Raw genomic sequence first — 60,019 nt, 5'->3', positions numbered from 1 at the left:
GCCAAGAAAACCCTTCCAAGAAGGAAAGGTCACACGCTAAGCACTAGGACAAAGGGCTGAGATGAGAAGGAAACCCACTTGTGAAGTAACCCCTGTGGCTGAACACCAAAAGCTGCGTTGAGCACCGTCCTCATTTTAGGCATTAAGTGGAGGTATAAAAATGTAGCAATAAGAGAGAATAAGGTCTGTAAGGCACGAGGGAGGTGCTCTTAGTGTAAATCTTATGTGTAGATGCTGCTGATATTTCATTGTAATATTATATGAGTAGTTGAACTCCCTTGTGTCCAGGTTTGATGTAATCAATTCTGATTCGATTCACTTCTACTTCTTGGTATTTATCTTTGCTTTCATTCAAATTTTTGTGGTATGATTTATGCTTAATGATGACTTGATCACTCATATATTTAATTGGTTTGGATTGAGTTGGGAAATGGTCTCAAACTGTGGTCTAATCTGTAACATCCCGTAAGGATATTACGGATATATAAAAAAAATAAAAGGAATAATTAAATACAACGCATTTAATAATACCTCATTTTCCCAAAGCTCGAGAAAATTTAAAATTTATTAAATGATCGAATAAAGTTTATAAACCTCCACTACAAAAACCAAAATACCAATGTTATAAAATCACCCATCAGGGTTTACAACTGTTTTCAAAAGCAATAAATAAAACATATGAGTTTCCCAAGTCGAACCCCTCTCCGCGATTAAGCTGCACCTGAGCCACCTGCATCATCAACATCTGCTCCCGTGAACCGCATACACAATCATCGCCAAACATACGCAGATAGGGTGAGCTTAGCAGATAAATCATATATACAATGCTACAAACATATATATCAACATACACACGTATCACAGTACTTAACTTAACTTCCCACATTGTTCTACACTTTTATTCCTACTATCTGACCCCCAAATCGGGTTATTCGTGTTCTACATCGTCTCATGATTACTTCAAGGTGACATGCTGCCATACCTATCGGCCACAACCGACAGAGCACATGCGGGAAAACATGCTACGGATCATACACCGTAACACCAGGTAGAGTTCCCATATATGAACATAGTCTGTACCGTCCCAAGACTACCAAACTCGTCAACCAACAACTGAGGAGGGCAACCTGTCTGGACCCATCCGTACTGGCCACAACCAACACACTCACACCGGCAACACTCGCCAACTCGAGCCACAACTCAAGGGTCCCTCGTGTTCATCCGCCATCCCGAGCCACAACTCAAGAGATGCTATTCCGAGCCACAACTCAAGGAATACCACGTGCTTAACCCCTACCCCGAGCCATAACTCAAGGGATACGTTTCGAGCCACAACTCAAGGAACACCAGCAACCCCACCTTTAAAGCACCACTAGACGCCTTGTAGATCACAAATACACAATCAAAGTTTCAAAGCTGCAGTAGTGCAAATCGCCTGGCGGGGGACACGTGCTGCCAGGCGCAACCAGCTCCCAGACCGCCTGGCGGGTGTCACGTACCGCCAGGCGCACATCGCCTCAAAATTCATCTCACCGCAGGTATTGCCTAGCAGTATTACCCTCACCGCCAGGCGCCTGCCACTTGGTTGCCCTCTATTGCTAGGCTATCGCCTGGCGGACTCAATCGTGCCGTTAGGCGCTGTATCAGTACAACAACACTCTAGTTGAATTCCCTATCATGAATTTTCATGGTTCACAGATTCTAGCTCCCAATGCACTTCTCACTAAATGGATCATCACAATTCTCATAGACTTGGCTAGTCACAATGCCCCTGCATCACTTGGAGTACCTTACTTGAAACCATTTTCCCAATCTAGATTCACGTACCCTTATTACAATTTATTATAATCCACCCTTTTCTCTAAATAGTGCCCATGCTCATACGATACTTGTCCTCATTTCCTTCCTCTTTTTATAGCTTACTTAATTATACAAATTTATCTCGCTATATTTCATAAACTTATTCCCACTATACTCATATTTGCATTACCACCTTCCAACCCGACCTCTCGAGATCAAATATTGCACTCACACAGTTTTATGACTCATACCAAAACCTCAATTACAATTATCCCTTGTTATTCTGATATACTCATCCTCGCATACCCTATCCAACGTCTATGTACTTTTATTTTATAAACTCTCAATCCCTATGTCCGAACTTCAACTAAATGCACTCATTACCACACCAAACATCCGCGGACCCTCCACTCCCACTTAATCACGAAAAAGACGTCACCTCTGCACTGTCGTCGCCGTTGCCTGGCGGCAAGCTCCACGCTGCCAGGCGGTGCTTTAGTTTTGGACATTTCCAGATCCCTGCACTGTACCAACCAGACTCCAAATTTCACCCAGTTCTCACAATCTTGCATATATAAAATCCCTTATATGACTGTACCTACCCTTAGATTTTTCCTTTCATAATTTCCTCGCAATTGGAGTTTACAGTATCAGATTCCTCAGTTTTCTTTCATCAAAACAACACCTAGTTGCACTGTTTTATTCACTTAAACCTCACATACACGAGAAATCAACGGTGTTTCTAACATGTGATCATAATTCAAGGATTATTACAAATTCTTTTCTGATTGAAAATTGTCCAGAACTCCAAAAACATGAAAATCAAGCCCTTACGCTCGCGTCGCCTGGCGGCTGGATTAACCCCGCCAGGCCCTTCATCTTGAAACCCCGAAACTAGTGTAACCCCAAGCGTCGCCTGGCGGCTGGGAGTGCGCCGCCAGGCGGTTCCCTTTCCAGAACCACAAAACCAGCATAAACAGATGAGCCGCCTAGCGGTGATTCACCACCCGCCAGGCGGTTTCGGGAAATTTTCCAGAAACGCATAAATCCAAGCATACAACAGTAGTTAGGCATTCAATTATCATACATCACATGTTATTATTCTTTTAAAATAAAGCCGCGGAGTCCAGCTCCCCTAACCTGGATCCTTTCGCTTAAACTTTGACAATTTGTAAGGTTCTCCTTTGATCACCCACCTTCCTTGCTTCCTCACAATTCAGCACCGTAACTCTCCCTCAAGTCTCACAACTCTCAGATTTTCGTGCTCTCTCTCTGGTATATTTTCCAGCTTGTCAAACCTTAGCTCTTAACCTAATTTTACCTTTTAAAGTGTGCCTAAAACTAGGTGATTAATCCCAAAACGAAAATGGCATTAAATAGGACATAAGGTGCCATTCAACTCCCCTACGGCTGCCTTTCCAGCCTCCTTTGGCTGCCCACTCACTTAGGTTTTCTTTCCAGCTTTCCATATTCAAGTCAAAGCCAAAAATGCCAAAAAATAAAGTTTAATGTAAGTTCTCCAAGGCTTGAACCCATAACCATGCAATCGCCAAATTAATATCAAACCATTTAACCAATTCATATTTCATGCCAGTAATCACAATTCAATCATCATATTATACCAGAACATGTTTTCATAGATTTAAATAATAAAACAATAACACAAAAGTTAGCATACATAGGACTCAAACCCAAGTCCTCTCACACAATCAAAGTGCTCTCAATCACATGAGCTAGTACTTTTCCACGTCATACCAACCATAATTTAATGTCATAATTATTTCCCCTCCCGCATTTATTAATTAATTATTTATTTAATTAATTAAATTCTACGGGTCTTACACAATCAAATCACCATACTTGTACTGGTGTTTATTTAAGTAGCAGAGGGGATGTTGGAGGAGAGAGTCCTGCACATTAAAGCAAGGATTCATTTTACCAAGAGTTGAGGAATCACACTGGGTTTGAAGTCCTTAGGTTCTAGTGTATCCGAGATGAACCTAGATCTACATCGAAAGAGTACTCCTAGGACATTGAATGATTTGCAAAGTAAGTAAACAAAATTGTATTGGTGTGGTAGAAGAAGATGAGATGAAATCAATTCATAGCCCTTACTCCACTCAATCTATCTAATAACTACTATCTATTTTTAATTGCACTCTTTATCACAAACATAAAACCCAAAAATTAAACTACTAATATTCTTGCTAAATCCTTGTGGTTACGACACATTTTGATACAACTATGTACCAATACACTTGCTGGGAAATGGTTGTTGAGAAATAGTCATCAGCAAGCATCTTTATTTCATTACAATACGAGAGTTTATGTTAGTCACATTGCGTGGAACTACAAATGTACTGCTAATCACTTCTTAATTTTGTTAGTTTGAAATGATGATTGAAGCCAAGAACCGGGGGGGTTAGGTTGAATTGGCTGTTTAATTGTTTTTTGAAAGCTTAAAACCCCTTTTGATTGAATCAAATAGACCACAAAGAATGCAAAAGTTGCATAATAGTACACTTTCGATCGGTCAAAAAATAAAATAGTAGACTAATTTGTTCTTGAGCCTATGAATTCGTTGATTAAAATTTCAAATGGCTACAATCCTGGGAAATTATGCAGAATGGAGAATTCACATATTTAACTTAAACAATAAACTTTTACTCATAAGACTAGTTCCAATCAATATCCCTAACAGGTATGCATCATCAGATTACACAAAAACGTATTAAAACTCAACAAAGAATGATTTGCTTGGTTTTCTTGAGTTTTTAAAGTGAATTAAAATGAGTGAGATGAAGGAAAAAGAGTGGCACATCTATTTTTATATTGGTTCACTCAATCATAAAGCTACATCCAGTTTACCAAGACAACTTGAGCATGGTTTCCACTATATTCAAAAGTTTTACAAATCACACACCAAGATTACACTTTTGAACAAAGATCCCACAAAAATCTAGCCTAACACCCTACAAGAATCACACTCATAGACATGGAATCACACCAAGTAAACAACAAAGGCACAAGAACTACAAAACTTGATGGTGGCTCTCCCTAGCCAACCATACACGAGTTCTTCAACCTAATCCCAAGCCAAAATGCCTCAAAGATCAACTAAGATCTTCAATCTACACGTTGCAACTGCGTGATGCAGAAAGAGAGTTTTCCAGTGATGCATGACAAGTTTTCACGCTCAAAAACTCAGAATCGTGCCTATGCGCTCGAAAACACAACTTATATAGTTTGGTTTAAGTGAAATCAATCGGTTGAATTTTCGGTACAATTAGTTTATTTAGCTTGACTTAAGTGAAATCAGTCGATTGAAAAATAATTCAACTGATTGAATACATTCATATCAAAAACTATATACAAAAGCCTTTTAACCTGTTAAAACCCATTTTAATGGATTAAAAAGGACACACTAAGACTAACAAGACATCTAACCTATGTCATATAGTCTACCAACATGATATAACATGTAATCATTACATTTAACATATCAATTACAGATTTAATACAATTGAAACATAATCTCCAAGTGGATCTTCATCAATCTTCATCAAACACATGTGATCTTCATGCATTTGGATTTATAAAATCTTTGCTTCAAGCTTGCTTGTGTCAACAATTTTAACATTGTTATCACCTGATGTAATGCAGGTTAATATTTTTCAAGTTCCTGAAACGTACTATTCACATAAAAAATCAAGGATAAGGATACATTTGGTTAACTTTATAAAACAATTCTAATAAAAAAAAGATAATTGTCAACCAAGCACCCCCATAACATTTAGTTCACGTACCTCAACAGCTGCCTTGCAATAAAACACCATGTGATTACGTTACAATTGATGTTGTATATTACAAGATGAAAATCCATACCTTGAGCACAACGGTTAAACTCAATAGATCAATGAGAATTGCAAATCAGAAGAAAGCTTTACCAACTAGAAGGTGTACTTACCTTAATGAGTACCTCAAGTGATCACTTCTATCACCAATTTTATTTACTTGCTCCACTCACCCAAATTTTAAGAATGAATCAGCCTTTGAAATGCCAACAATCCAACTCCATCTTGAGGTGGAATCAACAAGTTCACGTTTTTTAGACACGCACGTATATACATTCATTATATATATATATATATATATATATATATATATATATATATATATATATATATATATATATATATATATATATATATATATAGTTAAGGAAATGGATAATGGGAATAATGATGGAGTTTTTGAATATTATATATATAAAGTAAAAAGTAGCTTAATTTTGTATTTATTGACAACCCACCACCATGCTCACCCACCATAACAGTCTGATTGCTTAAGTCCACTTGCTCTAACCTGCCTAATACATAATTTCATATTGAGTACCAAAGGTAATTAGTTAAAGCTCCATTTTTAGAAGATTAATCATTTTCTTCATTAAAATTTTTCCTTTCTAACAAAATAATTATTTTTGCAATAAACTCATTTCAATTCCTGACTTACCTATTACATACACCAATTTGGGGATGATTTAAAGTTAAAATAAAAGTACCAAAAGTCAAGTAAAATAAGATTACCCAGAAATCCATGCAATGATGAAGATAAGACCTGGGACAATGTTTGGCATAGCAGTTCCCATTACTAGCGAAGTTAGATCGAGTCCTTCGAGGAATAGAAACTAGAACAATAGTATGCATAACAATGCTAGTGTAAAGAAAAACAAAAAATGTCTTATATCAAATTTTAGAAATCGAATGGAAATTAAATTATATTTGCTTACCCTTTAAGCTATAGACACAATAGTTGTTTAATCAATTTGAAATCACAATTCTTCGAATAATTACTCCTGCAATGGATGCACCATCCAAACTAAATATATGAAGTAGAAAAGAAAAAGTGTTTTTATGATTTATTTAGAAGTGGAAGTAGTGTAACGTCCCATTTTAATAGATAAATCTATTTAAATAAAACATTACATAAATTAAATATCAAAAGGATATGAGGCTTAAGGTATAAGGATCTTAGTGTCATCCGAACATACTAGAAAGAAAACTAAGGCACACCGCGATGCCAATAATAAAACAGAAAGTAAAAGTCTGATAATTGACCAAATACCTAGGCAACAGTGCCTACAAGTGGTACTTGAAGGAATGAGATCTAACCACAAGCTAGGCTACACAGTGGAAATTCCATCACCCTGATGAACACTAGGGTTTCCAACATCTGCTCACATCAATAAATTGATGATCATCGCAAAAGGAGAAAACCACACACATAACACACAAGCAAGCAGAAATGGTAAGCTAGAGTAAAAAGGTTTTTATCATGCAATCGAACATACAATTTAAAAGTCGAGCGTGCATAAATTCCCCAAGCATATAATGACCGGCAAACAATACACTAAGACTCAAGACATGATTATCCGGATACATATAATCAGCGAATTCACTGGATGCTTGCACTTGTGGTGGCCTCTACAACTCTACAGAGCCAATTGCCAATGAGTTTCTCCCTACCACTCACAAGGTTAGCCTTCAAACATCTAAGGCCATTATCCTGCCAAAGACTAGGGCCTCCTACTACTCTCACCACTCGAGCCTCTTACTACTATCACCACTCGAGTCAGTACGCTCTAATTGAGACTAATTGACTCTTTAGAGTGTCAAGATGCAATCCTTACTTGAATCCTTACTAAATTATATAATGAGGCACCACCATGAACTCCCACTAACAGGGGTCATGGAATTACGTCCTGACCATGAGGCGCCACCACGCAACCATCGTAGAATTATGTCCTGACCAATGAGGCACCACCACAAAACCACCGTGGAATTACGTCTTGACCAATGAGGCACCACCATGAGATCTCACCTAGAGATTCATGGAATTATGTCCTGACCATAAGGCACCACCACGAAACCTTCATGGAATTACGTCCTGACCATACCAAAATAATACATCACCAACCAAACATAAGATTATCATGCATACCAATCTCATACCAATATTTAACCAACCATCCAATCATGTTTCATACGAATAATCATACTAAGCTTCTCAATGCCATTCCCATTGTGTCATATAGAATACATATAAGGCATCATACATGACTTTGTAAAGTAACATACCAACCAATCAACACTATCAATCTCGCTCAGGCGAAGGAGCTCTCACTCAGGCAAGAGGAGCCCCCTGCTCAAGCTACCAGATCTCGCCTAGGCGAGATTGCAACAGTGGGCACGACGAGGTCTCGCTCAAGCTGGACCATCTCGCTCAAGCGAGAGGCATTCGCTTAGGCAAGCCCTCGAAATAGAGACAGAGGTGAGTTGATGTTGTTCTCGCTCAGGCGAGAGCTCCTCGCTTAAGCGAGAGCTTTCGTTTTGAGCGACCAACCCGTTCGCCTGGGCAAGTTCAACAGAATCCATATATTTCCCTACACGCCAAACTAGATTTAAGCCATTCCAACAATACAAGCATCATATTAACACACGAATAACAATATATATCGAGACCATTCATAACTTAAGGCAAACCAAACAGGCATACATAATTCAAAAATAGTGAACCCTAGCTCCCCTTACCTGGACAGATGCTAGCAGAAAGCACAGGCACTCAACAGAGGGTTACCACAACTCTTGGAACTGAGTTACGAGCTGGAAATGATAACATCAGAACCAAAACGAGGTTACCAAGAGAACTCTAGTTGGAATCACGAAGAATAAGTGGAAGAAAAGAAAACATGAGTCGAGAGCCAACTTACATGGAGTAGAATGGGGTTCTCTAGCTTAACGAGGAACGAGAGCAAAACCCTAGCAAAACTCTATTGGAAAAGGAAGTGGCAGTGAGAAAATGAGTTGTTTTTGCAAAGTGTGGCAGAATGAGAGGGTTAGGACTAGTTTAGGAGTTTTGGGCACCCTATTGGCCAGCCCTTAGGCCCAAAAGTTAAGGTCAGGCCCTTTAACATAAGACCAGAAAAAGTGGAAAGACCCTTTCAAAGAAAATTGAAACAGGAAATCTCTGACAAAAAAAACAAAAACAAAATATACAGTATGTATTTATTACAAAAAAAGTTAATGTTGACAACATTAAATGAAATAATAAAAAACAATAGAAAATAAAAATACCATGTAATGTGAATATATTGTGAATAAAAATTATTAACCCAAAAAATATTATTAACAATACAATTGAAAAATTATAAATTATTCACACTTATTTCAAAATTATGAATTATCAACCCATCAAAGTAATTAATCTCGTATGTATTTATTAGAAATAAAAAATACATATAATAATAAAAATAAAAACAAAGATGTAGCTTGTATGAATTTTTTTAATTTATAATATAATATACTTTGATCAAACAATATTAATCCAGCCAATAACAAATAATAAATAAATGAACAAAAAATATGATTCCTTGAAATAGTTTTATAATAATAATTTAACAATTTGAGACCAATAAAGATACCAAAATACTAAAATCTTTTACAACGCAGTACACATACAAACAATGGAAGTTTACAATTCATGGTGATCTTACTTTCTTTGATGTAACTAGCATGATTATGGTATTGACAACATAAAATAATATCAACAATTTCTTATTCATCTAGCAATTTATGAATGTTAAAACATTAAATTAAGAATAATAAATAGAAGTAGAAATAAATGTTGAGCAACAAATACTAAAGTTCAAAAGCAAATAAAGATAAACTTCAAGTAAATGTTTTCAAAATAACAAAACATCAACATAAGAACAAAAAAAGTTGTTGGTCATTAGTACATATACTTAAAAGAAAGCAAATGTTTTTCGAAAAACATACATAAGCAACATAAAACCAACAAAAGTCTGGTACAATCGGGAGTTTCACATCATCAGGACCAATTTTTTGTTTTAGTAGTAGATGGTTATTTAGAAGGATGATATAACTTAATGTATGGTCTTGTAGCTCAGTTGGTTAGAGCGTTGGTCTTATGAGCCGAAGGTCGCGGGTTCAAGCCCCGCCAGGACCATTTCTTTTTTTAGTGTTCGGTCCATTTTTAACAGAATCTCTTTTAAAGGCCGTGACAACTGCTTCGTCGGTGGCCAACTCAAAGCTAAGATTGTCCAAAGCTTACAGGTTAACTCATCACTTTCAACACCAATTACTATTTTAGTGGTCAAAGCTTCACTCTCATGATCCTATAGTGCTTAAATCATCACTTAAGTCTCGACAAGATTTGATTCTTGAGTGAACTTGATCAGCAAATCTTGAAAAGTAACTTCCCAAAGTCAACATATATAAAGTGGTACAAAAGATCATTTCTTCTTCATTTGCGGAGTATAGATCCTCAACCATATATTAAAGTAGAATAAGTTCACAATGAGCAAATGAACAAATAAAAAAAATCAACTCATATATGATAACACGAAAAAAGAAAATCACATCTTACCACAAACTTAGGTTCAACATCAGTAAAACTTTCTATGATTTTTTCATCCATGCACACTTTTTTAACTCTAAATGATTGATTAAATTTGCTAGTATAATCATTCTTGCACTCAAGTTTGAAGAGATAAGTCTTATCAATCAGGACTTCAAACTCTTTAGGAAGATTTCTAGCATCAGTGTTCTATTAGTAAAAGTATAGCTTGAAATTAGTTAACTCAATCAAAATGCATTACTCTAAATAACTACGATCATTTAAATAATTCTAAAAGCAGTCCAAAATCTTGAATATGAAAATATTTCTTAATCATTTGATTGAAAATGATACAAAACATTAAAGTTAAAAGGCAAAAAATATGAGTTGATATGAATAGATTTTAAAGTTAACCTTCTCTTGTAAGTCAAGAATATCATAGCATGATTTCTTCAACATTGTAGTTGCATCACGATCAAATACAACAATAGTTGTAGAATCCGTATCATCAATTACACAAAGTCTGAGTTTATACCTAACAAAAAAACAATTAATACATTATAAATATTTGTTCATATATTAATATTCGTATATCAATAAAAGCAAAATTTTGGAATATTGTTAATATTACCTTGGTGTAACCTTAATCACATGTTTATTACACTTCTCACAAAAAAAAACATTTTCAAATCAGGATAGACAACATTGTCGCAAATACGTGTCGTGTACCACTAATCATCATGATCCAGAATGTGTTTAATAGTAGCCTTCACTAGAAAAGTACTTTCCTGGAACATAAATATTTCAACACTATTCAACTCAAACAATTTAACTGCAATGAAAAGAAAATGAATTAGACCTCTTTAAAATCTGAGACCTTCAATGAAGTTTCTAGGATTGAGCTTAATGAATTCATCTTCTAAGGTTGCTTTTGAAGACAGACATAATTAGGTCAGAGCATGAGAAAAAGATTTTGTATTATCCCACGTCGTACAACATACAAAAAACATTAGTAAATATATATTAAACACAATATGAACAAAAATAAATTGCATATAAAATCTAATTACATTTTTTTCAACTTCACAGCATCTTCACCATCACAGTTAAAAATTATCTTCTTACATTTCATACAATTTTGAAGAGAAACTTTTTCTACAAAATATATCAACATATCAATAACTTTCTATAAATTTCTAGAAATAAAATTGTTCCAGTCAAAAAGGGTGTAGAATAACCTTTAGACCGAAGACAAAAAGAAGGAAGTATTTTAACCCTAGCTATTGACTCACTTAGGCCAAAATAATTTTGTCCATTGACCGTGGGAGTAACACAATTATTTATAAGCAAGTCGGGCAGTGGCGGATCTTGACAAAAAATGTTGGAGGGGCTAAAGTAATATAATTTTGAGATTATTAGATTTGATCATTAGTATAATGTTTTAAGAAATGAATTCTCTAACTGAATTGATAATTAGTCTAATGCTTCAAAATATGTGAAGAGATAGAGTTTATCTTCTTTTCATTAATAGTTTCTTTTTTATCACTTTTAAAAAATGAATTTATTCTTTTATTTTTATCAATATACTTTTCTTTTGTAAATAACAATAAAAAATAATTTATCATAGTATTTTTTTATAATTGAGACACATACTTATTAAAATAAAAATATACTATAATCAAGTCATAATTAAAAATCGGTTATGAAAAAACACATAATACATTATTTATTTTTCTTCTATATTCATAAAAAAATGAATATACTAAAAAGAGCTCATGAGATAAAAAATAATATTTTACGTTATTGAGACAAGAAACAAGAAAAGGATGTGATAAATGAGAAATGAGAGCAAAAATAATGAGTTTGTTTCTAACTTTTTTTTTCTTCAAGAATAGAAAGAAAACATATGAGAGTAAGAAATGATTACAATATTAGAGTGAGAAATTATTACAATTTGTGAAGAACTAAAAAGATAATAAGAAAGAAAATAAAAATTATCTTAAAAAATATTTGGTTTAATTATTCTTTTGATTCATGTTTTGGTTTAAAAATGTTAAATTGATCCTCTAGTTTTTTTAGTTTTAATTTGGTCCCAATTATTGAAAAATTGATACAATTTGATCTTTTACGATAAATTTCATTCAATTTTTTAAAACAGATCAATGACTTTTTTTATTAAAATAGAAACTCTTAATATATGGTTTACTTTGTTGGTGTAATTAACATTATTGTAGGATCATTTTTTGACAAAAAAAAACAAAAAAATTAAGCCTAAATATTTTTATTCTTTATTATATTTAATTTTGTTTTATTATCTATTAACACTAAATTTTGTACTTTATAAAATAAATGGAAAAATACACAATTTAATTTTTATCAATATTTAAAGTATACTACCTACAATTTAATAAATTATATATATATATATATATATATATATATATATATATATATTATAAATTAAAAAAAAAATTGGGGGGGCCGGGGCACTTCTCTGCCCCCATTAAAATCCGCCCCTGAAGTCAGGTACAATTTTTGTAGATATACATAATCAAATATACTCAAAATAATCTAATCAAAAGATAAATAGTAAATAACAACAACAATATTTCCTAATCTAGTTTATATTCATCAAATGTAGATGAGATTTTCCTCTAAGATTCTTCTTTATATTCTCGAATATTCTCCTTTCCATCTTAGCTTCTTATAGTGAGGTTTGTCCTAAGGTGACATCCTCGCAAATCTTGAATCATCAACCAGCTACCCTTAGTGGTGTCGATCCTAGGGAGACATCTTTCAAGATTCTTGCAATGGCCTCGGCTTTGTGGAGACACCCTTCTAGATTCTTGCAATGACCTCGACCATATGGAGACATGTTTTCTGTGTTAATTTTTGCATGCTTTCTTGGCCTCTTCATAATCCCAAGATTCTTTGCTACATTCTCAAGCATTCTTTGCCATATCTTAGCACCTTGTAGGATGGTTGGTCTGAGGGAGACATCCTTCCTGGGGGCATCAGTTATAGGAAGCTCAAATGTCCTGCTACCCGCCTTATATTTGTACACCCTTACAGATTTATTATAAGAATTTATTTAGGTGGTTGGCCTTAAGATGAGTCGGCCTTAAGATGACCTCTTCTATAAACCCTCAATAGGAATTCATCAATGTGGTCGGCCCTAAAAGCCACACCTTCGTATACCTCCCCTATTAGTATTACACTAACGACCTACTTCTAAGAAGGAACAATAATGAATTGTGAGAGTGACATACCTTGGAAGGTCTTCACTTTGCAATAGTGTAAAGCAATAACAACATGTTGATCTTTTGCAAAAGCAAGAAATGCATTTAACATATCAATATATTGACCAAATAAAGTACACTCCATTCAAAAATTGTTGCATGAGGTATAGATTTGTTAGAAATTTATAGCAACAAAGATACAAAAACATATTCTAACAAAGCAAAACAATCCTGTTAGTGTCGTTGAGCATAAGTCTTTGAAGAATTGAGTAATTTCTATTAGAGGATTTAACACGTGCATTGGCAATGAGCCGAACGTAGCAAAGAGTAATGTCTCCATGAAGACATGTCAATCATGACTTTTCATACTGAGAATACTACCATCTTCAATATTAACACATCTTGACAAGTTTGAAGAATAACCATCTGGCATTCTTAGTTCCTTGATCCAATGACAAACTATTTTAGAATCATCTTTTGTTAAGGTGTAATTTGCTTTTGGTTTGAGAAACTGCCCATTAGCTTGCACCTTCAACTCCAAGTCTTTTCACCCACAATATAAAGATAAATATTTTTTTTCCTTGCCATTATCTTTTGTCTTACCACTAACATTCATCACGGTGTTGAAGATATTGTCAAAGAAATTTTTTTCTATATGCATAACATCAAGATTATGTGTTGGCAACTTGTCTTTCTAGAATGGAAGATCTCCAAAGATGTTTCTTTTAGTCTCTCCATACCCATTTATCCTTGTCACACAATTGTAAGTCATTTTTGTCTAATCTTTTACTCTTCTCCAAACTTGTGATGGGGTCTGTAAGACTCGAGGAGGTGGCCTATCCGTTTCGACTTCCCCTATACGAAATGCCTTTTTATTTCTCCTAAAAGGATGGTGTGGCCAATAACCTATGATGGCAGTCAAACCAATAACTTTCCCGATCATAATTCAATATGAATGTCTTAGTGTGCTCTATGTAATGCAGAAAAGCTAATCTACCATGTATGATCCAACCGGATAACATTCCATATGTAGGGAAGTCATTAATAATCCATATCAAAGTTGTCTTCATAAGGATATTATGCTTCCTTGAAACATTATAAATCCAAATACCATTCCATAACTTATAACACCCCAATCTGGGATGTCACAGAAAGTTTTAAAATGAGCACTTTTAGTGGAAACGATTATCGATAAAATGAACTTAAGTAAAAATTTATAATTTAATCTATTAAAAATTGTGTTCAAACATCCATTGTCTAAAATTTTTAAATAACCACAACATTGAAAATAAATTACATTGTCTTTAATACGTAATTTAACAACTTAAAAAATATGAACATAAATCCCGAGTTCACCCCTTTCTCTCATCAGTCTACTCCATGCTAGAATCATCTACAATATCATCTACTCTTGTTTAACACACGCGTCCTACAATCATCGCACACAACACAAACAATAGGGGTAAGCTAATCATAAACAATGATAGATAAACGAAATTTAATAAAATAAGACATTATACATAATACTGAACATCACATCTAAACACAATACTTAAGCATCATAATCACAATCACACTCGTAACATGATATTATCAAAATATATAAGGTTGAAGAGATGACAACACCACAATCGTGAACCCAGAATAACACAAGTTCAATACAATTAAAGGTCTTCACATCTATTTAACATGATACAACCATCACATCAAAGACCACCAACACAATAAAATATATAAATATATGACCAATAAATGAAAACCTACAACCCAGACCCATACGCTTTTAATTTACTCTTAGAGCTACACCACCAATGTAACCAAGAGAACTCACCACTCCACTACAGACCATGCACTTTCTCCCTTCTGTGGTTGGCTTTACAATGCACCCCAAGGCAAAAAAACTCTTATTATTACTATAATGTACCTAATGCAATGGGAATAGAAAGCATTTGGAAATTACACCTAAAACCTCACTCTATGCAGCGACCAATAACAGAACCACAAACAACATGCAGACCCTCATGTGTGGATAATAATACCAACCACCAATACTACACATATGCCCTAACATGTTAATATATCTATATATAAGGCTAATTGTCTGGCAAATGCACTGCACCAAATATTTGATTGGGTTACAACTTGATTTCTCTCACTTGGGCCCTATCTCAACCCATTTTTATGTACTATACCATAGCATAATGTTGGAGAGAAGAAAGTTGCAACACTCAAATGGCTTAGAACTTTAAAAGGAAAAGTTTGGTCAACCATGCTGATAGCTTTACGTGGACTGCATCCAAAGGCTAAGGACAAAAGAATTAGAATTTATTTGTGGTTCCATGTTTTCTATCAACCAATTAACCCAAAAAGGTGTTGATTCTCTTGGTTACTAAAAGAAAAAGAAAGTCAAGCCTGGCCCACTACCTATGTCCTATCACTTACCACAAGGTTTAAACACTTTAAAAGAAAATGCCTAGCCAACCAAAACAAACCCTATAATGTAAAAAAATGTGAAGAAGGAAACACACCAGCTCGTGTGGCCACCCTTTAAGCATGATAAAGGCTACATTACATGCATATCGTGGGTCCCTCCTATGCACCAAAGCACTTATATAATAACCCAAATGAAATCAAGAAAACTATTCAATCCATTCTCATAGAACGATGCACATATCCCATGGCCATGATAAGATTCAAAGTACAATAGTTTTGGCACATTAAATTCATGGCTAAATAGAAAATGTACACTCCACAAATAATATATATATATATATATATATATATAGGATCCAAGAAAAGGAATAATCATGCATCATGCATTGATGTATACCCATGCATATATTCCACCTAAAAGAAAATGAGATATATGAGGACAATGCAAACAACCGAAATTGAGACCATGCATCCACTAACGCATATACCCCAATAGCTGCACTTATAAAAGAAATACAACGTGTATCAAACGCAAAGAAAATGGAAAGAGGAAAGACACCACAACACCCTCGGTACCTGCATTGGTTTCACGCACCTCCATTATTTACGCATACTAAAAACACAATCATTAACAAAGCTTCACAAGAAGTTAAAAGGAGACAATCTCCCTAGAGCCAAAACAGTGACAGAACAAAGCACTACACCATGACAGAGAACACCATATTTTTTCTATGCAACCACAGGTCCTAATTACTAATGCAATCTAGAACCCAAACCGCATGATTTAAGCACACACAAAATAAAACACCAATACGCGAAAAACCCCGCACCAAACTCAAAAAAAAGGACTTAGCAAAATTCATGCAGTAATGATAGAGTTAAGAAAAAAATACAAAGGTTCAACTTCATTCATCAAAATATATAGAAATGGAGACAAGGTTAAGCTTCCACTATCGATTATCTCCTCCCACAACGCATCTACTTTGCAACCTAACCTTCACTTACTAGTTCTTTCTAGTTTTTTCCTTGCTCTTTTCACTTTCCTCTCTCTAGCATTTAGAAGCCACATATAACCTATAATATTTTCTTTCGCACCCATCACCACATTCTCCCATGAGCCCTAACATTTAACCTATATTTTGGCAATCGTCTCTACTTTGCTCCCTTAAAACCCTAAACTTGATTTTCTTTCTTTTTAATGGTTACCAATATTATTCACAAATATGCCAACTTAAAGTAGTTTTCTATTTACCAATATATGTGGCAACAACAGAAAGGCAAGGAAACAAACCTAAAAAAATTGATACGAGAAAAAGCTAATACAAGAGGAAGACCCCACCACGTAAAATAGGAGAGAGAAATAAAAGAAAATGAGGAAAAAAAAATAAATGACAAACCCTATTATGCCTCAGTTGTGATATTAACTGAAGCATATAGCTTCAAAAATTGTTACAATTTTCGTTGTTTCAAAATTTAAAATTTAGAACACACTTTTATTCCTTCGGTCCCGCTCAATCGAGGCATAATATCCTTTCTGCTTCTGTTGCTTTTCACCTGATGCAGTTAAGTGGCAGTATTTTAAATTTGTTATTAATTCACTAACTGAATATGTCGCGGTTCAATTATAACTGAGGCAGTAAACATCTTATGCTTCGGGTATGCTGCCAACCAAGGCATATAAGCTGCCTTGTAATAAATAAAAAAATCAAAATTTTAACAAGGCAAAATGCCTCGATTCTTGTTTAACCTAGGTAGATGTGTCTTTATGCCTCAATTTTGAATTTACCGAGGCAGCAACCCTTCATAGGGTTAAACCCTAAATCACTTCATTACAGTAGTGTCCCTTCTTCTTCGAGCTGCAACATTATTGCCTTCCATAGCCATTGCGAGCCAACCATTCAGTTCCACTTGCACTATCGCTGCTTCATCGTTGTACCGCCGAAGAGGCTATTCTGGCAATAGTGTTGCCTTCCACAGCCACTACGTGCTAGCCATTTCGTTCTGCTTGCATCACCACTACATTGTCAAAGAGGTTCTTCTGGTGCTGCTGCCATTGCCTCCGTTCAATCTCGCCCCTTTTATTTTTACGTTTTTTTGTCATTTTTGGTTTTGCCTCCATTTTGTTTTTTGCGTTGTTTATATGTTCTTAGATATTCAATCTTGAATTTGAGATAATGAAGATATATAGTAGAAATTGGGTTTGTATTTTGATAAGGATTGAGCTTGTAAATTCTTTTTGGCTTATAGAGATGAGATTGTTGGAAAATAGTTTGGTTTTAAATATGGGATTGACGATGATGAACTTTGCTTGCTTTTCCAACTTACATAACTTAGTTTGGATCCTAGGAGTTAGTACGCATCAATTTCATTGGAGTTTATTTTAAACGTTTAACAATGTCCATGTACTATTACCCCCGTTGTTGGACTGTGGGTAAGATTGATTCTCCTCCGTTGCTGCTAACATTTCACGCTCCCAGGTTCTTAATTTTATTATGACCCTATAATTGTTTAGTATATTGTTTATTTTTGTATATTAGATAAATTAATTTAATTATATGCTAAAATAAATCTATGTTATTGTATGTTTATTTATTTATATTTTTAAGTAAATTAATTTATTTTGTTTGATCTGAAATCGTTGTTGCATAGAGTTAGCCATAATTTCCGTTTGAGATTGAATACGAAAATTATTTAATGGTATCCAAGTTTTTTTTAAAGAATATGTATTTTTTTAAAAGAAATAGTACAATAATTTACATGTATTCAATCTTGAATTGTCCAATTGGACAGTTTAAGAAGATTAATCATTTTTTAGTAGTTTATTGGAGCATATTTATTTTAATATACATATCTTAATATTCATGAATATTTGTCATATGTGTTTTGGTATTGATCTTCGGGTGCATATTTGATTGTGGTTGATAATCACTTTCATTTCGTGTAACCTAAAGACCAATGCAAAATGCTGGCAAAATTTCAAGAAATTTTAAATGTGTTTTAAAATTAATATGTACCATTAAACTAGAAGAAGTGAATCTTCTTGAATGGGATAAGGTCACACCTTAAATAGAAAAGTGAGGTGAACATTCATTTAAAGATTAATGAAATTGTTCACACAATTTCGATATATAAACTTTTGGATCGAGACTGGATTTACTCACCACGCATCAGTGTTGAGTATGAGAAAGGAGTAGAAGAATTATACAATTTGCGCAACAGAATGAAGGTAGAAGTGATGATGAAGTGAAATTTAGATGTTCTTGTGTGAAGTGTTTGAACGCAAGAAAGTTGAATGCAACTGAAATTAGGAAACATATTTGTGATGGTTTCCTTCCAAGTTATACTACATGGAAATGGAACGACAAATTAGAGGACGTGAACATTCTCGAACTGAAAATGTTTTGGATTCAACCATGGAAGATCGACGTGAAGAAGACAAATTAGAGGACATGATTTGTGATGTTGGGGTTGAAGTTTTTGCTTGTGCATGTGTACAAGACAATGTCTACTGATTCGGAGACTTCATTGTATTTTGGTTCAACTAAGTTCACAAGGTTGCCAGCGATGTTAAGAATGATGAATTTGAAGGAAACCAATAGGTGCACCGATAAGAGTTTCACATAATTGCTGGTGTTGTTGAATGAAATGTTTCTAGATGGAAATACACTACCCATTCGCAACTATGATGCCAAGAAAATTCTTTGTCTGATGGGTATTGAGTATAAAAGGATACACGCATGTCCTAATGATTGCATACCCTATAGGAAAGAATTTGAAGGATTAAAAAAGTGTCTGAAGTGTGGCTTATCATGGTACAAGGAGAAAATCAACAATGAAGATAAAGGTGGGTTAGAAAAGAATGGGGCTACTTTGAAATTAGTCTGGTACCTTCCAATTGTACCTTGACTTAAGCGTTTGTTTGTGAATCCAAAAGACGCTAAAGACCTCCAATGGCATGCAGATGAGAGAAGATGTGACGGTATGTTTTGTCATCCAGCTAAGTCAATGCAATGGAAAAATATTGATCAAGAGTTCCCCTAGTTTGATGAAGAATGTAGAAATATTCGTTTTGGTTTAGCTACTGATGGAATGAATTCATTTGGTAATTTAAGTACCAACTAGAATTGTTGGCCCGCTATATTATTTATTTACAAATTGTCTCCTAAACTTTACATGAAGAGAAAGTACATGATGTTGTCTATGATGACTTCTGGTCCAAAACGACCTGGAACTGACATAGATGTTTATCTTAGTCCACTAGTTGAAGACTTAAAGATGTTGTGGATGGATGGGGTTGAAACATTTGATGCTTTTGCTTTTGAGACTTTCATGATGTGTGCAATGTTATTTTGCACCATTAATGACTTTCCATCTTACAGTAACTTTTTAGGGTATAGTGCCAAAGGTCATAAAGCATGTCCCATATGTGAAGAAAATACTACAGCTCATCAATAAAAATACAGAAGGAAGGTAGTATATATGCACCATCAGAGATTTTTGCAATTGAATCATCCTTATCGAAGGTTAAAAAAAGCATTTAATGGACATCAAAAGAATGATGATGCACCAATTCTATTGAATGCTCAAATTCATGAAAAATTTAATAAAATGCATCATGTATTTGAGAAAACCCCCAAGAAATCATTTGCAACGAGCCCTTAGAAGAAAAAATAAACATTCTTTGATCTTCTATATTGGTCGAAGTTAGAGGTTAGACACTGCATAGATGTAATGCATGTGGAGAAGAATGTGTGTGATAGCTTGATTAGTACACTACTTAACATTCAAGGAAAGACAAAAGATTTAGTAAATGCTCAGTTGGATTTGCTTGAAATGAATATTCGTGAAGACTTAGCACCAAGGGAGGTTAGTAAGCGTACTTATTTGCCTTCCGCATGTTACACTATGTCTAGACAGGAAAAGATAAGTTTTTTGCCTTTGTCTAAAGAGTGTCAAGGTATCACAAGGATACTCTTCAAATGTTAAGAGTTTAGTGTCAATGTAGGATTTGAAGTTTGTTGGCCTGAAGTCTTGTCTTAATGCAACAATTGTTATTGGTGGCTATTCGTGGAATTTTACCCAAAAATGTTTGACAAACTATAACTCGTTTGTGTTCATTTTTCTCTTTAATTTGTAGAAAAGTCATTGATCCTGTAAAGTTAGATGACCTTCAAAGTGAGATTGTTATCATCTTGTGTCAGCTGGAGATGTTTTTTCCTCTGTCCTTTTTTGACATTATGGTACATTGCTTGTTCATTTGGTAAGAGAAATCAAGTTATGTGGACCAGTATACCTAAGATGGATGTATTCTATTGAACTATATATGAAAATTTTGAAAGGGTACGTGAAAAATCAATATCATCTAGAAGCTTCAATGATTGAAAGGTATATTGCTGAAAAAAGTATCGAGTTTTGTTCAAATTACATGACAAAAGAAAATCTTATAGGAGTTCCTCCTAGATCATGGTTGAACAAGTGTTATATAAGTAACAACATTTGGGGTGTGAATGTGGTAACCAAAGATCGTGGAGAACTATTGCAAGCATATCTTTATATATTGAACAACACTGATGAGGTGATCCCTTACTTATCTATACAAAGCCATTGTAAAGACACAACATCCGACACAAAATGGCAGTAGATGGAGCATAACAAAAAGGTCATGCCTTGGTTTAAATCTAAGGTTTGGAATGATTCACAATCTTCTTAGACTTTGATGTGGCTCGCAAATGGATGAAGTTTGATGTTGTAACTTGTACAAGTTATGAAATTAATAATTGCACATTTTATACAAAGTATTTGGATGATAAAGGCATAGTACAAAATAGTGGAGTGAGTCTTGAAGCTAAGTCGTGGCAATTTTCCATATCCAAAGATCAAAATCTGGTAATTTGGTCAATGATGTACTATGGTGTAATAGAAAATATATAAGAGGTTGACCATACTATGTTTACTATTCCACTGTTCAAATGTAAGTGGATTGATAATAAGAGTAGTGTCAAAATTGATGAATCTGATATGACTCTAGTTGATTTTCGAAAAGGTGGGTTATCCAGATGAGCCCTTTATCATGGCACATCAACCATCTCAAGTTTTTTATGTAAAACATCTTGCGTCTAAACATTGGTTTATTGCTCTTCATGGTAAGAAACAAATTAATGTTAATGAAGAGAATTAGAGGATAAAGTGCCCAGAAACAGAACCACCAAAGGAGCCACTAGATTGAGGAAGCTCTTCTTGAGAAGGAAAGAAGACTCCTGTCATTATTGACGTTGTCACTAGTCAAGCTTTAGGTCGTAATGGAGACATCTTCAAAAGTTATTTAGGAGTACTAGCACGTGACAAAATATCCATCCTTACTCCTAGTTTCGATCATGTGTCTGAAGTTCAACGGAACATAATATGGCAAGTTATATTGGTAAATTATGTCATGTAACTTTTTTTCATTTATATTTTCATTATATTGGTAAAGAACTTATTGATGTGCATTTTCTTTATTGTAGACAACATTTGATATTCCAAATGTGACGACACTTAAACATAAATGTATGTCAGCAGTTGCCGAGGATTTTTGTGGTTTTAAAACAAAATTGACGTCTAGATATATATGGATCTAAAAAGAATGAAGATCGACGTGAGCTATACAAGGCAATTGATGAAGACACTTGGCGTCAGTTTTTTGAGTCCCGTACATCTAAGGGATGGAAGGTTAGTTTTCGTAAATTCAAAAAATTGTTGAAATTGTGTACAAGTTTAACTAATTCATAAAATGAATTATATGTTACAAGAAAAGAGGAAAAAAGCCCAAGCAATAAGTGCTCAAAATAAAAACCCCCACTTATTCTCTCGTGGTGGGTATAGAAAGCTTGAAGAAAAGATATTGAAGGAAAAAGAGAAGCCTAGGCCCCTATCTTTTGAAGATGATAGTCTCGCACCTCATTCACCATCATCTCGTCACCGAAAGTGGAAGTTAGTCCGTCTACGATCATCGGGCACCTGCACTTCTAAAACTACACGAGAAATCTCTAAAAAAATTGTAAGAGTTAACTTTACTTTAAACAATAATATCATTCTAGAAAGTCATCATCACATTCTTGCTACTTCAATTGGACGGCTTGAGCACCCTGGATGTGTGCATGTTGTTGGATCAAGAGTCGACATTCGCTAATATTTTGGTGGCTCCTCTAGTCAGTCTTCATGGATACACAATGCTAAGTATGAAGAAAAACTGACACAATGATTGATATAACAAATCACTAAAAGGGTTATGTGTTAGTTCAAGCAGCATTTTAGTGGTCATGGCATCCTTCCCCAACTAATTCCCCAACCAAAACCTTTTGTGCCCCCAACAGGTAAAATTAACAATCATTTTGTGCTAAGTTATGATTTTCCATAATTGTGATTTAATAAAATAACATTAACATGACCTCTAATAGGTAAAAGAAGAAAAGGGAGTTGTTCGGCTCTAGTTGTACCAGGGGATGATGTAGACGATGCTCATCGATGTGAACTATATGTTCTGCATGGTACAGGAAAGACAGTAGTCACCCGTAGAACAATATTTTTATGCAGTCATTATTCTTCACAATATGGAGCTAACGGATGATGAGGTTAAGGTCATGGTAAAGAAAGTTATTGTACCAGATGCTTTAGTTCTTGTGCCAACATATGAGGTATATACTGTGGCACAGGCATTTCAGTCTGTCCTCGTCTGGCCGAAATATTTGGTTGGTTCTATTTTTGACCCCTTATTATGGATCCCCAAACCCACCTTATAGTACTCTTCATGTTAAGTTTACATGTTATATATGTTCACAATCAAATTGTTTTTTCTATGTAATAATAGTCGCATAAAGTGGAAAGTCTTCAACCTATGAAGATTCTAATATCTTTGGATGATCCTCTTGGTGCACCAGCTTACTAACATCATAAGTGATAAGTCGATGGCAGTTCCATGGGATTCTGATGTATTTGGGAGAGATAGTGACATCCCAATGTACTTGCATAAGCAAGATGTCTTAGAGCTTGCGTCGGGGATAAAAGAACTGAATATTACCCTTATTCAGTTATGGAGGATGTAAGTATCTAAACCATTCATTATGTTTAATTAATTTATCTAGTAACTTATATTAAATAAATGTTTTTGTCCAAGTATATGTTTGGTGTTAGTAACAATATGGGGTTGAGTGATGTATACGGGTTCATAGACCCCCAACTCACTCATGCAGGCAATAAATTTGATGACATTCTAGCATACGTTACCTAGTGCTCTGGACGAGGGAAGGAAATATATTTTGTCCCATATATTACTGGGTGATGAGTCATTATTTTCCCTTATTCTATTGCCTTTTTGTGCCCATCTTAATGCTTGTTTAATGCTTAATTGTCTTTTGTTAGTGCATTTTCCTCAATTGGGCTTCGTTAGACCATTATTCTTAATTTTGAATAATTTGGCATTAATTGGTCTAATTTTTCTTTTTTAATTATTTTTAGGTATTTTGTGGAACAAATTTTGGAGTTTGGACACTAATCTAAAGATGAAGAGAGAGTTGCCACATCATTGTCACATCTGCACAATCAATGAGTCTATCCACGTCACTAGGCCAACATTTTAAGCTCATAGTGGCCTTTTTGTAATTCTACTGACCATAATGACATTTTTGTAAATAGATGGGTGTGTGGTGATTTGACTACAAAAATTTAGGTTTCCTTAGAGTAACAACCACCTTCTTCTTCCCCATTCTCCATTTTCACGTCCTTGAGCTTTGGTTGGTGACCCATGGAGGTGTCTTTTTCGTTTTTTACGTTTTAGCACTCGTTTTTAACATTTTTATGCATTATTGACAACACTCAATGTGGGTTTTACGTTTTCAACTCATTTGCTAGCTTTGGCATTTCGTTTTGTTGATTATATTGACTTGAAACAGCACCCATGCATGGGGTTTCCAGTTTTTATAGAATAACAGTCATTTTTGTTCCATTAAAACTTTAGAATTCTCATTTGCTCTTGAATTTGCGTTTCAATAAGACCCAAGTTAGATTTTGATGTTCTATTTTGGTCATTTTCATTTTGAAATGTTTAATTGCTCCATTTCCATGGTTTGCTAAATTCGTGTATTGACTCCTTAATGAAATATACAATGAAGCTTTGAGGTTCTGCTTCTTTTATGAAATCTGCCATGTCTTTATCTTGAATTCGTGGAATGTATGGGGTTCATATGTTTATGCTTAATTTACATATTAAGTGCATATGTTTGGGTTTGGTTATATTCATGCTTAATGTGTGTAGGCTGTCACGAATTCATGGATGTATGCATTTCTTATTGCATAATGAAACTGGATTATAACTTTCGCTTAGTGGATCATTGTCTAATGGATTGAGAGTAGGCAGAGGTGTTAATCTAGTGGCCTATGATAAGTGAAATTGTATTTGAATTACGAAAATTAGTACGTTTTAATCAGTGTTGCATTTCATTTAATCTGTTGTAAGCATTTGAATCTGCCAACCCCCCCCCTTTGTGTTGAATTACAATCTGGAAAGCTTTGAATGTAAGGTTTGGTCATTGGGAGACGACCTTGGGTTAACTCCCGAGTATTACATTTAACGGTTCTATTTGGTCGGGTACGACCTTGATCACTAGGTAAGTGTAGTTTGTTGACTTCTAATTATAATCTGTTATTTTAAGGTACAACAATGAATTACAAACCGGCTCATATGAGTGTGGTTACTATGTAATGCAATGGATATCAACCGTTGTACGTGCTCGTATCACAAATGGTTGGGAAACGGTAATAATTTCACTATATAAAATACTTATTTGCAATTTTGTCTTAGTTTTTATGTACTAATTTAAATTATTCTCTTGTGTGCAGAGATTCAGTACCACTACATCAATCCCTGCCAAGTCCATCAAATATTTAATGATAGCTTGTGCAAAGTACAATATACAAATGTACAATAGTACTTAGTATATTTGTTTATGGTAGCATATGAGATTTAATGAATACTACATTAATATGAATAATATTTAAGTATTTTGCCACATTTTCTGTTTGAATAGCATTTGACTTTTGTTTCTACCTGGTTCTGGTTTTCTGGTTGAAAATTTCCAAGTTAAATGTGTTGGATATGAATGAAACAAGACCAGAATTTAAAATAAAAAGCAACACCTTTATGCCTCAGTTGTAACCAAAATTGAGGCAGAAGGTTATTTCGATCCTTTTAATAGTTAATATGCCTCGGCTGGACCAGACCCGGGGTAGTAAATCTAGCTTTCTGCCTCGGTTGGACCATACCTGAGGCAGAAAGTATATTTAATTTTATTTTTTTTTCTAATTTCTGATACCCCATTAGGCCTCAGTGATGGACCTTGAAGCGCCATAATGGAGAGGAAGAGGTCCATGGATGCAACGGAAATGGAGCTAAAATAGAGGAGTGGATTCAAGCTTGGAGGCTCTTGAAGTAATGAAGGTGAATTGGAAAGGAAACCTAGAAGAGAAATCTATTCTAGGGAAGGAGGCTAGAGGAGTTCTTGGTAGAAACTAGTCTAGCAAAGTGACTCTAGAGGCAATAGGTGGAGTACTCTCAACACTAAGTCTATTACCAATCCAAAGTAACCTTACAAAGAGTGTGGAGTCTCTCATTTATAGTAGAGAGCATCTCCTAAAATGAAATCCAAATGCAAGACTAAATGCAATGCAAATGCAAGGTGGCCATGTGAAGCACATATGTTTAGATCTAGATTTAGATCTAAGATCCACAAAAAGTGGATCACATGCCATGTGGCATGTCACACTTTCCTCATTTAAACTTGTGCTAAATGTGCAACTCATGGCTAAGATTAAATGCAAACTTGGTCTAGACTTTTGTAATTGGGCTTGAATGGACTCAATTACAAAAGCTAGATCAATTATGACCCAAAACTACTTCTAGTAATTTTGCAATTTATTTTCAAAGTATGACCTAAATAATTGGCCCAAAATTAAAGTATACTCTAATGCTCCAACATGCATCATCTTGTTATTGGGCCTTTGATTGGGCTTGGGCCTTGAGGTACATGTGGGCCATGGATTGGGCCTTGGGGTGGATTCATCATCCCCTCCCTCTTGAAGAGGATTTGTCCTCAAATCAAGAGGGTTCTTCAAGGCCCACAGCAACTGAAGCTTGGTTCCACCAGGATCAAAAATATATTTGCAATAGTCATCAAACAAAATTTCAGTAAAATCATAAAGACTATGCAATAGATATTGATGGAAAATGTGTGAAGATGGCCTTTTAAGTTTAGAAAAATGTGATATTCGACCTACTTAACAAAAATACTTATTTCTTTTCCTACACTAGTAGGAATCTATTTCGTTTCAATTCAAAAGTTATAATAGATCACAATATTAACCTTACCATAAAATTATATGCATTGTTCCACACATATAATGTCATATATAATGGCACAAATTGTTGCAAAAGAATAAATTTGTGTGCAATTTGGAGTTTCTAAATATCTGCATAGTTGACCTTAGGGTTGACTTTCACTTTGGAGATTCAAAACCATGCACAAATTATTATAGTTAGTCTAGTTGATTTTTCCCATCATGTGTTCGTTCTTTGAGTTTGAATATGATTTTTTCTATTCTCTTGGTTCCAATAGTAATTTGATCATTCAAACATGTTTTTTTTTCGTTTTTAGTTTAATGTTGGTATAAAGTTTTTAGAGTTCTAAGTCATTTCATAAAATTTGACCCATTTGGTTGCATCTTAGGTTCACATGCATCTATAGAATTAGGTATTTTTGCTTTAGTGCATATTCTGCATAATTATGCACTTTAGCATTCAAATATTTTTATCTTAAGCATGTGCAAATAATAAAACCATCTAAATATATCCAACATTGCACCAGAATTCAAAACTAAATGAAAACCCATTTTTATGTTCAAATTTGATCCAACCTTTGGTTTTGAGTTTCTGTAATTCCAAAACTGTTTTGAGCACTTTTAGCATCTTAGTTTAGTCATTTTAAACATGTTTGAGCCATCAATTATCTCATTCCATGCATTTTACAAGGTTTTCTAAACTAATAGCTAGAATTAGAAATTTTATTCTACACTAGTTCTTTAGGTAAATTCTCTATTTTAATAACTCATTAGCATCATATTAACCATGTATAGATGGTAGGATCATGCATTTTTATGGTGCATATTAAATAGCTTTTCTTTTACTATTTGAAAGTAGCATAGAATCTTGTCCTATTTTGCTAGTTTTAAGGCATTTTTCAGGTTTGCATAGGCATATTAAAATATGCCTAGATATTTGCAGTAGTTAGCTTTGTTCATAATAGTATTTTAAAATTGAAAATATATCTAGATAGTTATATAATTGTTTCATTTTCTGGTTTAGTGCAATCCTCATTTTAAGTCTAGTTTTAGCATGTTTTTAGGTTCTCAATAGTAAACTTTTGAGTTTTTGTAGAAAGGAAGCTTTTGAGTTGATTCTTAGCATTATTTTGCCATTTCAAACTTGTTTAGACAATTGCATTGCATTATTAGTTTGCATTGCATTAATAGTTGTTGGTTTAGTACAATTTTAGTTTTTAGACTAGTTTAGTATGCATATTTCATAGGTATTGAATAGTGAAATTGTGCATTTCTTGTATTTGGCAGTAGTTAGCCTAATTTTTAGCATTCTCTTGTCAATTAGAACTTGTTTAGATGGTGGTTTTTCTATTTAGATAGCTTAAGCATTCATTTTCAGTCATTGTAGTTTAGTAACAAGACTAGTTGATGTTCTAATGCAATTTATAGGTCTGCATAGAGGTGTCTTCTCTAGTGGGTTAGGACTAGGGCTAAGGTAGGTTAGGCCCCCCAAATAATACTACATTAAGCTAGAGTTAAAGATCAAGTCGAGCTACCCAGACAGGTCCGAAGACTCAAACAGGCCCAACGAGCCAAACATGTCTAATAACCCAGACAAGTCTGAAGCCCCAAACGGTCTCGACGACCCGAACGGGCCCTAAAGCCCAAAGACCCAAATCGGGCCAAAAAATTGGACAGGTCTGAAGACCTAGACATGCCTGATAACACCAAGAGGCCTGACGATCGGGACGGGCCTGACGACCCGAACAATCCCGATGACATGGACGGGCATGAAAATCTAAAAGACATCGACGATCTGGACAGCCCAACGAAACGAATGAGCCCGAAAACTCGAACGGACCCAACGAGCCAGACGGGCACGACGATTCGGATGGGCCTGCCGATCCGAGAGAGCCTGACGACCCGAACGGGCCCGACGACATGGACGAACTCGACGACCCAGGCCGACCTGACGATGGGCCCGTCCGGGTCGTCGGTCCTATCCAGGTAATCTTTCTCATCCGTGTCATCGGGCCAGTCCTGGTCGTCGGGCCTGTCCAAATTGACGAGCCCGTTCGGGTCTTCAGGCCTATCTTGGTCGTCGTTCCCGTTCGTGTCGTCAGGCCCGTCCAAATCGTCATGCTTGTCTAGATCTTCAGGCTCGTTCGGATCGTCGGGCCCGTGCGGGTCATCGGGTTCGTCCAGGTCGTCGGTTCTGTTCGGGTCGTCGGGTCCGTCTAGGTCGTCGGGCCCGTTCGAGTCGATCGACCCGTTTGGATCGTCGGGCCCGTTCGGCTTAACGACCATGTCCGGGTCGTCAACCCCGTTCGGGTCGTCTGTTCTGTCCAGGTAGTCGGTCTCGTCCGGGTCATCGAGCTCATCCATGTTGTTGGTCCCATCTGGATCGTCGGGCATCTCCGGGTCGACGGGCCCGTCCGGGTCGTCGTTTTATCCATGTAGTCGGTCTCATCCGGGTCATCGGGCCCGTTCAGGTCATCAGGCCCGTACGGATCGTCGGGCCCGTCCAGGTTTACGCCCTCATCGGTGTCGTCGGGCCTATTTGGATCGTCAAGCCCGTCCGGGTCGTTGGACCCGTATGGGTCGTCGAGATTTTCAGGGTCGTCGGGCAGGTACGGGTAATTGGGCCTATTCGGGTCTTCGTGCTTGTCTAAGTCGTTGGTCTTGTCCCACATATAACAATATATTTTAAAAAATAATATATTTTTCATGTTAAAGATGAAAGCCCATGGGTTGACCCTGACCCACAGGGCTTTTGTAGGGTTTTTGGCCCTGTGGGCTTCTTTAATGGGGTCTTTTTTTCAATGTGGGCTTTTTTGATCCTAGTCCACATGGGTCAAGGCCAAGCCTTATGGGCTGTGCCAAATTGACACATCTAGCTTTGCATACATCAAATTTCGTTTTTTTTCATGGTTCTTGACTTTTAGCTCAATTTTTATCCTTCATATATCATTTAAAATGTGTTGAAGTAGTTGCATGATAGTTAAATTCACTAGTTTCGTACAATTTTTCATTTTACCCTACTTTAGCCTAGTTTAACTTGTATTTTAGGTTTTTAGTAGTCATATCTGGAGTTTCTTATTATTTCTGAGTTCTAACTTGAATTTCATGTTTCTTTACCATTTGGAAGTTGTCTGGATATTTATTTTGAAGTTTCAAATAGTAGTTTAGTGTTGTTTTCATTTGCTTAATAGATTAGGTTAGTTAGTTTTTCTAGTGTAGGCTTTGGGTTTTAGTTCTACAATTAGATTCTTAAACCAATAGCTTAGTTGTTTTACTTTAGTTTCATTAGGATTAGCCGGTTAAACCTAGTCTTGGCCTAGTTAACTAATTAAGCTGACAATAAAGATAAATGATGACAAGGCATCTAATCCTCTAGTGGTCCCAAAATAGCCTAATTATTTTCCTTCTAAGATGAAAACAACAGTGTGGTGATTTAAAGTAAGTTCAAAACAGTTGTGGTCCTAAAATAGCCTAATTACTCTCCTTCTAGGATTAGTAGAATAGTATGTTTAGTCTTAAACTCTTTTGTTGTTTCAAGTATGATAAGCAGTTTCTTTTACTATTTTAAGCCTTAGGAATTTGTTTTTGATGAGTCTTTGTTGTTTTTAGTGACTTTTTGGGTTTTTATCTATTTAGAAGCATTTCACAACATCAATTAATTGTATATCTATGCTTTTATTGTTTTCTAGTTTGCAACTAGCTAGATTACCACATTTTAGGCTGATAGAGTCTTTAGTTGTGCTAATTTATTCATGCATGGATAGTTTGAATATGTTTTCATGAAAAGGTTTAGTCTATATCCATTTTTAGATTTTACCTTGGTGAAACTTGAGCTATAATTGAAAATATTCTTTGTGTGATACACTCATGTTTTCTAGTTCAAAGTAGAACTTCTAATGCCAAAGAAGAATGGAGGCCTGCAAGTCAATTATAAATTTTGCCTAGCAGTGTACCAGATAATAAGACCATTGGAAAATAAAGATAAATGGCTTGGAGAGATATGACAAAGGATGAACACCACCAATAAAGATAAATGGCTTGAAGATCTGCAATATAGAACTTGTCTCCGTGAGAAAATCGCTGCAAAAGATCGTGCCAAATTTCATATGCAAAGTCCATCCACATGATTGATTGTTTGATAGGTAGAGACATAGAACAAGTCAGCCATGAAATCACCATTTTGTTGCATCTCTTCCAAGGTTCATGAAGAGCATTGTCAGAAGGAGGGCACGGAAGTGTACCAAGAACAAATCTTTCTTTGTTCTTGGTTTCAAGGGCCACAAGCATGTCATGCTTCCATTTTTCATAATTGTTGTCCGAAAGAGGGGGAGTAACAAGAATTAGGGCTGGATTTTCTCCGAGATTGACAAATAAAGGATGGGTAGGGTTAGAAAGGTGATCGGAGAAAGAAGATGCAACAGCCATGAGAGAAACAAATGATATCAATCTAATACCATGATAGTGCTTGTCAAAATGCTCGAGAGAAAGCTTCTCATTATTATTTGAATAGAAAAGAATACAGAGTGTGTTACAAAAACGGAAGCTACAAGGTATATATAAAAAGAGAAGGGAAAAACAGAAACTGGAAACTGAAAGATAACAGTATCTAAATTAACTAAAAAATAACAAATTATCATGGGGGTTTGAAATCCCTAGTAACTTATGAAGACTCTGAAACTCCTGATAATTTATGAGGGTTCTGAAACCCCTGACAATTTACGGAGCTTTTAATACTCCTAATAATTTGAAACTACATGGAACTTCCATTTTACCTTAGGTTACTCAAAATCACCGGTTATTTGTTAACAATGTTGGTTTTATTCGAAAAAAGTTAAAGTGCAGGTGAAGTACTTAATGGAAGTTAAAACTCTTAAAAATGCCAAATAAAACCTCTCCTAAAACCAATTTTTGTTGTAGAGGAGATACGAGATCTCGAATACTTGCTTACGAAAAATGCTGAAAAGAAAAACTGTAACGTCCCATTTAACTTATAAACGAAATTAAAGGAAACGCCACACATAAGATAACATAACAACGCAGTCTTGGGGTTCATGACGTCACCCCTACAAAACCAGGCACACCACGATGCCAACTAAAAACAGGATAATCGTTTACTTAAGAGTTTACAATCTAACAACTACGAATACAGGGGCCATAGCCCTAAGGAAAACATGAAAAGAAGAAGCGTGAGGTCTAGCCCAGATGGCTAAGCTGCTGGATCACCGTTTCCCTGCTGACCACGAGAACTTCGCCCATCTGCTCCCATCAACCAAGTCGATGATCATCGCAAGAAAGAACAGCCACATACATCACAACCATGCAACAAAACGGGTAAGCTAGAGCCAATCAACATATTCAACATGCAATCAAATATATTCTCATCATCTCATCCGCATAGCAACCAAACATGTTATGACTCTTCATTCAATACACTACGACTCGACTCGACTCATCCGGATACGTATAACTTAGTCGGATTCAGCGGATGCTTGCGCTTGTGGTGGATACCCCTGCTCGACCCTGAGCTGCTCGATCCTGAGCTATGTGATACCAGTGTTACAATGAATCAAAATCTCTCCCACCACAAGGTTAGCCCTTAGTGAGTTTCAAGCCTCCTGCTACTCCCACCACAAGAGTCAGTCCGCTCTAAGTGAGACTAACTGGCTCCTCGAAGCGTCAGGATGCAACCTTACCTTGAATCCTTACCTAGTTATACCGATGGGGCACCACCATGAACACCCACTAGCAGGGGCCATGGAATTACGTCCCGACCACTGAAGCGCGACCCCGGAGGTCTCACCTAGAGACCCCAAGGAATTACACGCTGACACGGACCAACATTCATAAATCAGCCATAAGAGAATATTAAATCATGTTTTTCAATCCCATAACAACCCTTGAACTTTATTCCTCATATGCATCACCTCTCAAGTTCATACCTCTGATCATCACCGTCCCAATGAGTCTAAGGTCTCATTTCATGATAATACCATGTTTCCTTTAGTTCAAATCCATTCATTCATTTCACATGCTAAGTCCCCACCACACTCACCATTCATCATTCATAAATCATGTCACGCATATATAGCAACCCATTAGGCGTATATTCATACATCAGTACATGCATCTTATCATAGCAGTCATACCCAAACAAGTCCAAGCACAAGAGAACAAATATGCAACCCCACATCACGCTGTCTCGTCCAAACCCCTCGCTCAGGCTGAAGGGTCTCGCTCAGGCGAGACGTGCTCGCTCAGGCGAGCCCCCCCTCGCCTAGGCGAGAGTACAAAGAAAACAAGGGCATGGCAACACGGGATCTCGCTTAAGCGAGATCCCTCTCGCTTGGGCGAGTTGCCTGCTCGCTCAAAAATTGAGCGAGCCGCCCGGGCGACTTTTCGCGCAAAAAACTTAGGCGAGCTCCCTGTTTCATCTCACCTAGGCGAGATGGACTCGCTTGGGCGAGATTAACAGGTCTCGCCACTGTTCTTCGCTGTACCGCCATGTTTTCCGGCCAAACAACACATACAAAGCGTTTCACACATCAAAACGACAGATTCCAACCATACAATGTAACAACCAACACAAAAACAGTTCTAAAAGAGTCGAAACTAGAACCCTAACTTCCCGTACCTGGAAAAGCTTAGCGAAGACCTCTACTACGTGGCCACGAGCTCGGCAGCTCCAAGGATGCGCTACAGGGCTGCGGCGAGAGTGGAACAGAACCAAACAGGTGAGTTAGCCAGGGCTCTTACAACAGATCACGAAAAAAAAACAAAAGGGAACTAGCACGAACTCGAAAGTCACTTACATGGAGTAGGGAATAGCTTCGAGCTAGCTTGAAGATGGCGCAACCTAACCCTAGTAGAGCTTTTCGTGAGAGGGAGAAAGGGTTGACGGTTGGTTTTCTGAAAGTGTGAGTGTGAGATGGGATTAGGGCAACACTAAGGGTGTATATACATTGGGCTAACCCTTAGGCCCACTTACAAGAGCAGCCCACAAATTCTAGGGCAGAAAGGAAATGGAGCCTTACATTCTCCCCAACAACAAAATTTTCGTCCTCGAAAATGAAAGACTCACCAGGTAAACAGATGGGGATGTGATTTTCTCATGTCCTCCTCTAACTCCCAAGTCGAGTCACCCGTCCTCCGATCCCAAATGACTTTAACAAGACTAACGGTCTTCCCACGACGTTCCTCAACCTTGCTATCCTCAAGAGCTATGGGTGGTACTTCCACTGAGAGGTCTTCCCTGATCTGTATATCTTCAGCCTCCAACACGTGGGCCGGATCAAATACATACTTCCTCAGCTGTGACACATGAAACACTGGATGAAGGTTCGCCAACTGCGGGGGTAAGGCTATCTCATAAGCCACTGGTCCAATCCTCCTCGTGATCTGATACGGGCCAAGGAACTTGGGTGAAAGCTTCCTTGAGCGGAGAGCCCTTCCCACGCTTGTGGTTCGGGTCACCCTCAAGAACACATGATCTCCCGGTGCAAACTCCAAAGGTCTCCTCCTACGATCAGCATAGGCCTTCTGCCTACTCTGCGAAGCTAACATCCTATCTCTCACCATCCTCACCTTCTCGGTGGTCTGTTCTAACAACTCTGGTCCAACTAATACTGCCTCCCCATCCTGGTACCAACAGAGAGGAGTCCTACACCTCCTGCCATAAAGAGCCTCGTATGGCACCATGCCGATGCTCGCATGAAAACTGTTGTTGTAGGTAAACTCGATCAATGGCAACACCTCATCCCAAGCCCCCAGATGGTCCAATATGCAAGTCCTCAACAAGTCCTCTAATGACTGGATCGTTCTCTCAGACTGACCATCGGTCTGAGGGTGATAAGCTGAACTCATGGTGAGCTTGCTACCCATAGCACTCTGTAGCGTCTGCCAAAACCGGGATGTGAACCGTGGGTCTCTGTCGGAAACTATGCTCGAGGGGACTCCATGAAGTCTCACTATCTCCTTAATGTACAACTGGGCTAGCTTGGCCATAGACATCCTCAAGTTCATCGCCAAAAAGTGAGCACTCTTGGTCAACCGATCCACTATCACCCAGATAGTGTCATGTCCTCTAAAAGTCCGTGGAAGATGAGTCACGAAGTCCATGGAGATACTGTCCCATTTCCACACCGGTACTTCCAACGACTGTAGAATGCCCCCGGGTCTCTGATGTTCCACCTTCGCCTTCTGACAAGTCAGACAGGCGGATACAAACTGAGCCACATCCTTCTTCATCCCCTGCCACTAGAAAGTTTCCTTGAGGTCCTGGTACATCTTAGTCATGCCAGGATGCAAGCTAAGACGACTCTTGTGTCCTTCCTCAAGGATCAACTTCCTCACCTCGGCATCATCAGGTACGCACACTCTGCCTCGAAACCTCAGTATGCCATCATCACTCACAGCAAAGTCTCTAGCCTCATCTGATCCAAGCTGTTCTCTAACTCTGTTCAGACTAGCATCCAGCAACTGCCTCTCTCTGATCGAGCCCAAGAAGTCACTAGATATAGTAAGGGTACTACACCTAATGGACTCGGACCCCAACTCCACCTGTATCCTCATATCTCTGAACTTCTCTAGTAGTTCCACCTCCTTAATCATAAGGTGTGCAGTGTGTACCGTCTTCCTGCTCAGAGCATCTGCTACTACATTTGTCTTTCCCGGATGATATAGAATCTCGAAGTCGTAGTCCTTCAGGAATTCCATCCACCTCCTTTGCCTCATGTTCAGCTCTTTCTGATCAAACAAGTACTTTAAGCTCTTGTGGTCGCTGAACACCCGAAACTGAGCACCATACAAATAGTGCCTCCAGATCTTCAAGGCAAAAACTATGGCCGCCAATTCCAAGTCATGAGTGGGATAGTTACGCTCATGCACCTTAAGCTGCCTCGAAGCATATGCCACCGCCTTCTTTTCTTGCATCAAAACACAACCAAGTCCAAGATGAGACGCGTCGCAGTAGACTTCAAACGGTTTCCCCACATCCGGAATTACCAATATAGGAGCACTCGTCAATCTCCTCTTTAACTCTTGGAAGCTCTCATCACACTTGTCCGTCCAAGTGAAAGGTTGGTCCTTCCGGGTAAGCAAAGTCAGAGGCACCACTATCTTGGAGAATCCCTCTATGAATCTCCTATAGTAGTCTGCTAACCCCACAAAGCTCCTGATCTCTGTGGCCGACTTAGGACTTTCCCATTTAACCACTGCCTCGACCTTCGCCGGATCCACTGCAATCCCCTGAGCAGATATCACATGCCCCAAAAACTGAACCTCATCCATCCAGAACTCGCACTTGGACAACTTGGCATACAGCTGCTTCTCTCTCAAAATGCCAAGCACCAACCTCAGATGTTCTGCATGCTCCTCCTGAGTCCGGAAGTAGATAAGGATGTCGTCTATGAAGACCACCACAAACTTATCTAGGAAGGGTCGGAAGATCCTATTCATGTAGTCCATAAACACTGCTGGAGCGTCAGTCACGCCAAAAGGCATAACCACATACTCGTAGTGGCCATACCTGGATCTGAAGGCTGTCTACTATACATCATCAGCCTTTAACAAAATCTGGTGGTAACCTGATCGCAGATCTATCTTCGAGAATACTGATGACCCATGTAACTGATCCATCAAGTCGTCAATCCTCGGGAGCGGATACTTATTCTTGATCGTCATCTTGTTCAGCTGTCTGTAGTCCACACACAGACGCGAACTCCCGTCCTTCTTCTTTACCAACAACACCGGTGCTCCCCAAGGCGAAGTACTGGGCCGTATGAACTGTTTCTCCATCAGGTCTTCTATCTGTTTCTTGAGCTCTACCAACTCTGCCGGAGCCATGCGATATGGGGCCATCGAGACCGGGCCTGTTCCTGGGACTAGATCAATAGAGAACTCCACCTCTCTACTGGGAGGCAACCCTGGTACCTCTTCTGGAAACACATCCCTAAAATCCTGGACGACTGGTATTACAGACGTCGTTTCTCCTCTCTCCACCTCCATATGCGTGAAGATCACGTAGCACTGCGCACCGTCCTGTACCAGGGCGGCAAAGTCCTTGATGGACAAGGGTGCCACCATCAAGCGAATGTCGCCGCGGAGTCCATTCTCGAACTTGCGACATCTCCACTCCTCATCGAGTGGCAAGGTGTAGAAACGGCTGAGGTGCTTGAACTTCTCAGCATAATCAGCTACTGACTTCCCTCCCTGTGTGAGCTGGAGGAACTCCACCTCCTTAGCATATCTGACGCTATCTGGGAAGTACTCGGAGAGAAATCTCCCCTTGAAGGCCTCCCAAGTCACTGGCTCGTCTCGCTCCTCCATGATGGACTTCATGCTAATCCACCAATGTTCAGCCTCTCCGGTTAGCATATAAACTGCAAACGCCAACCGGTTCTTTGCCGGGCACATCTTCGCATCGAAGATCCTCTCCAGGTCTTTCAGCCACTGGTCAGCTGCATCTGGGATGGTCTTCCCGTTGAACTTCACGGGATGGTGTTTCAGGAAGTCTTCCAGACTCCACTCTCTGACTGGCGGTCGTGGCTCGGGACCAAACACAGGGGTAGCCACCCTGTTCTCCTCCAACTGGCGGAGGGCCTCCATGTGCTGTCGATGAGCATCCTCAGCAGCTACTCTCGCAGCCTCCATCTGCTGCATCACAGCCTGCTGCTGCTCAAGCGACGCTGCTTGACGCTGCATGGATGCCTCATGTTGTTGCATCATCGCAGCACTCTGCTGCGTCATAGCTGCTACCATCGCCTCTATGGCTCTAGCGATATCAGGTACGTCTCCCTGGGATGACTGAGAAGCTCGACGAGGAGGTGCCATAGTCCACTGGCACACAGATAATCACTTGGTTAGGCTTGATAAAGGCAAAAATTTTAACTAAACACTCAAAGACACACAGAGAAAGCTAAGCGGACAACCCAAATCCACAGACCTAAGGAATGACCGCTCTGATACCATAAATGTAACGTCCCATTTAACTTATAAACGAAATTAAAGGAAACGCCACACATAAGATAGCATAACAACGCAGTCCTGGGGTTCATGACGTCACCCCTACAAAACCAGGCACACCACGATGCCAACTAAAAACAGGATAATCGTTTACTTAAGAGTTTACAATCTAACAACTACGAATACAGGGGCCATAGCCCTAAGGAAAACATGAAAAGAAGAAGCGTGAGGTCTAGCCCAGATGGCTAAGCTGCTGGATCACCGTTTCCCTGCTGACCACGAGAACTTCGCCCATCTGCTCCCATCAACCAAGTCGATGATCATCGCAAGAAAGAACAGCCACATACATCACAACCATGCAACAAAACGGGTAAGCTAGAGCCAATCAACATATTCAACATGCAATCAAATATATTCTCATCATCTCATCCGCATAGCAACCAAACATGTTATGACTCTTCATTCAATACACTACGACTCGACTCGACTCATCCGGATACGTATAACTTAGTCGGATTCAGCGGATGCTTGCGCTTGTGGTGGATACCCCTGCTCGACCCTGAGCTGCTCGATCCTGAGCTATGTGATACCAGTGTTACAATGAATCAAAATCTCTTCCACCACAAGGTTAGCCCTTAGTGAGTTTCAGGCCTCCTGCTACTCCCACCACAAGAGTCAGTCCGCTCTAAGTGAGACTAACTGGCTCCTCGAAGCGTCAGGATGCAACCTTACCTTGAATCCTTACCTAGTTATACCGATGGGGCACCACCATGAACACCCACTAGCAGGGGCCATGGAATTACGTCCCGACCACTGAAGCGCGACCCCGGAGGTCTCACCTAGAGACCCCAAGGAATTACACGCTGACACGGACCAACATTCATAAATCAGCCATAAGAGAATATTAAATCATGTTTTTCAATCCCATAACAACCCTTGAACTTTATTCCTCATATGCATCACCTCTCAAGTTCATACCTCTGATCATCACCGCCCCAATGAGTCTAAGGTCTCATTTCATGATAATACCATGTTTCCTTTAGTTCAAATCCATTCATTCATTTCACATGCTAAGTCCCCACCACACTCACCATTCATCATTCATAAATCATGTCACGCATATATAGCAACCCATTAGGCGTATATTCATACATCAGTACATGCATCTTATCATAGCAGTCATACCCAAACAAGTCCAAGCACAAGAGAACAAATATGCAACCCCACATCACGCTGTCTCGTCCAAACCCCTCGCTCAGGCTGAAGGGTCTCGCTCAGGCGAGACGTGCTCGCTCAGGCGAGCCCCCCCTCGCCTAGGCGAGAGTACAAAGAAAACAAGGGCATGGCAACACGGGATCTCGCTTAAGCGAGATCCCTCTCGCTTGGGCGAGTTGCCTGCTCGCTCAAAAATTGAGCGAGCCGCCCGGGCGACTTTTCGCGCAAAAAACTTAGGCGAGCTCCCTGTTTCATCTCGCCTAGGCGAGATGGACTCGCTTGGGCGAGATTAACAGGTCTCGCCACTGTTCTTCGCTGTACAGCCATGTTTTCCGGCCAAACAACACATACAAAGCGTTTCACACATCAAAACGACAGATTCCAACCATACAATGTAACAACCAACACAAAAACAGTTCTAAAAGAGTCGAAAGTAGAACCCTAACTTCCCGTACCTGGAAAAGCTTAGCGAAGACCTCTACTACGTGGCCACGAGCTCGGCAGCTCCAAGGATGCGCTACAGGGCTGCGGCGAGAGTGGAACAGAACCAAACAGGTGAGTTAGCCAGGGCTCTTACAACAGATCACGAAAAAAAAACAAAAGGGAACTAGCACGAACTCGAAAGTCACTTACATGGAGTAGGGAATAGCTTCGAGCTAGCTTGAAGATGGCACAACCTAACCCTAGTAGAGCTTTTCGTGAGAGGGAGAAAGGGTTGACGGCTGGTTTTCTGAAAGTGTGAGTGTGAGATGGGATTAGGGCAACACTAAGGGTCTATATACATTGGGCCAACCCTTAGGCCCACTTACAAGAGCAGCCCACAAATTCTAGGGCAGAAAGGAAATGGGCCTTACAAAAACTTCCTTCATCATCCTTATTTAATAGTTGAAATGCTGCATAATATTCATCCCTGACTGTAGGTCTGATGTCTGAATTTAGTGTACTGTAGGCAAAATCCATGGAATCTTAATAATGAAAAATAATTATGATCTTGATTTCAATGGTAGAAAATTAAGTTCTATTTAACGGACTGCATGCAGTATAGAAATAAGGGGGAACTATTCATCAGATACCAATGGTGGAGATATTATTTGTAGTATATATTAATTAGTATCTAAGATATCGTTCTTATCCTCTATAGACTACTGAACATCAATTTTATTGGCATTTTCTATCGCGCAACTGTGGCAGTGGGGTACACGTAATAATGACATCTCCGTTTGAAATGCTTGAACGAAACAAGTTGTTCAACGATGGTCGCCAAAGTTTGGAGAAAGAAGAGCTGACGGAACATAGCGTACGTTACCCTTGCATTTAGCTTCACTTACAAACCCTATATAACATGGGTTTTCAATGGTTACAGTAAAAAATTTATACATTTTCCAAATACATATAAATGAGATTTGTATTTATAATTTTACAACATCAAAATGTTAGCTTTTTCCGATAGACAAGTCTTAAAACTTTACATGTATAGTTCTTCCCCGAAGGCACTACAACAAGCACAAGCGACCCTCAATTATTGTTTTACAATTTACAGTCATAATATTGCAGTGTATGAAAAATCTTTGCTACAAGCCACAGTTTTTAATGTTTGCATGAGAACATGGATTATTTTTAACTTATAAGTCTTGTTTTATTAATATTTTCAGAAACTTTATCCAGAGCTGTAGCAAGATACCAAAACTTGAGGCAGATGAGTTTATTTGTAGCAAATCGCGACCCTGTACACCAGAACACAAGTGCAAGAATTCCCAAACTGTGCGTGTGTTGTATGCATATGTTGCAGAAAATTCTTTTTACACTCGTGAGTCCAAACTATTCTTGTTCATGAAACCCCTTGAACAGGATACAATAATTACCTAACAAGAAGGCAATACATGAACTAAAATAACTAGCGTCTTTACACGACTCATACATAAAGAGAAAAAAAAAAAAAACAACGACCAAGGTTGTTTCATTTTCCTGCCTCAGGATCTGGCTTCACTGATTGAGAATAGAGAGGGATCTATGAACTCCCTTGAGGAAGTAACTGCTCTTTGCATTGGTGACAGAAGCAGAAGAAGAAGCTGCTGAGGTTTTAGGTTGTGAAATGACAGAATCATTAGTGCTAATCTCCCTCTCCTCTTCAGTAATAGTGTCCAACATCTTTGAAGTTCTGTGCCTCATCACAGTAACATACTGTGGTGGCGCCACCTCCATGAAGAACCTAGCAATGCGAGAATTCGCCATTTTTTGGAAGTGTTTATGAAGAAGAGAAAGCTAAAAGATGGAAAAGTACTAGGAGAGAAATAGTGGTGAAATTGGATTGGTTTTTGATGATAGGAAATGAAGGGATGAAGGGTTGGATTTATAAGAAGTAGCTAGAGTTACCTAACTTGGCTAAGACTGAGTCAATGGTCTTAATCATAAAGGTTAAATCAAAATTTATTGGGTAGTGCCGCCTATAGCTTTTGGTATTAATTGCGACGCAAAATTGTTTTGGTGAGTTTTCGTTGTGGATAACCTTGCAGTGGGACCTGAATGGTATGTGTCAAAAGGTGGGTGGAAATTTGATATCCATGGAGATATGGTTTTTGTTGGGTACAGTTCTTACAAATATACACTTTTTGGGGTTTAGTGAAGGGCCGTTTTAGTGTGCCACGTTGCTTGTGATGGGCTTGTGAGCATGACATGGGTGTAAATTCGAGAAATTTTGTTCATACATTTGTTTATTTTATGTTGGTTGGGTTAGCCTTCCAAGTTTCAGGACACTGATTATTGGGTCTTGAATTGCATTGATATTGAAGAAGTTTGATTGAATGAAGAATATGGATGCCAAGTGTAGCATCATAGTTATAATTGGCGGTGAGGTTCCGACAACGTTAATGGGAGGCAAGGGCAATGTGCTTAAAATGGTAGAATTATTGAAGATATTATTTTAGATTTTTTTGGCTTCGTTAGGAAATTTCTGTAGTCCTATAAGAGTAATGTATAGCAAGTGATTTTAAGTGTTTAAGAAAATATTAACAACTTTCTTCATATAATTTGCAAATTTTAATATATTGTAAAGGTTATTCAGATAATATTTTAATTTGTATTTATGAAGCCAACAGTTGAATCATAAATATTTTTTTTTATCTTTATGTCTATTAGGGACTATATAAATTAGGTTAGACGGGATAAAAAAATTATCTAACAATGATTGGTTTAGTTCTGTATTGAATTCAAAGGTAGTGTTTGGTTAATTATTGTTGCTCAAGTTTTTAATACTATAATTTTGTAGAAGCAATAAAACAAAAATTATAGATATTTGTGATTTTGTTAACATTGAACATTTGAAGACATTTAAGTTTGAAGAGAACTAAGATAAGTGGCGGAAATAGCTTTAAATAAATTCACCTACACTATCTACCACACACACAAAAATGATAATAGAGAAAATTGGTAAAGAAAAACTAGAATGTTAAAGGAGAACTCAAGGAAGAAACACAAAAAAAGGTTAAATTGAAGGTTAATGAACTTTAATCCACGTCTATGATAGAAATTTACTATCAAACAGAAATTACAACTCAGCATTCCTCTCTTCAAGAACTCTCACTCAGTTAACAATTTTTGTTATACAACTGAATTCAAAACTCTCAAATAAATAAAATGTTAATACAAGGTCTTATCATACAAAATAAATTATAACAAACTTTTATAAATCACACCTAAATTTGTGGAAAAGACATGTGAACAATACTTCCATTTCTAAGCTCAAAACGTATATGGACTCTTTGATGACAAGTGAACGAAGTTAAAGTTTCATGCAATACATACAAATTGATACCATCATATTCTCTACAGAGAGATGCAATGATGAAGCTAGATAAATTGGTCAAGATAGATGATCTTGAAACACTAGACAATCTTGAACTATGACACAGTTTATAGCATCAAATGATTTATGAACCTTAACAATATTTTATTGAGTCAATTTTACAAATCAAATGATTTATGAACCTTAACAAGATTTTATTGAGTCAATTTTACAAATCTCTACTTGGTTCAACACAAATCTTTCCAAGCTAGAATTGACTAGTTGCTAGTAAACGCATTATAAGCTTCATCACCAATAAATTGGACTAAATACAAGTAATGGAAGAACTTGTATCGTAGAACCTTCGTAATGATGTTATAGGGATTATGATATTTTTTATACTTTTCTCACATTTACAAATCCTCTAGAAATCTCCTCTCTAACAAAATATAACTTGATATCAATGTGTTCAGTTATTTCATAGTAGACTTGGTTTTAATATATTGTTGTCATATTATCATAGTAGGCAGTGACAACCTAGTTTTCCACCTTCGACCCCTCAATCATAAAGCTTCCTTCACAACCTCTTTCAAGGCAATATACATTGTTTTAGTGGTTGACGGAGTCTCTAGAATGTCTTCCAGTTGATTATGTACCATAACCAATAAACACATAGCTTGTGAGATATTTTCTAGGTTTAAACACCCAACCAAGTTTGAGTCAACAAATCCTTCTATAGAAGCATCTCCAGAATATCATCTAACTCCATATATAAACTAAAATTCTTTCAAATGATCTGATAATGATAATTATCGTTGATGCTATCAAATAAATGTCACTATTCTAATGCACTATTATACAAAGAATTAACAAAAGAACATAGAAAGGATTAAGCTAACCCAAGTTGTCTCCCAACAAATTCGATGCAAGAACTTTACTTAAAATAATACCTATAAGATTATGTAGAAAAATGGTTAGAAATATAAACGAAAAGGGGGGTGGGGTAAGCTGTAAATGAAATAAAAGAAAATAAGAACAAATATAAAAGGAAGGTTGATTCTCCAACTCTTTGATAGTTAGATTCTTTATTAGCTATCATATGATTATCATTCAATCAATTTCCAAATGATATCAAATTAACTAAAAAAATGATTGAATTAATTTGTTAAGTTTCTCACTTGTTCCACCATATACAAGCGAAACCCATTTTAAACTTTGCATGTACAACCGCTACCGATGCATACTCTTATCTATTCTTCTACCTCTTTTGTTAAGCAAACAAGTATACAAATTTGATTTAACCAAACAGTTAATTCATTTTAGTTTCTAACTCATTCTAATGTATATGAGATATACTATATTCATACTCCACTCATTCTATTATATATGAGTGCAATGCAATATAGACTTCACATATGGAATCGCTAACCATGTGAAGTCTCTAACTTTTACTTAAGAGGTTATCAAAAATTTAATATGAATTCTAATCAAAGATATAAGATTGAATTATGAATGACCATTCTAAAACAATTCTAGGAGCACAAATCATAATACAAACAAGCATGGATTGATATAGAATCTATTTTGCCAGAAATTTAAAGAATAATACATTTATTGTACACAACCTCATAATTAACTATATATGAAATTACAAGAATATTAACCAAGAGAGTGATTAATCTTCCATGTGGAACACCACTCAACACGAAGTGATCAATTGATGCCACTACTTTCATCGTCACCGTTGTTGTAAAGGAAGAAGAGAGAAAATGTGAAAAAAAAAAACATCATTTTGAAAAAAAAAAATATGTAATGTCTTTCATGTATTTCAAAAAGCTCATTTTGGAATATATTTCACTTAGAGGTGTTCCAAAAATTCTATCCTTAATAGCCCATTTTGGAATGTATGTTATGTATTCCGAAATTTCTATTTCAAAAATCTTATTTTAAAAAAATTGGTCAGAAAATCTCATTTCAAAAGTCTTATTCTAGAAAATTCTAAAAGGTATGGAAAACTTAGGTTGGAAAGTTTAAAACATGTAATCTGGAAGTCACTTTTTCAAAAGTTAAACTTGTCATTCTAAAAATTTGGGAGTTGCATAAGAAAATAATTGATTATCATAAGTGATAATCGATTATCACATAAACTTTTATAAAAACATTTTTCTTATTGTGATAATTTATTATCAATTGGGATAATCTATTATCAGTAGGGGATAATCTATTATCAGCAGGTAATAATCGATTATCACATAGGCTTTTCTCAAAAATCACTTAACAGAGATAACCGATTATCACTAACAATAATTGATTATTTTAGTGAGTTTTGTAAATAAATAAAATTCTCTTGGTGCTCTACTGCTTGGATTTTAACTATTGACATACTAATTTAACTATTTTAAATAACATACATAGATTATAAGACCTAAATAACTAAACCCTTAAGTCTTCAATGTGACTCTTGAATCCAAACATTATTTTAAGTTTTCAACCATACATCATTATTAAGCCTTTCATACTTTTTGATAAGTTATCATCATCAGCAAAACTCCTTATTGAAGGAAGATGTCCATAATCTTCTTTTTGTCAACAAGAAAGAGGCATAAAAGAAAGAATAGGAAGAGGGGTAGAGAGACAAGAAAAAAATAACAAAAAGAAGGAGGGAGAGACCACAAAAGAAAGAAGAAAAATAAGTGAGTAGGGAGAGAAAAAAATAAATGAAACAAGAAAAAGAGGGAAGGTGGAGATAAAAAGACAAACAAAAAAAAATTTAGGGAGGGGAGAAAGAGAAACAAAATAAAAAAGAAAAATTTGGGGAGGGAGTGACCGAAAAAAAAAACCAAAAATATGTAGGAGGAGACCAACAAAAGAAAGAGGAAAAATAAAGGAGTGGTGATAGAAAAACAAATGAAAAAAGAAAAACAATTGAAGATAGAGATAGAAAGACGAAAAAAAAGGAGAAAGGGAGAGGAGGGAGAGTGATGTGAAATCTAGAGCGGTGATTCGTATTACGGATCTATCTAGGTTGGAATGCTAACAAGCAAAAAATTTGGAAAACTGTTTAAAACGAGAAAAATGGAAATTGATAAGAAAATAGAGTGAAAATTGAGAGACATCACACTTCCAAGAATGGAAGATAGGCCTAAGAGTTTAAACACACAAAGGGATGAAAGACCTGTGAAAAAACTTAGTGATTCTTGAATCATTCAAGAACTTAGGAGAATCACTCTCACTAAGATAGAAAAAATGAATTATAACATTTCTGAATAAAACTCAACTTGTCTTTATTGATAAGATGGTTCAGCTTATATAGAAGCTTTAACCACTAGAATTACAAAAGACACAAATTGCAATCACATTTCACTTAAGTTATTAATGATCTCACTACTTAATGGTTGGTTGTAACTGAAATTGTGACAACCTAAAAGCATTCAACTATGCATCCTCTTGGTATCTCAAAGGTTGATGACTAAGTTGCAATTAGGCCATAATTACAACTTGAAATAAAATTAAACTAGAGCCCATTAATTGATTAAACCAAAACATTATTTGGTCAGCTAATTTTGCAAAGAATTTGGCCATTATTTAAACAAACTAATAACTTTAAAAAAATAAATTGTCGCAAAGTGGTACATTAGTCTTTCTCCATTTAGGTCATGATGCAATACCCTCCTTCTTCGAGAAGATTTATCCCGAATCTTAAGGCTTTATTTTTCTACTAGTTTTAATATAAGTTTATTATGTTCTTGTGAACGACTTTATTTTTCCACAACTTGAAACTAATTCTCTTCCTCCAAGATCAAACACAACTTGAATAAATTCATATTTGTTCCTTTCCAATGGTTGCAATCTGTGGAGCACCTATCTTGCCAACACTACCCTACTTTCATATGTAACAACAAATAACTCCACGCATTTTGTTTGAAGACTTTGTTTTCCATTAGCGAACTGGATGCATAATAAAGGACTATGAACAAGCTTCCTTTTCAAACATGGAAGTTGGTGTATTTCATTCACATGTCTATCCTTTTGTTCTTGTAAAATGACATCATAAAATTGTAGAAGAAAAATCATTGACAAATAAATTTTCCGTCCTTTTTTTCTCTACTTCCTTTTCTTTATCTTTTTGTTCCCTTCTTTCTCTATTACTTCTTTTTCTATTCTTTCTTTTTCTATTTTCTCCTACGGCCTATGTTGATCCTTACTGACTTGTCTTGGTGTCATAAATTTCAACTTAATTTTATGTCCCTCATGCCTTAAACAAAAGGAACATTCATCAAGATTGAATGTTTTAAAAGAAGTCATGACCATCCCAAAAGAAGATGACAAGATTCCATGGGAGCGATATCATATAATACTTCTTTAACACATTGCCATGTACTAAATTTGATCCATGCTTGATTCGGATGAAAGTTTGTTGGTAACTGGAGTTTCTCCACCAATCTTTGGCCCACAACATTGTTGTCGCTTCCGTAATCGTATGCAACTAAACATGGGTGGTCTTCGATTAAACACCTTGTATGGTAAACTTCCATTGCTATTCCAAACCCAGAGCCAGACTCTGAATACCAAATTATGTGAATCTAGAGCGGTGGCTCCATTTTACAAATCTATCTAGGTTGGAATGCTAACAAGCAAGGAATTTGGAAAACTGTTTAAAATGGGAAAATGGAAATTGATAAGAAGATGGAGTGGAAATTGAGAGATGTCACACTTCCAAGAATGGAAGATAGGCCTAAGAGTTTAAACACAGGGATGAAGGACCTTTGATAAAACTCATGGATTCCTGAATCACTCAAAAACTTAGGAGAATCACTCTCACTAAGATGGAAGAGATGAACTCTAATGTTTCTAAATAAAACTCAACTTGTCTTCATTGATAAAATGGTTCAGCTTATATAGAAGCTTTAACCACTAGAATTATAAGACACATAAATTGTAATTACATCCCACTTAAGTTATTAATGATCTCACTGCTTAATGGTTCATTGTAACTGAAATTGTGGCAACCCAAAAGTCACCCAAAAGCATTCATCAATACATCCTCTTGGTCTCCCAAAGGTTGATGACTAAATTGCAATTGGGTCATTATTACAACTTGAAATAAAACTAAACTAGAGCTCATTAATTGATTAAACTAAAATATAATTTGGTCAGCCAATTTTACAAAGAATTGGACCATTATTTAAATAAACTAATAACTTCAAAAAAACTGTCACAAAGTGATACATTAGTCCTTCTCCAATTGAGTCATTATGTGATTCATACCAGAGAGAAACAAAAGAAAGAAGAAAATCAGGAGGAACGAGATGAATAAAAAAGAAGAAAGAGAGGATATAGAAAAACAAAAAAAAAGGTTAAAAAAAATTCTAAAGAGAAAAAGAGGGGGAAGGGGAGAAAGGGGAGAAAGGGAAACAAAAGAGAAGAAAAAGAAGGAGGAGATACAGAAAAAGAAAAAAGACAGAAAGGGAGATCGACAAAAGAAAGAAGAAAACCAAAGGAGTGGGGAGAGAAAAAAAGAGATGGAAGAAGAAAAAGAGAGAAGATGGAGATAGAAAGACAGACAAAAGAAAAAGAGTGGAAGAGAGAAGGAGAAAAAGAGAAAGAAGAAAAAGAGAGAACTTGGACAAAAGATCATAAGAGCCAAATTAGATTTTTTATATAAAAAATATTTCTTAATAAATAAAAAGTCTTTGATTTCTCTTTTCATTTGGTCTACTCAAACTAAACATATATGATTGAATAATTAAAAAAATATATATAATATCATATTACAAAATAACCATAAAAACTATCATTTAATGATAAGAAAGATTACCTAACATGAATCAAGGTAAAGTAGTTGAAATAAATATAAATTTATCATCTCTCACCTGATTAAAAAAAATATCAATTTATCATTGTCTGATAGTGCATAATAAAAAAATTTATTACATACAAGATAAAATAGATTGCTTAAAAAAATGAGTAAAAAAATGAGAAATTAATCAATTCAAAATATTTCTTAATTGTACCGTGGTGCAATTTGATTTTAATATAGATAAATTCATGGTAAAAATGAAGATAGAAATGAAAGAATGAGAAAGGAAATACTAGTATATACTTATTGTATTTAGTTTTATTGGTTACCAAAATGATCAGATTTAGCGTTAAATCTCTAATTCAAATTTTGCTTTGAGTTCGACTCTTTATTTATTAGTGAAACTATGAATATATAATTTTTTTCTCAAAATTTATCACATGTAAAGGGAAATACATTGCTTAAAAAAATAAATAAAAAATAAGAAATTAATCAGTCCACAATATTTTTTAATTTTACCGTAATACAATTTGATTTTAATAAAGATAACAAATTCAGGGTGAAAATTAAGATAAAAATGAAATAGTGAGAAAGGAAATACTATTACATACTTATTGTATTTAGTTTTATTGGTTTACAAAATGATCAGATTTAGCAGTAAATCTCTAATTCAAATTTTCCTTTCAGTTCGACTCTTTGTTTATTAGGGACACTATGAAAATATAAATTTTCTCAAATTTGACAACCATGTGCTTGCTGGAAGGAAAAGACGATTCAGAACAAGTATGGGAGTAAGATAATTGCAAGATTTGGAAATACTATAGAGCGCATGGGTCTTCATACGAAGATAAATGTTAGAAAACATTTTTCACACTCATTACAATTTTAATGTAGCAGTAATAATAATACTTCTTACTATCAAGTTCTACTTCTGATATCATTTCTTATTATGTAGGAGATGCTCCGGATTTTGACCGGGTAATTTCATTTGTATAAACCTTAATGAACAAAATATGGTTTGATAAATCCTTTTGTCCTCTTGTATGATTTTCCTTGTTTACTAACTTGTGTGGAATGGATTGTTAATGTTTACAGTTCTACGGGGAACTATCTGATGCAGTGAAAGATATCATTTGGAATGAAGATAATAACTACCTACCAAGAGTAGAGAGGATCGTTCACATTTTACTCAGTTTATTCCGAGTTATTCCTTCGTATTATCAGCAATCAAATTTCAAGATCAAACTTTTCCTTCGTATTTTGAAACTGAACAATTATAAACCATCACAATTTTAATATTCGAGTTAACGCATGAAAGGAATGCTATCATAACCCTCGTGGCTCCTTCCAGTATTGGTTTATTGACTAAAATTTCATTTATCCAACTATGGATTCATCATAAAGTAATTAGAATACATTGATCTTTCACGCACCTGTGTAAATATTATCGTCCCACGCCCAGAAGTATATAAATTCAATTTGTATCGACACAGTACTCGCTTTCCGTGATATTAGTTGACACGTTTTCAATCTCGATTGAAAGAATTCCAAGGGCAAATAGTGATGCACATCGACCCAGTTGATACATAGCCAAATTCTTTAAACTTGCGTAGAACACTTTGTTGGGAAACCAACTCTTGTAACGTCTCCGCCTCGGGAAATTAATCACATAATTTCCAGTTGTAAGAATAGCTTGCTCTCAGGCAAAAGAGGAGTGCACAAAAAAAAATATCAGCAATAAAATTTCAAGATCAAACTTTTCCTTCGTATTTGTTGAGTTTGCGATCATGCAAAAGATTGGCCAGGGTGTTTCTGCAAGGTCCCTCTACAAAAACGAAATCGAAATTAGGTTGTTCCTTTAATTCCTTTCACAAAATCTGATTGAGTCGGAATTACTTACCTCCAAAAACAGTATGAAGATATTGAAGATCATCAACTGAGCAAGCGTCTATTAAAGCATAGACACCCGGTCTTAGAGCTTCATCTACTTCTCTGCAATTAACTTAGCATAATTAATATTTGTTAATGGTTATGGTTATCTACTACATCTCTCTATTAATACTTTATAGTTGTTATTCAGTTCAAAGATATGTATGAGCAAAGACAGACTTTATATAGGTGAATTGTTCTAGTTGTTAGATGCATTTTCAAATGGACGACGCTTAATAAAAAGTCAAACAGAAAAGGGGCCCCAGTGTGATGGAAATGCAATCCTGAACTGGTAAACTTTGACAGAAAGAAATGACTGAACAATGAGACGTAAATAAAAAACCTTCTGATGCCACTTCTCTTGGGACCATATCCTGAATAAACCCATATGTAATTGGATAAAAACAGAGAACATTGACGACTAAAGATATCTTTTTTCTGTTCTATCTGCATCATGAATACCAAACCAAAAGAGGTAAGCAAAAGGAGATTAATTTGTTAAATTAAGGCCATAATTTCATTCAAATATGGAGGCAACAAACCTCTTCATAAATTCTTCTCATAAAACAGGCACATTTTAGTTCCTCTTCTGAAGAAAAGAAACCCTTATTCATTTTTGATTCATCATCAGAAACTGTCTCCATGCAATTAAGAAGAACCGCAACAGAAGCTTCAAGATGGGCAACACACTGTCTGCACTCACTGGAATGTTGTAAACAATGCACAAGATGTGGTTAAGGAACATCTAATTGTCAGGATTACAATAACAGATTTCAGATAGATGCTATCAAAATACATCAAATATATATCCCATAGTAAATGTGACATTTCAAGCGTTCAATAATGAGAAGTTGTACTTTGTTCAGTGATTTAAAAGATAAAATAAAACAAACCTTGGACGATGCATAATAATGGTACACAATAGTTGACAAGACACAATGAAGAGGCTAACTAAGAACTGGTGATCAACGTGACCCATTCTCTTTACTGGATCACAAATATGCTGTTTTGAAATCATCAATGATTCTGATGGACCAGACGCTTTAGTAACTCTAAACTGACAAACATTCTGAAAGAGTACAGCAGGGATATGTAATATTTGACCCACATCCATTGGGAATTGAGCCTGTTTTCTAGATACTGTAACCAGTACTTCAACACCCATGAGAATGGCTGACCCAGGATCAGGAGTACTGGCAACTGTTCCAGATGCCAAGTTATCATAAAAAATATGAAGGCTCTGTAAATGCACAATAATGTTGAAAACAGCAGATACTAAACTCTGGCTGTGTCTTTTAATCATCTTCAAGCCTTTCCGACCTTCAAAAAGAAAAAGTTGTCATTGAATAATGATAATATGAATGCATTGCCTTATTCAGCATTTTGCATTGATTCCACCCAACATGCAATATATCGATAGTCTTTGTTTGTTAACCAGGTACTCGTCAATTTAGGCTTGCTTTAAGGATTAAAGAAATGAGGTAAGCATTAAGTAACAGGCAATGTTACGATTCCCAAAATGTAATGTCAAAGACTTCATAATATATCAGTGAGCATGTTAACCATTATCTAAAAATGACTTTCATGAGGAAAAGCATGCAGATGCTTTCTGAATAAAACTGTAATAACATTTCAGTTAATATCAACTGAAATTTACAAAATTGCTGAAGTGAATCAGAATATAGTATTCATGTATATGACTTTAAGTACAACTAAAAGGATACGAAATAAAGGATGTAATTTGCAGAATTTAATTAAATGATTGAATGAAATGTTAGTTCAAAATAGCCATGTTCTTATTTACCTGAAACAAATTCAAGAACCATCCTGAAGCAATCAATGCCACCTGCCACAACTGACAAAATTTCCTCCCCATCTTTACTTGTTTTTACATCATAAATCACAGTACATCCTTCTAGAATACCAACTAGAGATCTCTCAATGACCTGTATAGTAGACAAAAGATGCAGCTCAGATGACCTCTCTATATATGCTCTGAATGACTTCCGCAGCCTGGTTCTAAATTCATCCAAGGCAAAGCAGTGCAATTCAGTAGAAGAATAAGCTTCAACTGATCCACAACGAAGTGGCTTTGTACTTGACTGTCTTTCATGAAAGGTTAGTGTTCGCCCTTTTCCTTGCAACAAAATGGTCTTGCCTATTGCCCTCATGTGAATCTGAATCAATTCTGTGTAGACTTTTCTAGAGGATGTAGGATCAGTGAAAGGAAAATAACTAACCAATTCTCTCAAATAGCTGTGAGCGCCATCTAACAACAGCAAAGCAGATTGTTGTGGGACCACAACCATCTCCACAAATTCTAGTAATAGGAGTTGTGAAATTTCAATGAAAGTGGATACAAGACTAGAAGGTAAGAGACGATCATTTCTCTGCAAATTTAACCTCAAAAGAGATGAGAAAGCAATTAGCAGTTGTCTCAGCAAAAGAGCTATTTCAGGGTGATCACCTTTTACCAAACTTCGCAAAAAATGCTTATTTAGACCCTGTGCCTCAGAGTAGTCCACCCCGGCCAAAACCCTCGCAACAGAGTTTTCACCTTTTGGATTCAAAGCCCTTCCTAGATCATTGACACCCTTGGAGACATTATCAACTGATAAAGTAAAGCAAGTTGCAGCAGCTTTACATTCATTTTCTGGACCAGCTGAGGTATTAGCCTTAGCTGGATCTTCAGAATGCTGTGTATTGTGTGAACTTTTGGAAAGTTGGTTACTCTCGAAAAGAAATTTGTTTACAAAAACATCAGAAAGCTCCATGAAAACAGATATACAACTATTTAGTTCAGAGGCATGCTCACTTTTCCACATCAATATTTGTTTTTCTTCAATATCTTTAGCATCTCTTTGCCCAGTGGAAGATGTGAGGCCCCATAACACTCTACTAAAACAACAAACTGCAGACGAGAATCTAATGATGTTTTCAGTGGTAAGACCAGATCCCACGCTGACATTATGAGGGGAATTGTTAATAGAAACAAGCAAACTGTGTTTATGCTCTTTCAAATTCTCAGCCATAAAGGTTAAACATTTCAATGCCTCAAGCTTGGGGGAGCTCTGAGAAGATGAAAGTAAATTATTCTCTTCATGGCATATCATATGATTAGAGATCTCTTCACATGACATTTCAGCTTCTTTATTAATGGAAATAGCACAAACACTTTGATATTTACCTATGCTGAACAAGACATGTGATGTGTAATCCAACAAGGAAAAAATCATAGATTTACACAGAATAATATTTTCTGCAGAGAATGCCTCTGTAATCCCCACAACCACAGATAATGACTTTGTAATCCACATAACAGGGAACGAACTTTCAGAAACAATTGTGTTCGGTAATGATTGAATAATCTCTGCCTTCTCATAAAATCCAATTAATATACACCATAATGCCCTCCGACACGAGACAAATAATCTTAAGTACTCACAATAATAATCTTGGTGCACTGTACACTGAAAATACAGAATAGCACTGACAAGAAGCCTGCAAAATTTAAGTAGACAAAACTGAGAAGGGATCATTTGTTTCATTTCACATAATAAATTTCATACAAATCTTTGGAACCAAAAACTGAAGCATGTGTCAAAAGCATTTTTATTACGAGCAAAGGATTTCTTTCTCGGCAGTAAGGGTAAAGGAATGTACCATAAACAAATTTTAATTTTTTTGTGGAAAGAGATGGTTTTGTCTTTTCATCCAATTACTTTCTTGCTTCTAAACATATAAGACAAATATAGAGTTGTGAAAATATAAATAGGAAAACAATGTTAGTTAGTTGGCTGTTAGATAGGTTAGGTAGCAGCCGAACTAAAATTAGTTACAAACAGTGATAAGTCAATAAAAGCAACTGATCAAAGAGAGAGGACTCTCTCCGACCTACACATGAAAGCATAGGATTGTATCTGGAATTAGGACAGGAAGGAAAGTAAAATTTGTTAGGAATAGCTATAGTAGCTAGCCAATTAGCTAGTTATAGAGGGTTATTTAAATAAATAAATAGGAAGATGTAAGGGGAAACACACATTCTGAATTGTTAGCATTTGGGAATTGAACAAGTACTCAGTTATTAAAAGGAAACACCATTCCAAGATAATTTTTTCCTGGTTATGTTCATTCTCAATCAAGAAATAAAATCATCCATTTATTTTCTTCATTTTATATTCCAGGTTCCTATTAAATTATTAATAGATAATGCTAATGGCCTCGGTGTGTCTGCTATTAAGACTTTCGAGCTCTTTAGCACACTGTTTGCCTTTAGTTTTTGTCTTTTCAAGGAATGCCCTACCTCAACATTAGTTGAAAATTTTCATCTTTATAACACATACAAGTTCTTTTTTCTATCTGGACAAAAGACCATAAGGTATCCGACAGAGAGACGAGTTACCGTTCAAGGTTGAAAATACAAGTCATGAGACCTAAAAATGATCTTGCATTTATATCTTGCATCCAACATAAGAGATCAAGTAAATGGTGGCAATCTCGAAAAACTTTGTCAGTGACAGGGAAAGTCTTTTCTTTTCTGCTGATATCTGCAGGAAGTTTGCTGTGTGAATGAGTGGTTGAACTTTCCACAGCAGAACAATCTTCCGGAATCTCTTTATTCTCATCAATAAGCACTGTTGACTTGTCAAGGGTGCTTAAAAACTCAACCCAATTAGGCAATGACTGAAGATTCACATCAGTACAAGGAACATTATTAAATAATGGCAGTGCATATTTCTCCAAAGCATGGCAGAATATTGAGGCCAGATTCCTTTGGACAAACTGAAACAAAAATATGAAATGAAGACCTACAGGTGTAACTTTATCTTTCTCAAAATATCACAACAGAGCATTAAACAAGAAACAAATTAAAGATGTCTATAGAAAGCTAAGCCAAATACTGGAAAGATTAAATATGAGTGTTTGTGTGTGAAGGGTAAAAGGAACTGTGTATAACCAAAGGAGGATCTTACTTTTTGTTTATACAAAAGAGAATCATTTAAAAGTTCTGATGATATTTCTGACAGAGTGACCATCTTCAGCAGCTTAAATTTGTCAATTTCTTGCACACCTGACTCTTGAAAATTATGTGTTCCACTTTGAAGGTAAGTATGGAGTAAATGTGAGAAGAACTTTTTCATTTGCTTCTTTGAAGCATGGTTGCTCCAAACATCAACACTTTTGCAAAGATTAGACCAGATGAGTGTTTGCAATGACTTTCTGTCAGCAAAATAAACTCCTAGATCACATTCATTGCTTTGAGTAGCCACAGAAACTACATCTTCACAAGTTACATAATCAGAAACAAAGATTGGGGATTGAAACACACATGATAAATTTTCCATAACAAAATTAGTAAGTCCAACCGCTTCTTCCTTCAGTGTGTTGATTTTAGATTTATAAGGCTTCTGCAAATCATGCTTCTTTTGCATATACTTGAACAATATAATCTGTTTATTCACGTCAACAAGCCTTCGAAGAGCCATAGATTGAAAGATATAGATCAAAGGGGAAGAATCATCTGAGCCATGTTTAAGATATATGTCAGAAATAAATTTCATAACATCAAGGAGGGAACCTGAGGGTTGAACAATCCAAGAAAAAAAGCCGAAGTCTATCTCATCAATCCTGTCCATCAACTCACAAGCAGAATATGATGTGTAATCCACCACCTCTGCAGATTTTTTTGGCAAATCAGGAGGTATAGGGATTGCTTGCCTATATAAGGTTTGGCAAGACACATATAACTGAAAGAAGAACACAAGAACCCATTGGCTGGACATACCAAATTTCTTTAAAAATTTTCCCTTTCTAATCACTTGATCAACAGTTTGACCTGTGACAGAAGAAAAGAACTTGCAGATTGTATCTGGCTGCTGTCCAACTAGAATACTCAAGTAGGGACGAATTAATTCCATAAGTTCTTTTACGGAAACTCCAAAAAGATTGCGGTTACCGTCGGTTACCGTCACCGAACCAAGAACTAAACAATACAGTCTAGATAGCCCTCTACCAAACAGTTCCACTTGTAGATTAAAAAATTGTGATTTCTTGCCATCAACCAATGGGCAGAAATCTTTCATCCACATGAGAGATTCTGAAATATCATCTCTTATCTGTCTAATACACCCACACACCTGCCCTTCTGGAATAGATTCAACAGCTTTATAAATGGCATGAATGAAATTCTGTGAAGATAACAGCCTTTCAACTGCTTCAGAATGAACTTCATTAGACAGAAATGTCAAGAACCTAGAAGAAATTTCTTCAGTATAACCCTCCGGACATATAATAAGCCTTATAGCTTTGCACAGTGCTAAAATAGCAACTTCCACCTATAGCATTTCAAACATGTAAAGACAAGCCTGATTTCCATCCAAGTCTTGGAGGACAATAAGAACAATAAGAAGAAGACATATACAAAATAAGCTGAATTAAAGAAAAAATACAATAGTTTATTAAAGATTTCCCTTCACCAGAACATCATTCCCATGCCCTATTCCAAACATCATACCTAGAATAACACCAATAGAGTAAGACAAAAAGTAATAAAACCACCAACAAAGCGGAACTATGCAGAACCTCTAAAACATAACATGCTCTACTGGGATCTGGTGAGAAAAAATAAAATATAAATGACCAGTAATCAAAATTATAATACGAACCTGGCGTAGTTGACTGTAGAGATGAATTGTTTGGCACTCCAGGGCAGGTAGAGTACAAGGTAATGAGCATTGATCAAAAGCATTCCCCAAATTGCAATTAATGGCAGAGAATGACAAGATAAGAAGCCATAAATTTACCAAGCCTTCACCAATAACCTCATATTCAATCTGCAAAAGATATCCCATAGCGACTAGAATCTCATTAGCAGGCAAACCATATATCTCCATCTTGTTAGTTGTATCATAATTGGAGAAATGGAGTACACTAGTAGAACTAGTTATCAGTGTATTAAATATTTTCTTCAAGAAATTAAGACAAGCTCCTCCAGATGTGTCTTCTGTTCTCAAATAAACTTTCTCTCGCATAAAAATAGCAAGCAAATTACCAATAGACTTTAGTAAACCATGAAGATCCAACAACAGGGTATTGGCATCTACTTCAACTTCAATGTAGGCATTAATCTTCAGCAAAAGGGGTTCCATAATCAGTACAAAAAAATTAAAAAGAGATTTTTGAATGTCTGCAGAAATATTATTTGAGTTACAATGTTTTCCTGGCACTGGTTGCCTTGAATCACCTATTTTCTCTGTTGTCTTGAGCCCTTCATCTAGTTTGAATTTTCTTGCTGAAGTAGCATATAAATGAAATAACAAGCCTAAGCTACCCATGGCCATAGCATTCTTCCTAGCTATAATTCTATTCAGTACATCAAATAAATGTCTAGTATAACTCTTAATGGTTGTTTTTGAGTCATTTGATTTTTCATCACATGCAGTAACATCATTTTCTGAACCATGTAGGCTTAAAAACTCAGAAATATGCACTTGATGAAAAAGGCCATGAGAAAGGACTTCTTCCACTGCCTCTTTTAATCTCGACGTCCAAATGGGATTACTTCTATTAACCCGAAGATGCAACTCACTAGATAAATGCAACAGCGGCTCAAGAAGTTTATCCACAAAATTATGAAATCCTTTCTTAGCTCGATGGACACCCAACTTAGAGAAGGGCTGAAGCACTGACCACAGAAAGCGTTGTGCAAGAGCACCCACATTGCTGTCATCAAGGCTATTGCTATAAGTTTTCAGCACAAGATCAACCAACACCTTGGCTGTCTCAACCCACAAGTCCAAGTTTTTATTTGACAACCCACCATGAGACAAGAATACCAACGAAACACAATCAATAGCCGTACCATACAATTTAAACCTTTCTTCAGATATAATAACTTCTCCTGAACTAATAGAGGTGTCTTCTAGCAGTGACAGAAAATCTCTGGCAACAAACTGAACAGTTTGTAGGAGGTTCCGGGGCATACTCCAGGAGCCGTGAAACTTCAAAGATTCCTGCAAGAAGAACTTGAATATCTCCCAACAACGAATATCCATATATGCCTCAATTCCCTCGACTTGTGGTGTCTTCGCATCGCCCCAGTTTTTCTTCCCATTTGGAGGAAATAACAATGTCACGATCCAATCATTAAGGTAAGATATTAGTCTTGGAAGTTTTATAGTATTACGATCCTGACAAGCGCCAACACCATTTTCCACTCTTGACCGCACAAAATTAAATGCCTGATTAACCTTACTGCACTAAGACACACTCATTGTGAAGAAAAGAAAAAAAGAATCTCAGTGCCCATTCGAATAGCTAATAGAAAGCGGAAAAAACAAGTTAATATATATTGTTGAAGATGACTCGCTAATAAAAAAAAGTTTAAAATTTGTAACACCCTCCTCAGCACACACGCATTGTCAAAAGCATTGAATTGAATCTTTTGAGATACAAAATGAAAATATGATTACAAAATAGAAAGTAACCTGGAAAGATCATGGTCTTTGTCTTGGATGCAAAGTATGAGTTCAAGATTGTTCCAGGGACTGTGACGCTTCGGAGCAATATCAGAACGGTGCCGTTTGGAAGAAGTTTGAGGTTCGGCATCGAATGTCTGTTTTCGCTTCTGACTTTGCCTCTTTGCATTTGCTTTCGAACCGGCCATGGTGGAGCTCTCTTCGAATTGAAAGGCTTCCGAACTGGGACGGTAATAAACCCTAAAATCTATTCTGCCCAGGGTTTAAGCCCTTATTATCAATAAAATATTTTAACAGGTATCTCCGGGTGTACATTATAAATTAAGTTTATCTATATTCTATAACAATATACAAATAAAGAAATTCCCCAGTCACATCTCGTTTTTTCTAATTTTATATTTAATTATTATTTTAAAAATTAATTATTTTATAAATAATTAAATTTAATCATTATTCTACAAAAAAAAAATTGTTTAATTTTTATTTTAAAAATTTTATTTTATACACATATTTTATTTTTCTAATTTTATTTATTATTTTAAAATTAATTATTTTATAAATAATTTATCCATTATTTTAACAATTTATCTTATTTTTAATCATT

At 36.3% G+C, this 60,019-nt stretch overlaps 3 protein-coding genes and 1 non-coding gene across 5 annotated transcripts; 1 reads left to right on the top strand and 3 right to left on the bottom strand.

Annotated features, from left to right (window-relative positions):
• The first annotated feature begins 9,751 nt into the window (after positions 1-9,751).
• Positions 9,752-9,825, top strand: TRNAI-UAU (transfer RNA isoleucine (anticodon UAU)). Its single transcript has one exon. It is a non-coding gene; the product is annotated as a tRNA-Ile (tRNA).
• A 24,733-nt stretch (positions 9,826-34,558) lies between these two features.
• LOC146887547 (uncharacterized) lies at positions 34,559-38,081 on the bottom strand. Its single transcript, XM_085670275.1, has 7 exons — positions 37,914-38,081; positions 37,077-37,838; positions 36,412-36,497; positions 35,604-35,739; positions 35,378-35,501; positions 34,735-35,104; positions 34,559-34,562 (listed from the first exon to the last, which is right to left on the bottom strand). The coding sequence occupies exons 1-7, from the start codon at positions 38,079-38,081 to the stop codon at positions 34,559-34,561; spliced, it is 1,650 nt and encodes a 549-aa protein (XP_085526401.1).
• Positions 38,082-41,179: 3,098 nt separating this feature from the next.
• Positions 41,180-41,758, bottom strand: LOC146887546 (uncharacterized). Its single transcript, XM_085670984.1, has one exon. It carries the CDS (start codon positions 41,658-41,660, stop codon positions 41,412-41,414), a length of 249 nt encoding a protein of 82 aa, XP_085527110.1. The 5' UTR covers positions 41,661-41,758; the 3' UTR covers positions 41,180-41,411.
• An 8,604-nt stretch (positions 41,759-50,362) lies between these two features.
• On the bottom strand, positions 50,363-59,685 carry LOC114177867 (Urb2/Npa2 family protein). Of its 2 annotated transcripts, none has more exons than XM_028063453.2 (10): positions 59,425-59,685; positions 57,604-59,191; positions 55,912-57,273; positions 55,341-55,720; positions 52,743-54,439; positions 51,832-52,258; positions 51,481-51,640; positions 51,282-51,385; positions 50,910-51,001; positions 50,363-50,834 (listed from the first exon to the last, which is right to left on the bottom strand). In XM_028063453.2, exons 1-10 carry the CDS (start codon positions 59,601-59,603, stop codon positions 50,761-50,763), a joined length of 6,063 nt encoding a protein of 2,020 aa, XP_027919254.1. In that variant the 5' UTR covers positions 59,604-59,685; the 3' UTR covers positions 50,363-50,760. The 2 variants fall into 2 exon arrangements, with proteins under 2 accessions (XP_027919254.1, XP_027919256.1); XM_028063455.2 differs by having other exon boundaries at positions 57,604-59,196; positions 59,425-59,627.
• Positions 59,686-60,019: the final 334 nt, after the last annotated feature.

Source organism: Vigna unguiculata, chromosome 3 (assembly GCF_037176805.1).
Source record: "Vigna unguiculata cultivar grain cowpea cultivar isolate G323 ecotype 2 chromosome 3, ASM3717680v1, whole genome shotgun sequence".
NCBI classification, from domain to species: domain Eukaryota; kingdom Viridiplantae; phylum Streptophyta; class Magnoliopsida; order Fabales; family Fabaceae; genus Vigna; species Vigna unguiculata.
Note: the sequence above shows the minus strand (reverse complement) of the source record. Positions and strands in the feature narration are given on the sequence as shown.

Coding starts and splice junctions, on each gene's coding strand:
- LOC146887547 (XM_085670275.1), bottom strand. CDS start 38,081: ATGGCACCTCCTCGTCGAGCTTCTCAGTCATCCCAGGGAGACGTACCT. Junction 37,839..37,913: donor CGCTTGAGCAGCAGCAGGCT/GTGATGCAGCAG, acceptor GCCCTCCGCCAG/TTGGAGGAGAACAGGGTGGC. Junction 35,502..35,603: donor GCGTACCTGATGATGCCGAG/GTGAGGAAGTTG, acceptor TTCTAGTGGCAG/GGGATGAAGAAGGATGTGGC.
- LOC146887546 (XM_085670984.1), bottom strand. CDS start 41,660: ATGGCGAATTCTCGCATTGCTAGGTTCTTCATGGAGGTGGCGCCACCA.
- LOC114177867 (XM_028063453.2), bottom strand. CDS start 59,603: ATGGCCGGTTCGAAAGCAAATGCAAAGAGGCAAAGTCAGAAGCGAAAA. Junction 55,721..55,911: donor CTCTTTTGTATAAACAAAAA/GTAAGATCCTCC, acceptor TTTTTGTTTCAG/TTTGTCCAAAGGAATCTGGC. Junction 52,259..52,742: donor GGTTCTTGAATTTGTTTCAG/GTAAATAAGAAC, acceptor TTCTTTTTGAAG/GTCGGAAAGGCTTGAAGATG.